Below are 69,265 nucleotides of genomic sequence, written 5' to 3'. Positions count from 1 at the left end.
TGCAGGGGTCCGGAACCAGATAACATGGGACCTTGTGGGCACAACAAGGATTTCTTATGTTATCCTATAGGTAGCAGAAGTTAGTGGTGGAGTTTAGACAAGTGACATGTTAAGATTGGCATTTTTAACAGATCAGGCTGGATTAGAAGGGGTGGGGGTAGATGAAAGTAGAGTCAGAAAGCTATTGGCAGCTTGAAGGGGGAAGAGGCAAATGCAGAGGTAATGGGGGAAGGGTAGGATGGTGGAGGGGCATTGAGGGTAGGGAGTGGTGAGTGAGGTGTGGATGTGGGTGGGGGTAGCTAGGGTGCCAATGGAGTGGAAATCCAGACATGGGCGTGATTTCCTGGCATGCTGGTGGGCCTGACCTGGGACGGTGAGGAAGAGGGAATTGTGGAAATGACTTAAGTTTGAGCAACAGGTATTGCCTGAGCCAGAGCACTGCAGGGGGAGCAGTTTGCGGGGAAGAGGAGGTGTCTGGGTTTAGACTGCTGAGACGGAGGTGCCAAAGATGGACTTCCAGGGAGAGATGACACCGCCCATCTGGCCTGAGGAGGGCAGAGTGGGGTCCTAGGAGCCCGGAAGGAGAGGGCGTTGCTAGTGAATTTGGGCTCTGTGGGGTCCCCACTGACCTGGGTGGGGGTCGCTTAGGCACCTGGTGGGGGCGGGAGGCCGAGACGAAGTGTGCCAGGGAATGAGGGAGGTGAGGAGTAGAGACAACTGTGCAGACAGCTTTCTGGAGAGTGGCAGGGACAGGGAGGTGCAAGATGGGGGAGTCAGAGGTGGGAGTGGGGCTCTGGGAGGGCTCCCTTCTTTTGACATTATGCTGAGATGTTTAAATGATAGCAGGTGGTCAAGCAGATGGAGGGAGGGAGCCAGGCGCAGGTGGGTACACCTTGGTAGAAGGGACCTCTCCTGTAGGGACAGAGGGACTGAGGGATGGAGGAAGAGAGGACACAGCTAGCCAGAGGCCTGGACATGTGAGGTTGATGACAGCCCCATAGAACTAGTCCCAGGCTAATTCTGGGGATGAAGGCCCAGAGTTTGGGGACAGACAGGGAGGCACAAAGGCTTTCTGCAGGAGAGCTCAGTGACAGAGGAAAAGCCTAAGGCTGGCTGGGGTCAGAGGTCATTGGGCCAGGTCTGAGTCTAGCCCTAGGGTCAAGATTCAATTTGGTGTCAGAGAGGGCTCTGTTGAAGTGGGGAGCCAATGGTTAAAACAAGGTCAGAGTCTTGCATCCCTGGGGCCCATCCTGAGCTCAGAATGTAGCCTGAGAACCACTGAGGTCAAGTGTGAGCTCTCCCAGGTGCTCAGATTCAGGTGTCTGACCCAGCCTGGCTCCCATCCAAGAGCCGTCTACCTCAAAGGACAAACGCTAGCTCAGACCCCACTGTTCCTTCGAGCCAGGAGGGCCCCCAGCCCAGCCCACCCTCCCCACAGCTGGGCACGAGCCGAGTCGTGCCCTGCCCAGTCCAGGGTGAGAATTCTGGCCACACGTCTCTGTGATGTGGTCACGTTGGAAAAATGTTAATCAAATATTCTCCTCCGTGTTTCCTTTCTTTCCCAGGCTGGATTCCTAGAAGACAGGAATTTATGGTGTGAGAGCTCCAGCCCCCGCAAACCCACAGCCAAGGTCAACAGCACGAGGCGGGCAGTCCTGCCAAGCGAGGAGGGGAGCAGTGACTTTGGGAGCTCATTGCACAGAAAACCAAAGTACATGCATTTAAAAAAAAAAAAAAATCCCGTCTCTCCCTCACATTCCCAAACTAGGGGCTTAAACAAAAGTCCCCCAGACTGGCCCACACAAGGCCCCTTGTCTGGGAAGAGTGAACCTACTTGGAGACAAGCCTATGAAGCTGCCAGTGGCAGGGGGTGGGGAGTGTTCCAGGGGTCCATGGAGGGCCTGAAAGGGGTCTCTTTGCCAGAACCCAGCAACAGCAGCCCCCAGTGGCCTTGGGAGGGTGGTGAACAGACATGGAGTCCCATCCTTCCAGCCAACTAAGAGCAGATGAGATGGAAGGAGGAGCCCTGGGCTCTTCGCAAAGCTCCCCAATGTGGGAGCCCGATTTGCCCAGTCTCCCCTCTGCCTTCTGGAGTCTGAGGTCTTGACTATCCACACGGAGTGAATGCCCAGCACCCCAGGGGCCAGGGCTCCCCATCACAAGCCCGGAACACTGAGTCTCTGGCCTGGAGACCACCTTGACTCAAACTCCAGTGACTTGGTGCAGGAAGATCGCCACTGCCCTAGCCAGGAGCCCAGGCAGGTGCAACCAAACATCTACCAGTTATCTGTGCAGCTGGTGTTTCTGAGCCCCATGGGGTGCCAGGCACCTGGGAAAGTAAAACAAGGCAGGTTCCTGCCCTGAAGAAACACCTCTGAGTGGGGGGTAGAGGGAGCACTGACATAGAAACAGATGGTGACCATCACGTGAAGGGCTCCCTAAGAGGGAGTGAGCATCCTGGGGTTCAGGGAAGGACATTGGTCAGAGAAAGCTTCCCTAAGAAGGTGCCCCCAGGAGTGGCTGGAGTTCACCAGGCGGACACCCAGTGGGAGGGGGGCTTGGAGGGAACATTCCAGCTAAGTCCACAGCATGTGCAAAGGCCCAGAATGTTTATACCTTGGTAAGACTTTTCATATAAATAAATTCTCAAATCCAGAAAAACAAAAAGGCCTCTGGCAAACCTCATGTCTGGGTTTCTTGCTCAGATAATGCAGCCCTGCTCTGCCCTGGAGTCCAGGAACCAGCTGAGAGTGTTAGCTGACACAGCCCTCTGGTTCCCACTCCTCCCACCCCACCCCCAGCACCACCCTGTGCACCCCCAAGGGGTCTGCCTCTCAGCCCCCGCCTGACACTGCCAGCTTCCTCCTCACCAGCCCCTTCCCAGGCCCCATTACCACCTTCACCCTGGTCTCCTGCCATGTGCCAGGAGTCGAGAGGGGATGGGAGATGCTCCTCCAGGGCCCCAGGGCCTTCCCAGAGTCTCTGATCCTGGGCGCCTTATAGTAGAGGGAATCAGAACCTCCAGTTTCTGTTACTTTTAAATCTCTTTTTGGCCCTCAAAGTACAGGATTGATGGATCAATATAATTTTTTTTTGATTGAAGAGTAATCGACATACCCCCTCGCATTAGCTCAGGTGTGCAACGATACACACGTGCACCCGGACGGCACGGTCACCACAGCACGGCCAGCGTGCAAAGCTGTTACGGTCCTAACAGCCATACGCCTGAGCCAGGACTTTGTTCCTTCCCGTCCTGTTCGTGTCCATGCCGGCAACTTTCTCATGCATGTTTTTCTATTCGTGTGTATTCTTGAAGGCTAAACTGGCACGGGGTTTCCTCCGGGGGAATGGCATGTCTTGGAACGAGGCTGATCTGGTGCCTGCCCCACATCGTGACCAGATCAAATGCGGCTGGACTGGACGCCGTCCAATGGGGTCAATGTCACGCTGTGCGAATTTCACCTCATTTTTTAAAATGTGTATCACTGTTTGGGATGGGACGTTATTTACATGAGTGGAATTGGGCTACGGGCTATATATTTCTTTCTTATTTTTTTCAGCCACGTTCTGTTTTGTTTTGTTTTAAGATTTTATCTATTTATTCATCAGAGACACAGAGAGAGAGGCAGAGACACAGGCAGAGGGAGAAGCAGGCTCCCTGCGGGGAGCCCGACCTGGGACTTGATCCCAGGACCCCGGGATCACACCCTGAACTGAAGGCAGACGCTCAACCCCTGAGCCACCCAGGTGTCCCACTGCACTCTGTTTTTAAGATCTGACCACCTAGTCTTGCCCTTTACTGGGCTTGTGGCTTCACATGTGCCCTGGGGTAGCCATGACCTCGGTTTGCACCCCCACCCCAGTGATGGGCACCTGGGGAGGCCCTCTCCCTGTCACCATGAACAACCCTGTAGGCCCTGGGGGGAGTGTCTTGAGGAGAGGGCAGGGACAGAGCTGGCTTACAGTGTACAAGCCCTTGAGTGGATGGCACCCCTGCCCACATCCTGCCAGCGCTGGCCATCCCGCCTGCCTCTGTACTGCCTGGTGGCCTGAAGGGTGATGAGCAGTATCTTATTATTGTGTTAACCTGCATTTCTCTAATTTTAGTGAGTCTGAGTCTCTCTTTCTGTACTCTGGTTGTTTACATTTCCTCTTCTGCAAATGGCCAGTTCATACCCTTAGTCCATTTTTCTGTAGGGGATGCAATCTTTCTCTCCTTGCTCTGCAGGCATTCCATGTATATTCTAGAACCACAGCCCCTTGTTGCTCAAAAGGCACAAATATCATCCTCCTCCTGTCTGTCACGTTGGAGTCCCTCACTGAATCAAGATTCTGAATTCCACTTGGATACTTTTGAGGAACTTGATAAATTTACTCTAAAATATATGGAAGAATAAAGATTTGTAAATGGCTAGCTGAGGGGCACCTGCCTGGCTTGGTGGTTTAGCACCTGCCTTTGGCTCAGGGCGTGATCTCGGGGTCCTGGGATCGACTCCTGCATCGGGCTCCCCACAGGGAGCCTGCTTCTCCCTCTGCCTGTGTCTCTGCCTCTCTCTGTGTCTCTCATGAATAAATACATGAAATCTTTTTTTTTAAGTGGCTAGCCGACTTTGAAAAATAGAACCAAGAAGGGAGGAGAGGCCTTGCCCAGTCTGCTCTGAGCACGTCCCACGAAGAGTGAGTAGGAAAGCAATAGGGTCTGAGTGCAAGATCAGCCAGACAGAGCAGATCTGCAAATTTAAAGAAAGTCGAACACAGCACAGGTCCCTGAAGAAAAGATGGAGTGCTTAGTAGGGTTGAGGAAACAGGCTCACTCTCTAGAGAAAAATTGCCACTGGATTCCTACCTCGTATCTCCTAAAAAGATGTCTCCAAAGAGATTAAAGCCAGACCTAAGTATGAAAAAGCAAGACTCTAAATTTGCTAGAATAAACTGTTGAAGAGTATCTTTGTAACGTAGAGGAGTCGAAGGACTTCTTGAAACAAAACCCCAAATGCACACACCATAAGGCAAAACCCGGAGGGCCTGCAGCCTTATCCAGAGGAAGTGGCATTTCCTCCCGGATGCCAGCCTGGCCCTGCCCACCTGGTGAGTCATGGGTGCTCTTGAGGCTGGCAGCCCGGCCCGCCCTTCCCGTCGGTCCCCAGGAGGGAGCAGCGTGTAATACCCGCCTTATCTCGCCCCCGCCCACAGCCCTGCAGACGTGAGGTCAGGCCTGGGATGCAAAGAGGGTGGGAGGCAGGAGACAGTGGAGGGGTCGCAGAGGGGTCAGGGACAGCTCAGGGGTCGCCTGCAAAGCTGCACCCCCCCCCCCCCCACCGGGCAGAGCTGGCCTTCAAAGGACCCCGGCCAGTCACCAGGACTGAGGGAGGTGAAAGGCTCATGTCATTGGGAGGTGGCAGGGACAAGGGGCCAGGGACACGTGTGGCATCCTAGTGGAACAGAGGGCCCTAACTTGAGATCTCCAATGTGAGCCTCTGTCCATACCCACCTTCCCTGCTGCTCCTCCCAGAATCCTGTCTGGTTTTTCCAATGGTTCTTTGGAGCAGACCTCCCAGCCAAGACACAGCCAGCCTGAGAAGCCATTGAGAGAACCGGCCAGGATGTGTCTGCCCTCCCCCAGGGCATGTGTGTGTATACCCCAGCCGGGTGTCTCCCTGGGGTACTCTGGGTATCTGCGCTTCACCCCTTTGGTCATCCAACAAAGGGCCACCCAATACAGGCACCACCCGCTGCCAGGGAGCCATTCTGTGGGTTTCTGTCCAGGGTGAGCCAGGCCTCCACCGACTTCGACCCCCAGCATCAAACCCAGCTGCATGGGAGAGAAAGCGTTAGTCAGACTGTTCCGAATACACCGCTGCTACCGATAGGAAGACTTGTATACGCACATCCACATCCATACACGTACAGGTGCTGTAAAACTCTGCAACTCATTTTTGGACAGATGCGTTCAGTTTGTGAAAACTCACAGTTGAGTTGAGAGCACCCTGTGTCAACCTATAGAACTCAGCCAGACGCCCCCAAAAGCTGCCTGATACTTCCAGTCACTGCTCTCCAGTCACTGCTCTCCCACCCGAGATAAACCCTCTCTGACTTTTCCTACCAGAGACTACTTTTGCTGTTTCTGAACTTGAAGGATGTAGAATCCTCTGGCATGCAATGCACGCTTTATGTCTGAGATGCTGTTGCGTGTTATTGACAACATACAGTTTTTTTGTGTGCTTGTTTGATGCAGGCGACCGCCTACGCCACCCCCATTCTGCCCCCACCTCACCTGAGTTCTCCAGAGCCCACTGCTGGAAGAAGAGCCTAGAAGGAGACTTTTCCAAAGAATGGATGCCTCGGACCCACTAAAACCGTGGTCCTCCCAGAGTCCAGGGTGGCCTCAGGGGCATCTGCTGAGCTCCTAGATGGACGGATGCTTTTGACACTGGGCAGCTAGGAATGAGAGAGCAGAGGGATGGGCCCTAAGCCTTGCCTGGCCCTTTCTAGAAGCCCCCGATGAGAAAGCAAGGTAGGTGCAGGTGCTGGGGGCAAACAGTTACCTCCGGGCCAGGAAGAGGAGCCTCCTGAGCCCTGGCCTTGTTGGAGGGACCCTGCAGGCCCTGGGTGAGCAGAGCTGGGCCCATGTGGATGCAACATGGCCTAGCCTTGGCAGGAGACCCAAAACGTCCACTGCTTCTTTCCAAGGAGGGACACCTCCTCCTCTGCTTGCTTCCTTCTCAGGCCCTGAGCCTGTGCTAGCTGTGGTGACACAGACATGGACCAGACACCACTGTGCAGATGTCCTTCTCCTTTGAAGCCCAGACTGGGTGACATCTCCTTTGTGAAAGTACCAGCACTCTCTGTCTGGGCCCCTCCTGGACTCCCAAGCCCCCTTCTCAGTACCGCTGGGATGACGGTCTGCACATAGGAGGCCATGGTCTGAGGGTCGTGCTGGGTTGCAAATCCAATCACACCGCCCCCCTGCCACAACCCTCCCATGGCTCCCATTGACTTCCATAGAAACAGTCAAACTCCTCCATCTGGCATCCCATGCCTGGTAGGACCCAGCCCCACTGGTCTCAAGCTCCCCACCCCAAGGCTCGCCTGCTATTTCTTGCTCTGTGCTTTCGGGATTGTGGTTACCCCAATTGCAATGTCTCCTCTCTCCCTTTAAACTAGCAAACTTCTCTTTGTCCTTGAAGACAAAGTCCACTCCCCCAGGGAGCCTTCTTGGACTGCTAAGGCAGGGTCGGTGCCTCCTCTGGGTTCCCACAGCCCCATGCTCACCTTGGAACACCCCATTCTTCTGTTGCAATAGTCTCCTTGCTGGGCTAGGCCTGACTTTGCTTGGTTCATCTCCATACCTGGGGCCTGGCACACAATAAGTGTTTGTTGAATTAATGGGTGAATGTACCCGTTTTACAGATAAGGGACATGAGGCCTAGAAGAGCAGTGGCAGAGGCTCTAATTCATGTGAAGCATAAACACAATCCTATGAGTTTCTAAGAGGGCTGGTTTCCAGTCTCCTGAGAAAGGCAACTAGGATCTCCCTGCCCCTGACCCCACCCCACGTCAGGCCCTTAGGAAGAGACAGTCTTGTCCACCTCACCCTCCCTTCCCAGGAGCTGGGAAGCAGGGTGCCCATGGGAGCAGTCTTTGGAGATCTTTGGGAATGCTTCCTGAAAACCAGGTCACCCAGGACATCCTCCCTGCAAAGCTGGAGCTCCCGGGCAGGGCCTAAGTTTGCTTCTGGACCTCTCTCTCTACCTCCCCAGCTGGGTGGGACTCAGGGTGGGGCCGGCAGCACCAGGAGGGTGTGGCAGGAACAGGGAGGTGTTGGGGAGAGACAGGCCTGATTTATGAGGCAAGAAGCGATGGGGCCACTTGGCAAGGTGGGCAAGTACGACAGACCCTTGGAGATAAGAGCCCAGAAGTATGTGAGCGATGTAAACCACAGTCGGGGAGCACCCCGTTTCCTCATACCAGCCAGAGACACCTAGACCTGGGTAGGACGAGGCAGCCATCTTGATGGAAGGAAGCATCAGGACCTTCCTGAGCCGAGCCTCACTTTCCCCATCAGCCAGCCTGAACCCCTCATTCTTCCCCACACTGCCACTTCCACACCACTGCTGAGACCATCCCCATCCCTCCCACTTAGATTCTGCTTCATCGTTGGGCCCTGCCCAACTCTGCGTCCTCTCTCAAGGCAAACCTGCTCCCGAATTTTCCTTGACTTCAGGCCTTTCTTCTTCACTGCCCCCGGGCCAGATCAGTCTCCCCTCCCTTGTGGCTCATCATGGCCCTGCTCAAGCTCAGCCTTCCCAACCTCCCACACTTCTCTGGGTGTGCCCACACTTCTTGACACCTTGGGGCTTTCACACACACGTGATGACTTAGCTCTAAAATCCTTCTCCACACCAATCACACAAAATCCTACTCAACCTTCAAAACCCATCTCAAAAGGTCTACTCTGGTCATCACTGCCTCTCAAAGGTAGAGGAAGGGTGCCTCTCAGCTCCCACAGCCTCCCAACGTCATCCCAGCTCTCTTGGTGAGAGTAGTGACCAGCCCTCTTACCAAACTGTACCTCTTTTGACAGGGCTTCTCTAGGGTAGGTATGTGCTCTCTCTGGGTCCCCAACTTCCATGTTGGGCTGTCCAGGACTCAGAATCTCCTAGTTCAAGGCCAAATGCTCCCTCCTTTCGTGAAGAGGCCCTGTCCTGGGACACAGAAAGGATGGGTCCTCCACCCCAACTCCCTACCCACTCTGCATCATCCCCCCACCCCACCAACCCAGTCCTGGCCCATTGCCTTTCATCCTGATCACAGTGGTCATGTGAAGGGAATGCCTGGGACTGCTGAGACAGAGGGAACCTGAGGCGAGCATTGGGGGTGGCGGTTGGGGGTGGGGTACATACTATCCAAGCCAAACTCCAACAGTGGCAGAACCCAAGCTGATTGACTCCCTTAAATGGCCCGGTGTCCAGAAGAGGTTGAGGACATGCCCAGTCTCAGTACCCCGGCACGGGACCTACCAGCTGGTGCCCAGGCAGGACACAGGAACAAGGGAAAGTCAGTGTGGGCAAAAGGTTAAGGTCTGTACCTGCCACCTGCTCAGAGCTGAAGATACACATGGGCAGGAGCACAGTAGCTGTCCACATGGGGCAGGGAGATGTACCAGCGGAGCGCCTCGGGCAGGAAAGAGAACCAGGGCCCCCCAGGCTGTTGTCTGACAGACAGCCACCTGCTGGTGCATCCAAACCAGACTCCCTTGGCCGTGGGCAAGCCGGGGCCCCACGTCTGTAGACAGGACTATGCGTGCTGAGGCAGGGCTCCCGCCCCTGCAGACAGCCACGACCCCTCCTCACTGCCCTCCCACAGGAATGCACGACTTCGGAAGGAGACTGTATCATCCAAGAAACATTCCATGTTTTCCTTGGTGCGTGCTCTGGGAACGTGGCGGGAACGCTGTCCACACTGCCATCCACATACTTGGGCGGCTGCCTGGGCCAGCCGTGTCCTCAGTTCAAAGGGGCTGGGGACCCTGGAAGACCACTCTTCTCCACCACCTGCCTGAAGACCTGGTGGGAACATCTCTGGGGTTGGGATTAGGTTGGAAGTAGGGTGTAGTTCACTGAGAACAGAAGTCAACTGCCCTACCCGCACCCAGGCTCTGCTTTGAGTCTGGAACATAGAGCCCCGGATGATAGGTCACGCACATTGACTTTGGGCCAGCCACACACCTCTCCAAGCCTCAACTTTACCCTCCGTACAACGGGCTCCCTCAGGGGCCTTCCAACTCCAAAGGGTCTAGGGTTAGAAACTTTGGGTCTTGGCCTAGACAGCTCATACTAACAGGATAGAAAGGGGCCCACCAGTATCCCCACGCCCACGTCATGACAGGGACACATCAGCCTCGGTTCCTGCTGCCACCTGCCTGTAAGAGCTTCCTCCTGCCTCCTGCTTTGGACACAGAAGCCAGCTACGGGGTCTTCCCTGGGATGCGCCCTCTGATGGCTCACCAGTTTCTCCTTCCCCTTTGGCTCTCTCTCATCTCACCTTGGTCCCTGGCTCCCTGGCCTTGTCCTGCAGATCACCAATTAAGGTGGAGTGACAGGGAGTGCTGTCCACATTCTGCCTTTCTCCAGGCAGATCTGGGGATTCTGGGCCCAGCCCTCAGGTGGCTCTGGAACATCTCGGGGATGGCTGTGCTTCCCTGGTCTCCCAGGGGGGCTGGAGAGAGTCAGCGACCCAGCAGTTCTGCAGCAACCGGCCCTTCCGTCCCCCTCCCCAGGCCCTCCCTTAGAAAGGCCTCCCAACGAGGCAGCAGGTTCCTGTATCCCTGGGCCTGGGCGTGAGGGTGGCTACACTGAGCACCCACCTGCCGACCTGTCCTGAATGTGCCGGCAATGGAGCCTGCATAGGGGGCAGCCTCGAGGTGCATCTGGGCCCCCGCCACAGCCCTAGGCTGGTCACCTGCTCTGTGGGAGTTAACAGCAGAGCTCCAGCCTCTCTTGCTTTCAATTTGGACACAGTGGACAGAGCTCAAGGATTTTCATGTTTCCTTAGACATTTCTGGGCTAGGGCCCAGGGCAGAGGCTGAGGATGGATGACTTTAGGGAAAGAGTCAGGCACTATGTGCCCCTGTCTGGAAGGCTACATCAGAACAGCAGAGCTGAGGTTGTCTGGGCTCATTGGTGAACTGGGTGCCAGGATCCAAAGGGTGGTAAAACCAAATACTTTCTACCAGCAAAGAAGCTGCGGCCTGCTGTGGGGAAGGTGCTTACCCCAGGGCCCACGGGGCTCTTGCCTTTTGGTTTTTGTCTGAGCAGCTTCTGAGATGACAGCTCTAAAGTGGGACAGGGTGGAGGGGACAGTCAGAGACCAAAGCTGGGATAGGTCTTTGTCCCCTGCCATGGGGGCACAAGTGTGTGTCTGTGTGAGGGACAAGGCTATGCCCTCTGAGGCCTGGCCCTTCTGACTGACATCCTAGTTTGGGTGATTCAGAGACCATGAATCTATCAGACAATGACCTCTCAAGGCCTGGAGCACCTGTCCCCCAGCTCAGGGCCTTAGCTGGGACCCCTAGAGCTAAGAACAAGGCCTGAGGTGAACAGGGCCTCAGTCACCCTTCGGATCCCTTGACCTGCCAGGCCAATCCTGCCTGCCTGCCCCCTGCCCAGCAGGCGTTTGCCTTGGCCTGCCTCTCCCGCAGCCCTGTGGAGAACCGAGTGCCTGGAGTTGGTCACATCCGGCCCAGCCGTCTAAACAGGCCTGAGGCCTCAGAGCTTGCCGGGCCCAAGGGGAGCCCAAAATAACATCTGAGTCAGCGTCCCTGCAGACACCCCCACCCGCCTGAGCCCACAGGGAGGGGCCTAGAGGAGTCCCAGACAGAGGACCAGGCCAGGTCGGGCAGCCACCTGCTCTGGTGGGGCCCAGCCAGGCAGGCACAGCCCAGAGGGCAATGAGAGCATTAGGGTCAAGAGAGGGAGGCTGGGGAGTAGGGGCAGGAGGGGTGGCCTCTAAGGGGCTCCCATCTAAGGGAGACAGAGGTGTCTGCAGATTGCAGCAGTCCAGGTGGTCGATGTCAGACCAGGAGGGCCCTGGGGAGCAGGAGGGAGACCTCAACCCAGCCCAGGGTCACAGGAGGCTCCCAGAGGCAAGCAAGTCCTGAATGGTGGGCTGGATCAGGGCAGGACAGGAATGGGAGAAACACAGTCTAGATGGGAGTAAAATGTACAGAAGCCCAGGCGAGGAGGGGAGCCTGAGCACAGGGACCCAGAACAGGTACTGGAGTGCACCCCTCAAACCACGGCCCGCAGCATGGTCCGGCTGCCGACCCCACATTACCCTGGCTGGGCACAGAGGGGCCCCAGCAGAAGGGACCAGCTGCCATGAGCCATCCACATCCTCCTCTTCATCTCTTCAGATTGGCCCCCACCCCAGGAGACTCAGGGGAGTTGAGATCCCAAGTCTGGCATCAGGGACAGGAGCTAGGCTGCTGTCACTCAGGGTCCAGTCTTGCCCTGGCCTGGGGGAGAGAGCGCTCCTGGCCCTGGGACCGAGGGCTATTTGAGACTCCAGGAGGCAGGAGGCATGTGGCCTCCGCTCCTTCCTGAAGGCTGTCCCTGAGTGAGCTGGCCCCAGCAGTGCCAGGTCCCCACGTCCCCGGGTGGGTGGCTCGCGCAGGTCCCCTCACATCACAGCCCTTGGCAGCCAGGAGGTCACCGTGCCCCTCATCCCCAGGCTGGGGCAGGAGGCGGATACCTTAGTCCCTGCTGGCCTGCGGCTTAATCCCCAGCTTTCCTGAGGACGGCTCTGCTGTTCTTGGCCAGGGGCCTCCGCTGAGCCTGGCACGGCCCTGGCTTGGCCCTCACCAGTGAGTGAGGGCTTGGCCTGGGCCCAGCCAGGGCGGTGGACATGACGGAAGAACCTGGGGCCCGGGAGGGCAGTGGAGACCCAGCTGGGCTGTGGTCCAAGGCCCCCAGGCAGGTGGGCGCTCACCTCCTGAGGCCCCTCTCGTCCAGCAGAGGCCATGGCGGCCTTTTCGTAGCTTCGCTGGCCCAGGAACAGACGGAATTTACGCTCCTTTACACCTCTGAAACAAATTAAGGCTTTCCCAGAGGGAAAACCACCAAAAGATGGAGCAAAAATCCTGGTTCTCCCTGCTGTGGCAGGCCGCGACTGCGTCTCTACCGAACCCCCTCTCAGTGCTGAGCTTCTGGGTGGGGGAGTGGGGGTGGGGTACGGAGATGAATTTTCCCTGGAGCCCCAGGGGCCCCAGTTTCTGGCACTAGCCCTGAGCCAGTGACCCCAGCGGGCCACCTGAAGGGCTGCAGCTAGCATCTGCCGAGCAGCTAGTCCACGGCCGACGTGTGCAGTGTGCTCCTTGACTCCTCACTCCAGCCCCATCTAATCGGTGGGGAAGGTGAGGCTCTGGTGGGTGACTCACCCAGGGGCAAACAGCTCAGAGTGGGACACTGGGGACTCGAACCTGAAATACAGAAGCGAACCTTGGCTTTTGACAACCATGTGAATGGGGAGGGAGAGAGAAAGACTGTTTGTACCTGTCTGTGTTCACATCCCTGTGCGTGCATGTGTGTGTGTCTACATGTGTGCATCACAGCTGGAGAAGGGTGGAGAGCCCTGAGGCCGGCTCAGAGTGGGAAAGGCAGTACAGCAGGGGACGACAAGCAGGCTTGCAGCAGAACAGCGCCCAAGCAGTCCCCAAGGACTATTTTATTTTATTTTAGGTTTTATTTATTTATTCATGAGAGACACAGACAGAGAGGCGAGACACAGGCAGAGGGAGAAGCAAACTCCACACAGGGAGCCCGATGCGGGACTCCATCCCAGGACCCCAAGATCATGTCTTGAGCCAAAGGCAGACGCTCTACCTCTGAGCCACCCAGGTGCCCCAATGACTATTTCAGACACCTCGGAGTTCCCCGGTCTGTTTAAAGGGTTTTCACACCCTTTTTGTTCACAGGTCTTGCTTGTGGGTCTCTTTCCCAAAAGTCACCTGCAGAGAAATATTTCAGTGGGGGGCTCCCCAGTTAGCCACCCAGCTTCATCCTTGAGAAGTGATGCTGCGATCCCACCCCAAGGACCAGGGCTGGAGGGTGAGGAGTGAGCAAACAGCTGTCCCCGGAAACCCTTGATGTGTTCATCCTCCGTATTGAGTACTGGCATCGAGGAAATCACGTGCAACAAGGTCCATACTAGATGAGGGCTTACTCACCATTATGCTCTCAAAGCCCAGCACAGAGTGTGGGATATAGTACGTGTTCGTTGAAACTCTACTTTGGATTAATCCTAAAGGGGACTCAGACTAGATCAGAGACATTTAAGGCACAACCCACAGTGCTTGCTCCCAGGTAGACGTAACCAAGGAACTGTGCGGTTCTCGCTAGCTAAACCGGGATCTTTCTTTCTTTTTTTTTTTTTTTTTTTAACTGGGATCCTTCTTCTTAACACCATTTCAGGCCACTGCTGCCAGGCATCATGGTTGGTGATGGAACCTATTTGCCATCCTGCGAGGGGACAAGCCCCTCTAGCTTTGAATCTATGAACATGTGGAGAGGAGTGACCAGGAAGGTCCAGATGGTGGGGTATGTTTAGGGAGGAGTAGGAAAGATCAAGAAGGCTCCCTGGAGATTCAGTCTGGGGACCCTCAGAGCTGCATGAATGGGTGAGCTTGTCCTGCACCAGATGGGAAAAGCAGGGCATATGGAGAGGGCATGGGGGACCCCACTTGCTGCTTGAATCCTGACAGAGGTTGGAACAAGCACTCATTCCAAAAACCACAAGCAGCTCAGAGCTGTTATTAATTCCAGGGCTTGGAGGAAGAAATGGGGCCAGAGAAAGAGACAGTGCAGCTGGTGACCCAGGAGGGAAAGAGTTTTCCCAGACGTTCACCAGGGCCACCAAGCTTGGGGAGGGGGTGTGTGGGCAGGCAGATGCCAGGCCCTCTGAGATTTAAAATGCTTGTGGGCCAACATTAAAAGTTAAAGGTAAAACTATAAAGCTTCTAAAAGAAAACCTTCATGACCTTTGGGTAGGCAAAGATTTCCTAAACTGGACAGAAATAGCCCTAACCACTTGAGAAAAGATTGAAAAATTTGACTTTCTCAAAATCAAGAACTTTTGTTCATCAAAAGGCAACATTAAAAGAAAGTCAAGCCGCAGAGTGGGAGAAAGTCTTTCTAATGCATATAACCAAACACAGAATTGTATCAGCATATATAAAGAACATCTGCAACTCAATAGGAAAATGGTAAACAACCCAATTTCCAAAAATGGACAAGACTTGGGTGTTCACATGCCCAAGAGACAAATGAGAAAGTGTTCACCATCATTACTCATCAGGTAAATGAAAGTTAAAATCATAATGCAATACCCCTATACACCCAACAGAATGGCTAAAATTTAAAGACTTGACAATTCTAAGTGTTGGCAGGATTAAGCACAACTGGAACTCTTATATACTGGTGATGGGAAAATAAAAGGGGTAGAAGCACGTTCCCTTCCTTTTTTTTTTTCTTTTTTTTTTAGATTTTATTTTTAAGTAATCTCTACACCTGATGTGAGGCTCAAACTCACAAACTTGAGATCAAGAATCAGTCCCACGCTGCTCTAACTGAGCCAACCAAGCTCCCCCATACAACTAGTTTTTAGCTATCTGGAAGTTCCTCAAAAAATCATCCATATAATTACCATAAAACTCATCAATTATACTCCTAAACTGTGTACCCATGAGAAATGGGGACATATGTCCAAAAAAAGACAGGAATGTTCCTGGCAACATTATTCATAATAGAAAAAAAAAAAAGAAAGCAACCCAAATGTCTAAGTTTGTATGAGTTTCCTGGGGCTTCCATAACAAATCACCACAAATATGGTGTCTTAGAACAACAGAAATGTATTCTCTCACAGTGCTGGAGCCAGAAGTCCAAAACCAAGGTGATAGGAGCCTTCCAACCCTTCTGAAGGCTCCAGGGTGCTTCCTCACCTCTTTCTGGCTTCTGGTGGTCGATGGCCATCCTTGGCATTCCTTAGCTTATAGGTGATTCACTCTAATCTCTGCCTGATTTCACATCTGTGTCTTCCTCCCATGTGTCTGTCTGTTTCTGTGTCCTCACATGGCCATCTTCTCCCTATGTCTCTATGTCCCTATGTCTTCAGATGGTCTTCTTATGAAAACACCAGTCACTGTATTTAGGACCCACGCTAATCCACTATGACCTCATCTTAATTTGATTATATCTGTAAAGACTGTATCTCCAAATAAGGTCACATTCAGAGGCACCAGGGATTAGGACATGAACACATCTTTTGGGGGACACAACTCAACCCACTACAAAGTCCAAGAACAAGCAAAACGAATCCATGGTGACAGACATCAGCTGAGTGGTGATCTCTAGCAGGTTACCACCTGCGAGGGGCACTGATGGGGTGGGAATGTTCTAGATATTGATGTGGAGGGTGGTGTATGGTGTATATGGTGTATGGACATGTAAAAATCCTCAAACTGCCCACCCAAGCTTTGTGCACTTGGTGTATACTGTTCTTACTTTAAAATGCTCTTGCAGGGGACCTGGGTGGCTCAGTGGTTGAGCATCTGCCTTTGGCTCAGGGCCTGATCCCGGGGTCCTGGGATCGAATCCCACATTGGGCTCCCTGCAAGGAACCTGCTTCTCCCTCTGCCTGTGTCTCTGCCTCTCTCTCTGTGTGTCTCTCATGAATAAATCAGTAAAATATTTTTTTATGCTCTTTTGGAACTCAGTTCATCATTAGGTGAGCAAATGTGGTGCAAGTCAATGTGAGCACACATGCATACACAATGCCTCACGACCACTCACCTTCACTGACACCTCCCCAGGCCTCAATGTCCTTCTGTATCGTGGGCTATAAGGGGTTGGCAGGAGGGCCAGCCAAATTTCCCGGTGATTTCAAATGGAGCACAAGGCCAAGGTAGGAGATATGTTTCCCCCAAAGCTGAAAGCCAACACCTGAGCCTGGGATCACAGAGACCTCCCCACCGGGCATACTTCCACTTGCAAGAAAATGCAGGCAGCTGAATCTGCATGGGATAAACTACTTAATGCAAACCTCTGGGACTTGAGAGTCCCAGGCCCTGCAGAAGTGAACTACCCCAGAGGCAGAAAAAGGCACGGGCAGGAACATGGAGAGACCGGCAGGAGAAAGAGAGACACGCACACAAAGAGACACAGAATGAGAGATAGAAAGAAGGAAACTCCATCTATTTATTTGCCCCCCTCAGGTATGTATTCTGGATCAAGTCAATATGGGTGTTGGGGATGCAGAGGGCTCAAGACATAGCACCATCCCCTCAGGAGCTGATGGTTGTGAAATAAATTCTAGACATCCAGAAGGAGTGGGGCCAGGGTTTAAGGCAGGTCTGCCTCCTCTTCCCAAAGGAGCTGGTGTTTCATCCCCCCCCCCCTCCCCACCTGCCTCAAGAATCCAGAGATGAGATTGTCCAGCCTGCGGAGAGCACGGACAGGGCAGGCACAGTGCCCCACAGTGCAAAGGGCCAGCTCCAGGAGATGTGTGCTGGCCCCCCTCTCAAACCCCACTCTTCCTCCTCACTCCCTCCCCAGGCCCTGTCCAAGGGCCTGGGGAATGAGGTTCAAACCCCATCTGCCATGACTAGTTGTGGGACCTTGTGCAGGTCGTTCAATCTTTCTGGGCCTCAGTTCGCTCTTTGAAAATGGAAAGAGGATGTTTCACAATACAGGTCAGGTATGGTGAGGCCAACAGATCAGGAGAGGACCACCATTCCAAAGATCCAGGTTACTCCTGGATCCCAGGAGAAAGGGGCACCCCACGCAGGGCCACACAGGGAAGCACCAGGGCTAGTCAGGAGGCAGCAGGGAAGGAGCCTCTACTGTGGTTGCCGTGGGCTGGAACAGGTGAGGCAGGAAAAGCAAGCTCAGCATTGGCCTCTTTGAATAACTTAAGTGGGCTTTTGGGTATAAAGAGCATCCCTAATTGTCTGATGCCTGGCCATGGGGTGATTAGGGCAGGTGGGTAGTGGCCTGGAAGAGAAGAGCCCCAGAAAGCTGGTGGTTGAGGTGCGGGCTCTGGATTGGCTGGTTTATACATGAAAAGTGTGTCGCCAGATAAGTTGCTTGCTATTTGTAAAAATTAGCTAGCCCGGGGTGGGGGGTGTCTCTCCAGAGTCAACATTTTAATGCCTCCCCAAGATATCATGGCATCAAAATACAGAATACAAAGATATGATTAATACAAGGGAAAATAACACCTCCCCATCTGTCTGGACTATAAACCAGTTAGGGTCATGGAAGCTCCCAGTGTGGTGCCTGACAGGTGGCAGGAGCTCCGTACAGCTAGAATCTGAAGCCATATGTCATCTCTTCTGGGAAGCCTTCCTGGATTGGCTCCACCCCGTGCCCCCAGCCAGGCTTCCTCTGAACACTCTCAGATGCCTTCTTTCCACATCAGTGAGCTCTCACAGACATATTTCTGGGGAGCCAGAGGTCTCCCCAGTCTGGGCTGATGGGAGAGGAGTGGGTAACCACTCTGAATCAAAGATTTTTTTTTTTCATTTTATATATTTGAGAGAGAGAGAGACAGCACAAGTGGGGAGGGGGCAGAGGGAGAGATAGAGAGTCAAGCAGACTCCCCACTGAGCAGGGAGCCCGATGTGGGGGATCATGACCTGAGCCGAAGGCAGACACTTAGCCAACTGAGCCACACAGGCGCCCCAAAGAAGATTTTTAAACAAATGAATGAAAACAGTCATATACCCCTCCTGGATCCTCAGCCCATCTGGTGGCACCACGTGACTGGGGGAGTGAGAACAGGTGAGGGGTGTTCTGTCCTTATAGGACATCTTAAATATTGTTTCAAGAAAGGCACACATCTCCTCAGACCCACCGCTTAAGCCCAGGCAAGAATCAGAACCAGAGGGTCTGCTTTCAGGAGAGGGTGCAATGAGCATGCTGGCAATCAGAGCGTCTGGAGGGGTTAGTTCCAGAATGTTCCCTCACTGCACTTGGGGCCTGGAAAGAAGGAGACTAGAGTCTTTACAGAGGCAATTAAGTCAAAATGAAGTCGTTGGGCAGCCTGGGTGGCCCAGCGGTTTAGCGCCACCTTCAGCCCAGGGCGTGATCCTGGAGACCCAGGATTGAGTCCGGAGTCGGGCTCCCCACATGGAGCCTGCTTCTCCCTCTGCCTCTCTCTCTCTCTCTCTCTGTTTCTCATGAACAAATAAATAAAATCTTTAAAAAAAAAGTGGAGATTAGGACCCAGACATACACAGAGGGATGAACATGTGGGGACGCAGGGAGAAAGCGGCTGTCCCACCTGCAGGCCAAGGAGAGGGGACTCTGGAGAAACCAACCATTTAAGACACAAAGATGGGGTCGTGCGAGTATGACACTGAAGCTATTCACCTCAGACTGCCAGCCTCCAGAACAAGGAGACAATAAATTCCTATGGTCTGAGCCCCACCCCCACCCCCTGGTCTGTGGTCCTTTGCTGTGGCTGTCCCAGCTGACTAGTACATCCCCTGGAAACCTTTCCAGAAGCAGAAGCTGTGGTTAGAAGACACAGGTGACCCTCACACAGAGGGACCTGATGGTCGGGGTGAGGTCAGTGGTTCCCCCGCTTGAAGACGCTTACATATCACCTGGCGGACTCATTATAGCCCAAATGGCTGGTCCCACCCCAGAGTCTGAGTCAGCCAATTTGGGGCAGGGCCTGGGAATCTGCATTGCTAGTGCATCTGTTCCCCTCCAGTGCTCATGCTGCTGATCCAGGGACCACACTTTGAGAACCAATGTTTTTCATGCTCGTTAAACCCAGAACCACTGGCCTGATAGCCAGAGTCCCCCGTGGGAGAGTCACTTGTGGAGATGGGCCATCTGGGTCAGTGTTTCTTAAGGTCTGCTGTACATCAGAAGCTCCTGGGAAGACCCCAACCCTTGGGCCCGACACCAGAGATTCTGGTCTGGGGTATAATCTGGGCAGATTGATTCAGAAACCCCCATAAGTTCTAATGCACAGCTAGAATTGAGAACAGCTGCTCCAGGCTGCAGCCCCTTGGTTCAGACGGGACTCCTGGCCCAGAGAGGGGAGATGTCACCCAGGGTCACCCAGCGATCAGGACAGGTCAGGGAAGGATCGCTCCATCTCCTGGGACCCTGCCTTCCCACCAGAGTGGCAATTGTCATGATTTTCAATCCCCAGAAGCCCTTTTTTCAAATGCAATGTTACTCAGAGCCCCAATATATAAACCACATAAAACCACATCTGCCTTCGTACCAACTACATGGGGCTGGGAGCCATGCCCATCTAGCAACCTCACCTCTGCCTTTGGGTTTCTGAAAAATGTGCCCTGAAAGTCATGCTCTCCCTCATGATGTCCTTCCAGGGGGCCCCCAGGGGGTCTGGATGGCTCTAGGTCCAGGAGCAAGCACAGCCCACATCCCAAAAACAAATAGTGACCCAAACTCATGCACCAAGACCCCATTTCTTGTCAGTCTGGCAAGAGCTCGACATGTGGCCAAGCCAAGGGGGTCCACATGGTGTCCCCCAAAGGGGGCAAAGGGGGATCTCCTCCCCCCCATTCATTCACTCGCACATTCACTCAGCCACACTGTGGGTGCCTCCCCACGCTAACACAGGATGAACAGCTTGTACACGGTGATTGCAACAGTGTCTTGCAGACTTTCTGACAGCAACATGCAGGATGAGAAATCACAATCCAGCACGCATGTGCAAACACAGGTAACTCAGACAAAAGATTTAAGACACAAGACCGATCAGGTCGCAAATGTGACACTTTCATCTATTCTTTTCTATACTAGTCACTCAGTTTTCAAATGCTGCTCCTGCCCTATTAAATTGATTTCATGCCCATCGATGGGTCACAGCCTGTAATTTGAAAACTGCTGGGAGACCGTGCAAGGCTGAGCAGGAAGGGCCAGCATCCTCCCAGGGTCAGTTACTGGCGGGCTTCATACAGGGCTGGACAGCTGGGATTGTGTTTCCAGAAGCTCTCCGGCAGGCAGGCAGGCAGCCTGTGGGTGGGCTGAAGGGCAAAGGCCAGGGCCTTCAGCCTTCCTGCTTTTGCATACACCACCCGGAACACATCTCCCATTGAGAAAAGGGAACAGGTTCAACTCTGGCATTCTCCTCCAGGAAGCCTTCTTGATTACATCCCCTTTCCCAGGACTGTAGGTGCTGGTGTCTTACCCGTCCTCCCTCCCAAGGCCAGTGCCCAACCAAAGCTGGCAACTCAGGAATGTGGAGACCAGAAGGAACGAGGGAGTAGATAACCCAGGCCCAGCGGGAGCCCCTGGCCCGGCCTCACTTGCCTCCCACCCTGCATCCTGGCAGCTGCCCTGCCCGCCCCGTGGGACCCGCCTGGCGCCACAGGGATCAGGCCAGCTGAGGGTTCCGGGCATGGGTGGAGGGGTCTGCCCAAGGCAGGGAGTGGCCAAACGTGGTGTAGGGATGGAGACGGGCAAAACCCAGGAGGAAGACAGCTCCTCGCCCAGCAGTGTTCTCAGCTCAGGCTCTTGGAAGAGCTCCTGGGCACGATGGGCTGGAGGAGGTAGGCCGATAAGGTTGTGCCGGAGGAAGCACTGCCGTGAGCCAGGCACAGGGAGCATGGGCCGGGCAGGGGGAGCATGGATAGCTCTGCCTACCAGCTCCCAGAGCCAGCACTGAAACAACAGGGGTGCCCAGCCCTGTAAAGAGAGGGTCTTGCTCTCCAAATGTTGGGTGTACCCCACAGCTAGGTTTGTCACCCCATCAAAGAGTGGTGTGGCTGGCAGGGTGAAATGCCCCAGAGGCCTCAGCTCCAGGCCATAATGCGGTGGGTGACCTCGCACACCTCAAAAAGACTCAGTTTGCTCACCTGGGTAGCAGGATAGTTTATGGAGTCGTGAATACTTGTGTGAGTCCATCCTGTATCCTGCCTCTCCTGCAACTCACCAGGCTGCAAGCCTTCTCTTTGAGTGTGTATCAGAGGGGCAGGAGGTCTGGAGGGAAGATTTTCCTACTGGGGATGGGAGTTCCCCGTGGGTCCAGGAGCAGATTACCGCTGGCAGGCATCCCCAGAGAGCGCGGAGGTCCTGGACTCCCCAGCCTCATCACAGCCCTGGGGTACACGAAGGCACAGAGGCCCCAGTAAGGTCAGTGAGGCCAGGTGACACCTAGATTTTGGTTGGGGATGGAGGGTGGGGACAGAGAGAGCCAGTTACTAAGATGGGATTTACTGCTGCCTGCCCATGTGACAGGGGCTCAGCGTTACAATTACATAGATCTGGAGGAGATACAAAGAGTGCTCTCTGGCTATCCGAGTTTGTAGACAGGGCTCCTAACCCCTGTGTTTATATTTGGGATAATAATATCCCAAATTGCAAATGGAGATGTGCTTTATAAACTGTCAAGTGTCAAACAAATGAAAGGCGTGTTCTGGATTCATCCGTCCTGGGTCCCTGGGGCCAGGGGGGTGGGGGGTGGTTGTGTAGAGTCTGCCCAGCTAGCAATGTACCCCCCGCCCCAGACAGCAGCAGACAGTTCAGGAGGCGATGTGGGAACAGCACGGGGCAGAACAGCACGGCCTGTCCTGGACACCCACCCCCCGGCTCGCACCGGCCAAGGCCCCAGACTGACAAATGACTCAGACACACAAACACCCAGGCCCGGGCAGAGGCGAGGCGTTGCACAGAGGTTGCTGGATCAGAAATGAGGAGCTCAAGAACTGGGGCATGGGGGTGGGGGTGGGGGTGTTTTTGTGGGAAGGGGGCTTCCCCTGGCTCTCCCCTCTCTCCCTCCAGCCTCATCATCTGCTTTGGTCACCTAAATGGTGTCACAGACCCCATCCTGCATCTGAGCACGGGCTGTGTACCTGATGCTTACAGACATGAGTTTTCCATCTTAAAGGCTTGTGGAAACCCTTGTCTCCATAAGAGAAAATAGGACTTTCTGGGGGTTAATTACCTTTGATGTCACCATTATTGAGTATTACTAGGTGATCTGCCCAAGCTCATGATGACTACTGGCCCCCTCTGCACCCCCAACCTCCTCCTCGCACCTTAGCCTGGAAGATGCAGAAACACCCCATGCTGGAATCCCAGCCCCTTCCCCAACTCCCAAACTGCCTCAAAGGACCGCCCGTTCCTCCTTCAGGCCAGTCCCACATGATGAAGTGGCCCAGATCCACAGCTTCCCATCAATCAGCTTTTAACTGCAGACTCTCTACCTCCAGCAAAGCCTGACATCTCTGCCTTTGGCAGGTTCCTTTCCTTTCCTGGCCCATGGTCAGAGAGGTCCCCAGCTGCCTCTAGGCAGGAATGAGCCACAGAAGGCCTTTCTCATTTTCCAGCCAAACTGTTGGCTCTGGGTGCTGGCTGGTACCCCTCCTCCTCCCCACCCCGGGGCAGCCACCTGCTCTGGTTGGGTCCCCAGCACAAAGTAGGGCCTCTCCCCTGGGGCGGCCTGTCCTGATGGGCCCTCCGGTCCTTAAGGACGTCCCTTCTTCCCTGCCCTGTATAGCTCTAATCTTTGTGTAGTGAGAGCCACCTTCGGGGCTCATCCTTACCAGTCCCCTCATGACCTTCACCTGCACTGTCCACTCTGGTGGCTATTGGCCACATGTAGCTACTGAGCACTTGAAATGCAACTTGTCTAGGGTTGTCTGGGTGGCTCAGTCAGTTAAACATCTGCCTTCAGCTCAGGTCATGATCCCAGGGTTCTGGGATTGAGCCCCACATTGGGCTTCCTGCTTGGGGAGTCTGCTTCTCTCTCTACCTCTGCCACTCCCTCTGCTTGTGCATTTGCACTCACTCTCTCTCTGTGTCAAATGAATAAATAAAATCTTTTAAAAAGAAAAAATAAAGAAATGCAACTAGCCTAAATTGATATGTGCTCTAAATATAACTTCCACATCATTTTTTAAAATTGAGCATAATTGACATATAACATTGTATTCGTTTCAGGGGCACAACATGATAACTTGATATTTGTATATACTGCGATCACCACAATAAGTCTGGTTAACATCCGTCACCAGATAGTTACAACCTGTTGTGGTAAGAACTTTTAAGATCTGCTCTCTTAGCAACTTCTAAATATATAACATGGCATTGTTAAGTGTGGTCACCAAGCTGTATGTGACATCACCAGGGCTTATGTATCTTATAACTGGAAATTTGTACCTTTTGACTCCCTTCCCCCATTTCACCCCGCCTCTGGCAACTACCAATCCGTCCTCTGTTATCGGTGAACTTGGGTTTATTTATGTTTTAGATTTCACATATAAGTAGAGGTCATACGGTATTTGTCTTTGACTTATTTCACTCAGCATAACATCCTCAAGGTCCATCCATGTTTTTGCAAATAGCAGGAATTCCTTTCTTTTTTATGGCTGAGTAACATTCCATTGTGTATGTGTGTGTGTGTGTGTGTGTGTGTACACACATATTTTTTTCTTTGCCTGTTCATCAAGAACTACCACTTAGGTTGCTTCCCTGTTGTAGCAATTGTAAATAATGCTGCAATGAACACTGAGTGCAGATATCTTTTCAAAATAGCATTTTTGTTTCCTTCAGATCAATACCAGAAGTGGCATTGCTGGACCCTATGGTATTTGTTGCCCACACCAGTTTTAAGACTTAGTACACAAAAGGAATGTACAGGAGCACCTGGGTGGAGTGGTTGAGTGTCTGCCTTTGGCTCAGGTCATGATCCCGGGGTCCTGGTATCGAATCCTGCATCAGTTCCCCACAGAAAGCCTGCCTCCTCTCCCTCTGCCTATGTCTCTGCCTCTCTCTGTGTGTCTCTTATGAATAAATAAATAAAATATTTTTTAAAAAGGAATGTAGACCATCTCAATAATTTTATGTCAATTACACATTCAAATGATAATATTTTAGATATAGTGAGTTAAATACAGTGCATTATTAAAATTAATTTTACTTACATTTTCTTGATTTTATGGAACTATTGGAAAAGTTTAAATCAGAGAAGGGGCAGGTGCTGTCTTTAATGTCTGCAGCTGGGTCTCTCCGATGAGCAAAGATGGGTCAGGTTGGGGTTGGGGGAAGGGGTCCTTCATTTGGCTTTGCTGCTAATTCCCTCCAGAAGTGTCTACACTCGGACCCATGCTCCCAACCAGCATTCTGTTCCTTCTCAAATCTCACTTGGGTCGATATGAGAAATTCATGCTCTCCCTGACAGTAAAACCTTGACTTTATTGCCTAGGGGACTGGCTGAAAAGACTGCTACATGGAGGAGGAGATGACTGACAGCAGAGGACCCCTTGCTGAGAGGGAGCATAGCATGGGTCCCGGGTCCCATGGACACCAAGCTCTTCCCAGGCTAGTCCTAGAGCAAACGCTTATGTCTCTCTCTCTCTGGTTCCAGGTCCCACACAGACAGAGCATCCTGTTATCAACAGATAAAAGGACCATGTGTAGACAGGGAGAAAACAGAAACCACAGCCAGACTCTGGGGTCCGTTCTCATCAGCAATCTCTGCCCCCCATCTCCCGGAGGGCACTGTGCTATCATCCAGTCTTCTTGGATGACCCGGGAGACAGAAATGGGTCCATCTTCAGTGATGGCCAGGCCCGAGGGGCATGAGATGAAGCTTCAAGTCCAACCACGAAGGCTCCCACCAACGACCCTCGGAGGGGCTGGGGGCAGGAATACCGAGGGCACTGACCTGCAGGGACAGAAGCTGAGACTAGGGAGCCTTGCCAACATCCGGCCCTTCGGACAACATCCGGACAAGCCTGGGAGCTAGAGAGCAGCTCCACCAGCCGGAAGGGAGGCCGGCCTAGAGGAAGGAGAGCATCAGAGCAGTTGCACCAGGTCATACAGAGCCTTGAAGGTTGTACTCAGAAGTCTGGACTTTATCTGGAAGGCAATTGAAGGCTTCCGGGTCAAGCAATAAGATGCTCAGGGCAGGTGTGGCACACCCCTTTCTAAACAGGTGCACCTGGAGGATTTGGAAGACAGAGATGTCCTGTCAGTAACAAACCTGGATGTCTAGCAGTGAGTGGGCAGGTGAGGCTTGTCAGTGATAACTGGGAAGCCAGGCTCACCCAGCCCCGTGATGCACCATGCAGCCCTCCATGGGCGGTTCTACCTGAATGACCTGATTTAACCCACGCAGCTATGCAGGGAGGTGAACACAGAGTAGTTGAGGACTGTTGGGTTTCTAGGATGTATGAGCAAATGAATGAATGCATGTCAGCTAATAACTGTGACCTCCAGTCCTTACAGTATGTATTGAATACCCTGGGCTAAATTGTACTGAAGAATCACTTCAATTGATGGGTTCTGAATTGAAGCCCTTTCTGGTGTGTGAAGCCTCAGATGCAAGTTATTGGAGCTGTTCCAACGAGCACAGGGTGCTAAGAAAAAGGGGGTCCCAGATCAGGGTGGAACACAGGGCCCTGATTCTGTGGGGAGAGGTCTGGCCCAGCAGCCCCGAGTCTCTCCCTGCAAGCGCCCCTCCACACCTCTCCTGGATCCCCCGGCAGCAAGAACGCTCCTTCTGGCTCCAGCCTCTCTCCTGGTCCTGGAATTAATAAAGACTCTGAGCAGACTGCGGTTTGCAAGTCTGAAAGCCGGTTCCTGCCCACGTCACTGCCCCGAGAGGAGTGGGGCCCAGCTCCTCCCCAGCGCCCCCTCCCTTCCCCCTTCCCAGGAGGGGGCAGGCACACAGATGCACCTCCTGGCCTCGCTCTCCACATGTAGGCTCACCCTAGGTACTGAGCCTCCAGACCCCAACCCTAAGCAGCCCCTACCCCCAGCAACAAAGACAAGTTCGGGCTCATAACCTCTATCAGCTACCCCACAGTACCCCAAATAGAACACACTGGAAGCAGGAGCTGTACACTTACTGTGCAAAATAGCTTCAAGTTTGTTCTCCTTGTGTGTCCACCCTTTTCCAAACTCCTGAAGCAGACGCTGCCTAAGACCAGGGGGAGAGGATGGAATGGCCTGGGGTCCTAAGGTGGCCCCACAGAGAGCCAAACCTGATAGTTAATCCTAAACACAGGAGTGGTCCATGCAGGATGAGGGGTAGCAATAGTAGCCTAGTACTAGTACTAGCACCAAATGAGCCTGGAGCATTTTGGATCTGGCAGGCACGGTACAGAAATGTATGATCACATTTTATTTATCTTTGCAATAACCCTCCTAGGCAGGGATATTTATCACCATCTGACACGAGATGAAACCGAAGCTCTGTGAAGAGCTTACCCCAGTAGAAAGCCCTAGAGCTAGAATTTAGTGTTAGGTTCACCTGAGTTCAACACGTGGCCTTGTTAGTCCTCCAGAAGGCCACACAGCTCCAGGCTGGAGGGCGCGGGGGTCCTTTAGCTCCCTTGCTCAGAGCTGTGGTTGTGTCTCCCCCATCATTCTCCATCTGGGGGCAGGAAAAAGCTCACAGAACTTGTGACCTCGACTTTCCCCCTCCCCCACCCTAGAGGCTCTGATGATAGCAAGTATCTGTTCCCCTCCCGTATCCTCTGGCTCTTGAATTTCTTCCCCAATTTCGGGGGGCTGGGGAGGCATGACCCTCCGCTACTCTACCCAACCCCAGGAAAGTCCCCAAGGTCCTCATCCTGTGCAGGCAGGCTGGGACTTCGGGAGTCTTGGAAATGCTGGTCTCAGCTGTTTCAGCACAGGGCCGCCCCCTCCTGGCCACCAGCGGAATGTCAGCGCCCCAGGCGTCCTCCTGTGGCTGGGAGGGAACTTGCCGTCTGGGGACTCTGGAGTCTGGTCTGGGTGCTAGTGAGGCTCAGCATTGAGATAGATGGGGGCTGGGTGATAAAGAGGGGCCAGGACACTCAATCCGGGTGAGGTCCCCAACCCCTCGGTCCCCCAAAGAGTACCTGGGGATCCTGTCTGAACATCCCCAGACACTGTGGTCTACACAGGCCTGTGTGTGGGACTGTGACCTTGATCCATGAGGAATGGAATCCCTGTGGTGTGTCAGGGTCTCCCACATGTCCCCCAGATGCCCCAGGGCACTATGCCAATGTGGTCTTAATTCCCAGGCTGTTCTAATGCAGCCTCTGTGCCTTTGCAGAGGCAGATCCTAGACCTGCCCCCAAACCCTCCCCAGCATCAGCCGGGAGACAGTGACCTTAGTCCATAAAGGATGGACCTATAGTGTGTCAGAGTCCCCCCCCCCCCCCCCTTCTTTTCCCCTGATGCCCCACAGGGCAGCGCCAGCATGATCTCACCTTCCAGGCCGTTCTGCTCACAGCCCCTCAGCCTCTGCAGACATTGGCCCCAGGCCTTGGACCCCAGACCTGCCCAACACCCCACACCCCCAGCTTCGGGCAGGGACAGTCTCTGGCCAGACCTGGGGGTGTCGGGGGAGTCTGGAGGGCCGGGGTGGGGGCAGAGGCACAGGACAGCTGGCCTGCGTCCCCACGCTGGGCCCCGGGCCCAGCCGGAGGGGCGGGGGCCTGGCCACTCGGGCCTTGGCTGGGGCTGGAGTTTTGGCCGGGCTGCGGGCCCTCCCCCCGCTTCCTCTCCCGAGGGCTGTCCTGGCAGAGGCCCCCCTCGCACTTTCTGGCGGGAACGCGGCCAGCGCGGAGGGAACAGCTACAGAGGGAAGCCGAGAGGGATGGGGAAACTGTGCGTGTGCGTGTGTGTGTGCGCGCGGGTGAGTGTGTTTTAAGGAAAAAAGCCCACATCCAGTCCAGTCAGACTCAGCCTGGGAGGCTTGGGAGCGGGGCCTTTCGTAATTGCCCCCTCCCCGCGGCCCCCTCCCCCAGCTCCCCCCTCCCCCGCCGCCCGCCGCCCGCCCTCCTTCCCTCTCAGCGACGAGGCCGCAATTACGCTTTGGGGATAAAACGAGGCGCAGAGAGCGGCCCGGGGCACTTCTCCCCGAGATGGCGGGTCTGAGAGCTGCAGCCCTGCGGCCCGGAGTCCTGCTGCTCCTGCTGTCCGTCGCCCGCCCCTCGCAGCCCGGAGGTAGGCCTCTCCCTGCCCCGGGATGCCGCGGCCCCCCCTGACAGACCTGGGCGCCCTCCACCCTGCCGTCCGGGGACCCTGGGCGGGAGCCTCCCGGCCGCTGGATCCCCGCAACCGCGCCTCCCGGGAGCCAGCCCTGCCGAGGAGGAACCTGTCACCAGACACCCCAAGGTGCAGGGTGGTCCCGACCGGCCCAGGTCCTGCCGCCCGGCTCGGCTCGGCTCGGCTGAGGCCCCCCACCTCTGTCCCGGGCGCTGTCTGCGGAGGGGGGGGCGCGCAAGCATGCTGCGGGAGGGCCCTCGGGGTCCCCTGGCAGGGCACAGGCAGTTTGCACACGTGTGGATCCAGTAGGGACAGGGGACTGGGGCCGGAGGCCAGCTCAGCGACGACGGTGAGCTGTGTGACCTCGACAGGTTCCTTGTTCCTCCCCCCACCCCGGGGAAGTCAGGACCCCCCTCAGAGGAAGGTCAGAGTTCCGTTGATTCCGGGCTGCGGGTTGGAAAGCTGCTGCTGTGGTCTGTCCCTGGTGAGGGAGGCCGGGCCATCGGAGCGTGTGTATGTGTGTGCAGGGCATGCACACAGGAACAAGTGTGTTGTGTGCTACGGCGCAGGTGGGCATGTGTGTATATGTCCAAATGTGTCATCAAACCATAGAGGAGGAATGTGTGTTCACAGGTTCACCCCTGAGCAGGTGTGTGTGATGGGAGAGGGCGTAGGGTTTGTGAAAGTGCCTGTTAGCGTGTGCGAAAGTCTGCCACCCGACAGGAATGGACACAGGGGAAATATGCTATCCAGGTGTGGACTGTCACCGAGCATGTGACTCTGTGAGTGTGTGTGTGTGTGTGTGTGTGTGTGGTATAGGACACAAACAAGGATCAGAGAAGCTGGGGAAGGTATTCATCTCCTGGCAGAGGGAGGGCAGCCAGTGACAGAGGCTAAAGTGGACCTCGGGGCAGTTCTGGACCATCTGGCATGCTCTCTGCCATAGGCCACAAGGATGCCCCCCTCCCCGGGGGAGGCTACACACCTCAAGGGCTCCTAGGAGTGGCCCCCTGGGGAGCCCTCCAGAAGGTGCTCTTGGCCATGGGAAGAGAGGAGTGCAGAGACTTGAGCCATTTGGTGGGGTAGCCTGGGTGGGGTCAACTTCCCATGGGCGTCCCCCTTTGCCATTAGAACCAGATCTTCAGTGGGGGACCAGTGTCGGGGGCGCGGGATGGAGCAGGGCCAGGCCGGAGGGCTGGAATGAGGGGCGGGGCAGCAGCAACCCTCTCCCCCGAGCCACTGACTAGCTGAACAGGACTGCTGAGAGCAGAGGCTTCTTGCAGAGGTCAGCTCCTGGACCTGGACCTGGATGGGGGTGCGGCGGGGGGCATACTAGGGGGGCAAGACAAACCCCAGACGACCGGCCACCCCAGCACCCCCAAGAGCAGCGGCTCTGGACCCTCTCAAACCTCTTCCCCACTCCCTCAGGTGTGGCCCCTGAGCACCTGCCTCCCCAGACAGTGCTTCCACATAGAGCGTGGCAATTAACCCCTCAAAACCCCCGAAGAGTTGAGAATATGATCTTCTTTTACCCATAGGTAAATGGAGGCTCAGACAGGCTAAGGCAGCCCCAGGGGGTTAGTACTGGCCAGGTTCTCTGCCAAAGGATGGGGGCAGGGGCCGGGTATCGGGCTACATCTGGGGGGGGGCATCCATCTTCAGGAGATGAAGCCTCCTGAGTGGGCACACCCTAGGGCAGAATACACCCTCTCCTTGTGGCTCCAGTCACACTGCCAATGCTCAACTACTCTTCATCTTATTTTACAAATATAAATCTCAGCTCTGACCCAGGTGGTAAAGCAACTGGGTCCCAGTCAGGGGTGTGTGAATCCATGATATCTATTGCAGTTTTTGCCCAGAGCCTACTAAAGAGGTCGGGGGGAGTGAGAGAGCCATGCCCCTACATACACAGAGCTACCCGCCTGGCTTTCCTGGGGAGCCCAGCATTTGCCCCCCTCAACAAGAGGATATCACCCCCATGAGCTTCCTAGTTCCAAAGAACTGCATCGTAAGTGGAGGGAACCCCCCAGGAAAACTGTAATGGAAAGGGTTGTCTGGACCCCTTTAGGAAGTTCCAAGTGGGTCTGAAGACCAGCCGCTCCAAACCCCCATGCCATCTATCTTTTTAAAGATAGAGAAAACAGTTAAATTCGGTAGAATTCCATCCCCATGCCCCAGAAATGTATCAGCCTTTTCTTTTCCTGATTCCGGGACTAAGGATGATTTGGAACATCCCTAGCTGCATATTGGAGTTAACTGGAGAACTTTAAACAACTCTGATACCAGGGTCCCACCCAAGGATTCCTGCTTTACTTGGCCAGAGGAAGGAACTGGATGTGGAGGAGGTTTTATAAAAAGCTGCCCAGGTAACTCTGATGAGCCTCCAGGGCAGAGGGTCTGTGGGTGAGGAGTTAATCCCACTCTCTGCATTTGCTGGAGCCACGGCGGGAGGGCAGACGTGCCCAGGGGAGGGAGGGGACAGAGTCACCCACTAGAGGACAGATTGTTTTTGAAAAGCCCTTGGCAGCCTTTCTCCAGGCAAACAATAAACAGCTTCGTGAGGTCTTATCTGCTCCCTTGCCAGCCCCCTGGACTTGGGCTTGGCAAAGCCCCTTGCCAAGGCCTGCTGGCCCGATGCTCATTCCCCAACTGCCTTCTCCACATCTTTGAACCTAAAGCCCGGGGGCCCAGGCAGAAAGCCCTGCGTGTGACTGGGGTCAGCGGTGGGTCCCAGGCCAGGCGCCTCATCTCACTGGCTCTTGGTTTCCCTGGCCATAAAATGAGGAGAAACATCCCTGCCCTACTTATCTCCTTGGGCCAGTGGGAGGCTCCAGCCGTGTAACATCTGCAAAAATCACATCAAGTGAGGGGACTGTGGGAATGGGAATTTCTAAAACAATACATCTTCTTATTCAGAATTTGTTTATTTGGACCGATTGACTCTTATAATTAGGGCACATTTTTTAAGGTTTAACTTTCCCTCTTGCTGCTCACGCCATGTTTTGTCTACTGGGTGGAGTGTGCATGAGTGATGGAGGAAGCAGATAGGACCAGGAGACTGGGTGGCCCAGGAGAGTCCCAGGAAATCCAGGAAGGCTTCATAGCAGAAGTTACATTTGAGTCAGACCTAAAAGAACGGGCAATGCTTGAGAGGCTGTCTGTGGGTGAGAGATGAGCCTGGGGCTCTGGGGCTCTGGGGCTCTGGGAGACAGCAGTGGAGAGATGGAGGGCAGATTCTGTCTCAGCAGAAAGAAAGCCTTTCTGCAGGTAGGGCCAACAGCATCGGGAGGGGGTGATCTTCCTGTCACCAGAGGCGTGCAAGCAGGAGTACAAGGGGATGTTTGCAGGAGTTTCCGCCCAGGCCAGAAGACTGTTATGATCTCTGAGAGTCTAAGACCAGGATTCTAAGAGGCAAGAGACAAGTTCCACCCTGGGCTAGCCCGTGAAACAAGCCAAACCCACATAAAACAAGACAAGCATGCTCCAAGCCAACTGCTTTGGGCCAGCTGAGCGGTGAGAACCACAGGCTCAGAGAAGGCAGGAGGGGAAGAATTTGAGCTCAGTCTAGGAGGAAGTGCAGGACTTGGGTAGCGGAGAGCACTCTTGGCAGGAGGAACTGTTCCAGCCAAGGAGGTGAGGAGAAGGAGAACCGGCTAGAGCTCGAAAGCTGCCTTTTTGAAGGCCCTTGACTGACTACTGTCTTAATCTGTTCTCACCTCTCCTGAACGTGGTGAGAGGGGGCAGGGCAGGGATCCTTTGCACCCCCCTAATCCTTCTCCATTAGCTCAGTGCAAAGTGGGGGTCGAACTCTCTCGCTCCCCCGGCCATCATGGTTCAGGCACGGAGTTTGGCAATCAGTATTGGGATCTGAATCATGGGGGGCCGGGGTGTGGGGAGAGCTGGGGCAGGCCAGGAGGGCTACAGAGAGCCGGGCAGGCGCTGGGGAGAGGGCAGGCAGAGGAGGAAATGCAGATGGGGTGCAGGGGAGCAGAACCTCGGCAGAGGAAGGAAGGGTTCAGCCAGGCCCGAGGTGGGGAGCCCCCCAGGCTGGCTGGGGATGGAAGAGTTTGGACCCAGACCCATCCTTGCCTCCTCTCAACCTAATTCACTCGTGGTTTATTGAATGTCTGTTGTATACCTGGCCCCACACCATGCACTGTGCAGCAAAGTGGACACAAAAGGTCACCTTTTTTTTTTTTTTTGAGCAATTACTGTATGCCAAGTCAAGAGCAGGACGGTCTCTTATTTGAACCCTTTGGCAATTTGCAAACAGCCTTGAAAGGCAGAGGTGATCAGTCCCACATTGCTTACAAGGAAACTGGGACTCAAAAGGGTTACATGACTTGCACAAGGTCACACAGATGGTAAGAAGTGGCACAGCCAGGATTAGAGACAGATGGGTCTGCTCCTGCAGCCTGCCCTGGAGCCAGAGAGCAGAGAGGTGGGGACAAGGCACTGTCAAGAGGAAGAGAAAGGGGAGCAGGGTGAGAATGGAGGCAGAGAAAGGCCTGGACTACCACAAGGAAAGACATTGTAGGAGACAGTGCTCAGATCTGGAGGCTGGAGACAAGGGAGGCATCCAAGGCCCAAGACAGGCTATGTGCGTGCTTGGCAGCCGATGACAGAGCAGAAACGCTCATTCCCAGCAGGCCCAGCCTCCTGGGGCCACCACTCCGTGTCCCTGAGCCTCTGACGAGATAGCTTGCACACCCCAGGTCTGGATCACAGGCCCTGGGGGAGCTGCAGGCCCTGGGAGGTGTGCACCGGGGCTCTGGCACGGGGTGACCATGACAGCCTGGCATTCCCCACCCTGCCGGGCTGTCGCTGAGGCTAACGGGGCCATGGGGCCATCAGACCCAGCTGTGCAGCATCGCCAGGCCACAGAGGCCAGACATCTGGTGTGAGGCCTCCGGACACACTGCAGAGCTGCCCGACTCTGTGCACCCTTCGGTGGGGTGGTGCCGGAGCCCTGGCTGGAGCATTGGCAAGGCAGCTCACTGAGGCCGGGGCCACTCTGTGGTGGCGGAGTCAGGGCCTGCTCTGCACCAGGATTGTCTGTTGCCATGACCACACTTGGGCCTGGTTTGGGGCCCAGCACCACGGCGTCCCCCAGCGAGAGCTTCGCGGGTCCGTGGGGAACGAACTCGTGATCTTGGCCGGGCAGACCGCCCCTGGCCTGGCCAGTGAATTAGCTTTTCCTTAGGAAACTATTCACTTTGCTCATTCATGGTGTCCCCCTCCAGGCCCCGGCACCTCCTAAGACAGCCCTGTGTCAGACAGCCAGAACCCCACCCAACCACTGCTGCCCAGTGGCTGAGGACGCTGACCTCACGCCATCCTATCAGTGTGGGAATGGCTGCATTTGTGCTGGCAGCAGCCGCATGTCCTTACCGCTTGCCGTCACAGCCCGGCCTGCCCTCCCACAGCTCTGGCCCCCGCTCACGCCGCCTGCCCGGCAGACGGCACCCGCTCCCAGCCCCGTGCCAGCCCCCTCCAGGGCGAGAGAAGCAGGTAACGCCGTGCAAGCCGTCATGTTCAGAGGAGGGGGGACGCGGCCGGGGCTTAAATCCAGCTGTGTTTCCCTGGCCACTCCTAACCTCTCTGAGCCCGACTTCACATCTGTTAAAATGAAGAGAGTAATCTCTGCCCTTCCAACCTCGTGGGGCTATTTTGAGAAGGATGAATGAGAAAATGCTTTATAAACATCAGTCTCTTGGCCAACATGCATCACTCTGTAGACGTGCAATGTCGTCATTGCCATCTGCCTCGTTATTGTCACTGTGCCTTCATTAGTTCTGGCTGATGGAGGATTCTCCGTACTTACTTCCAGGGGTCCCGGGGGCTGTTCCTGGTGGAGTTCCTGGAGGCGTCTATTACCCAGGTAACGTACGCGAAATTCCACGTTTCAGGTAAGGCAGATTGTGATCAGTTGGTAGGAGAGGCGCCGCGTGCCAGCGCAGCCGGGAAGAGCACTGGCACGACTAGCACAGCAGACCCACGAGCCACTCCTTCTGACTTAAAAGACACTTTTACAAGCACTCAGAGCATACATTTTCTGAAAGATGAAAGACAATGTTCACAAGGCCATACGAAAGTGGGCACCTTCGCGCGCTCCTGCCTTTCATTAACCTCCCTCTTGGGAATTCATTCAAAGAAAATAATTGAAAAGTAGAGGAAAAGAGAGATCCCGAGCAAGGTTTATCGGAAGGTTATTTGCAAAGACTTTAAACAAGAAGCCCACCTGACAGAGGGTGTGATTAGGTAAACTCTGACATAATACACATCTACTAAAAAATATGAGTGTGTTACCTGCCCAGCTGTGGGGCGAGGCGTTTTTCAGGTGCTAACGATATGAAAGCAGCAGCCACGTGCCGGTGGAGACTAGGAACACCCCCGAAAGACCACCAGCAGAATGTTGCTGCTCTGGTATGGGAGGCTGGGAGGGGGGCACGTTTTGTGTTGATTTGGAAAAAAGCACCATGCCTTAAAGCAGATTGAAAAATCAAAAGTAATACTTTCAATACTTAAAAAGTATTGGAGAGGCCCTGCCAGGGAGGTGGACCCCTGTACATGCAGGAAGAGAGGTGCCCAGACAGGGCGTGGAAGCCCTGCGCCCTTTCCCCAAACTTTGCCCCCTATGCCTCTTTCATCCGGCTGCTCCACGGTCACATCCTTTTATAATAAACTGGTGATCTAGTAAAAGAGAAAAGAAAGAAAAGAAAAAAGAAAAGAGAAAAGAAAAGAAAAGAAAGAAAAGAAAAGAAAAGAAGAAAAGAAAAGAAAAGAAAAGAAAAGAAAAGAAAAGAAAAGAAAAGAAAAGAAAAGAAAAGAAACGAAGCATTTGAGTGTTCAGCACTGATATGAAATTGAGGTGAACTGCTGGCACACACCCAGATGCAAACAGGCATCGAGCTGTTGGCCCAATGGGGAAACTGAGGCTCACAGAGGTTAAGGCTTGCCCAAGGTCATGCAGCTACGCAGTGAAGGATTTGATCATGGGTCAGTGGGCAGCTTTCTGGCAGAGACACTGATGGTTCCCTCTCTCTCTCTCTCTCCCTCTCTCTCTCAACACAGGTGCTGGTATTGGAGGTCTGGGAGGAGGAGGTGAGCTAAGAAACCAAACTTGGGTCCTCACTGATGGGGTCTGGCTGTCACTCTGGTCCATCCAGGTGCCCCAGCCTCAGAACCCCAGAAAGCCTGGCATCAGGGACTCCCTCGGTTTACAGAGGGAACATCCATTGGGGAGAGCTGGAGCCCACTGGCCTTCCAAGCCCCTCCCCTGACCACTTCCTCTGGGGGCCCCTGCCTTCTTTTCCATTTCTTTTGATCCTCTATGACACCCCTGCAAGACCTGCTGAATGGGTATTGTCTTTCCCTTCTGGGGCTGAGAAACTGAGTCTGAGGCAGTAGAAGTCATAAATTAGGGCCAGAGCCGGGCTTCCCACCCACATGTCCAGACACTGCACTCCCAGCAGCTCCCTGTCAAAAGGGGAAGACCATCCCTGTCGGCCCTTCCAGGACCTGGGGGAGTGAGATCCCCCACACTGTCCCAGCAAGATATATAGGAGATAAATAGTGGCCTGGGCTAGCTCTCCATTCACCACCATCTCTTCCCTCTGCAGCTCTGGGGCCCGGAGGCAAACCTCCCAAGCCAGGTAAGACCTGAGGCAAGGGAGCCAACAGGCAGGAGGAGGGAGGGAGGTGGTGAGCAGCAGGTATAAGCAGGCTGGTACCAGACCCCAGGACCTCCAGAAACAGGAGACAGGAGTCAGCTTGATGTCTTCTCTGTGTGAGGGGTATCTGGGGTCTACCCTGCAAATGCCCATGTGCCCAGCTGCCTGGAGAGTCCCCTTGGCAAAAAAGCCCTGGTGCTGAGGCAAATGTAGGGACTCATGTCCCAGTCCCCAAGACTGTGAATGTCACTCTGGTGCTCAGACACAGGTGGTGGGCCTCATACTCCACCTGGATGGTCCCCTGATCCCAGACCAAGCTTCCTCTAACCTGTAGGCCAAGACCCTAGATATCTCTGACCTCAATGACAATTGACCTCAGGCTGAACCCTGACCCAAGACCAAAGCCTGGATTTAACCTTGACCCTGGCCCCAGATGAGCTCCCCTCCTGACCAGGCCCCTTCCAGCTCTGTCTAGACCTTGGAGGTTTCCAGTAAGAAGATCTGCCTAGATCTGTCTGAGCCTTGCCCATGGGGCCTGGATCTGCCACTGAAGTCCATCACCAATTCCAAAAAAACATACCCCAGGAAAGGGGGAGGGTGGGTCCCTCCAGGAAGCACTGGTGGATAAGGAACAGGTGGAGGAAATGGTGTCTCCGTCCAGATTTACAGCCCCATCGATGTGAGATGCTCCACATGTGGCACCCACCCCACCCCCACCCCCTGCTCCACGTCTCCCTGGCTCTGAAGCCAGAGGCTCCAGGACAGTTTGCATGTCCAACGGCTCTTACGAAATCCCAGTGTTCAATGATCCAAGTGCAAATGAATCTACAAGACCCAGATCCCCCTTCCCTGCAAGCCCATCTGGGTTGTGAAACTCCAGAGCTGGGTCAGGCAAGAGAGAGAAAGGAGAACAGGAGTCCTGAGCAAGGGGTTTTCTGGGGTCTGTAGGGGGGGTCTGTGAGGCCAGGAGCCTTTGAACTTCATTGCTTATCCTGCCAGAACCTGCATCCTGTCTCCCTGGAGGGGCCAGCCGATCTCACATGGTAGAGAGAAGGTGAAGGCATGGAAGTAGGACTTTGCTCAGCTGGGAAAGCCCAAGTTAGTGGGGGTTGTGACTGCAAAGCTAGAGGGGGAATGAATGGGTCCCACTGGCAACAGGGAACCTGTGGCAAGTTGTGATAAAATACTAGAGGGAAGATTGGGACAGCTGCACACAGAGTCCCCTAAGGGATGGGTGCTAAAGTGAGGCGATCATGAGTGAAAGACTTAGAGTAGACATCTGGAAGAACTTTCAGCTCAAGGTAAAGGAGTAGACCAAAAGGGAAGTCAGGACATCTCCTTCCACTGGGAAGGGGCTGGGTTCCATGACTTCCCTGAGGTCATCCCCTTTCAGCATCAGCACCCAGGCCACGGGGACATCCGGGCCTGCCCAGGCAGGATGGAACAGGGCGCAGGCGGCGCGTGTCGTGCTTGGGAACAATTAATCCCTTGACAAGTAGAGGGTGGGTGGCCTGGCAGCTGCTCCACGTGGGCCTCAGCGGGCCGGCCCTGCCTAGACTCTCAGTGGGAGCCCAGGCAGCTGGGAGCCAATGCCACCCACACCCCCAGCACCAGCTGGAGGCCAGCTGCCTGCTGGGGAGGACAGGAAAGAGCAGAGACACCCACTGGGTGCCCTGGCAGGTTGTGCACACTAGGTGCTTTCTGTTCCCCAGTCCACTGGTCCCAAAAGGGCGGGGACACCGTGGTAGATGGGGGTACTGAGTCTCTGAGAGGTGAAGTAACTTGCTCCCCCACATGCATTGCAGGTAGCGGCAGCAGGGTTTGAATCCAGGGCTCTTTGACTCTGGGAAGACAGGGGGCTGGGTTGGCCAGGCTGCTGGGCTCCTGGCTACAGTCATCTCCTCACCCCTCTCCTCCTTTCCAGGGGCTGGACTCCTGGGGGCGTTTGGGCCAGGTGAGTCCCCAGGAAGGAGGGCAAGCAGGGGTGGGGTCAGTCTTGCTGGAGGTGACCCTGAGATCAGACAGCTGGAGGGGGAGCATGGGAAGAGGTTTGGCTGCTCACCCCACCGGCCCTAGCTTCTTCTCACTTCCTGCTGGGTCCCCATCTTCTCTTCCCAGCCTTTCTGTGGTCAGGAAAGGCCTGAGCGTGTTCCCTGCCCTCTTGGAGTTCAGGAAATGGGCTTGGCTTGAGAGAAAGCCCTGACACAACTGGGGAGGGGCAGGGCCTGCGGTGCTCAGGAAGTGAGCCCAGCACATCCCAGGCCTGGCCTGACGTGCACCACATCTGCCTGGACGGGAGAGGGACCGGAGTTAGAGACGCACCTTACAGAGAGGATGGCTGAGTTTCAGACATGGTCAACTCAGACAAATTAGGCGATGGGCGTGGGACAGGGGACCACATCCAGTGAAAGCCAGAGAGACCTCCCTGCCCCTAGGGTTCAGCAGTACCCCCACGTCTGGCATCTATCCCCAGAGAGGGCTGCCCCGGGGATTAGGACACTGGTAGCCAGGACTGGAGCTTGCAGGAAAGATTCTCACAGAATTGGAAACAAACCTGGCTCGGTTGTGAACTCCAACCTGATTGCCCATCAGTCCTGGCCCAAGCCATGGAATGTCTCCTGGAGGGGGAGAAAGAGCAATTGGGCCCAGATGTGGGAAGGAGAGAGCCAAAGGGACCCATTTGGCTTCTCATAAACATTTTAGCATCCGTCTGCAAGCAAGAAGGCTTCTGGACTGCAGGGCAGGCTGGATGGACAGACAGACAAATGGTGGGAGGCAGAAGGGGTTCCAGATATAGGGGAAAAGAAGTGGGCTGAGCCAGGGGACCCCTGCAAGGAAGCAGTCCAGGGGGGTGGGTGCCGAGGGTAAGAACAGAGAAGCAGGGCTTTCTGGCACAGAAAGCCCTGATGGGACCCCCATTACCTGACAGGCCTAGGGGAAGCAAGGTCTAGCCTAGGAGTGTTATGGGGGAAGGGGGGTCAAGGCTATCACACCTGCACGGTACATAGTAGCTGCTCACTATTTTATCAGGATTGATCCCTAAGTACCAACTGCTTAAGTCCAGCTTAAGGGCTGAGCGCCACTCAATGACCACAGAACTGCCTGGTTCCTGGTCACCCTCCACAAGACCCCTCCCACTCTGGGCCCCAGAATGATGCCCACATGCCAGCCTCTCCTCTCCTCACCTGGCTCTGTCCCCTTCTCCCCACAGGTGCTGCTGGGCTGGCAGGCGGTGGCCCTGGAGCAGGTTAGTGCTGATACCCAGGCAACGTGCCCATCTGGGGGCCAGAGCCAAGCCCAGGGCATCTGTTCAGTGTGGAGGGCAGTTGGGGTATCAGGGATGGCACGCCAGGCTGGTCCTGGATGCTAGCATGGGAGGTGATGTGGAGACCACCTGCCCTGAGCAGCTGCCCAGGGCACACATAGGTCATAGCTGGGTCTTGGGGAGAGCTGGAGAGAAGTCCCAGGGGCCAATGGAGCCCAGAGCGGTTCAACTCAGCAGGGCCTTGGAAAAGCTTTCTGGAGGAGGGGAGTAGGATCCCAAAAGATCCCAGCAATTTTGTGAGGCTGAGCAGAGCAGCCTGGCATATTTTGCCCTCCAGCACTAAACCTAGTCCTGGGAGCAGGGGTCGTTGTTTGGCATGGAAGTCCTACAGAGAGCAGAGAAGCCACCTCAAATGCACCTCCCAGGAGGGAGAGGGCCCGGCGGGCTGGGGCTCAGAGCCTCACCCAGTCCTCCCCTCGGCAGGGCTCGGGGCCTTTCCTGCAGGAGCCTTCCCTGGGGGTCTGGTGCCCGGAGGAGTGGCGGGTGCTGCTGCAGCCTATAAAGCTGCCAAGGCTGGTGAGTGTTACCCCTGGGGACATGCCGTAAGCCCTCTGCCCTCTGTGAACTCCCAACTTTGCAAAAGCACCTTTCTGGGGAGGCGCGGACCGCAGAATTCTTATCTCCAATCCGCCGGGGCTGGGGAGGCAACCAGCTGTGCCCAAGTGTCAAAGTGAGGCGGTGGCCCGGCCAGACTTAATGCAGGACCTTCAACTGGCAGCCCAGGGCCCTCCTGCCTCCCAGCACTCCCGGTGTGACCCCTTCCCTCTCCCGCTCCTGGCTCTGTAGGTGCTGGGCTTGGTGGCGTTGGCGGCATTGGTGGTGTTGGCGGCATTGGTGGTGTTGGCGGCTTAGGAGTGTCTACAGGTATGAGGGTTAGACCTGAGTTGCCCAGGTGAGGACCGCAGGCATGGGAGGCACCCACTCTGATGCGGCCCATCCCGTGCCAGGTGCGGTGGTGCCTCAGCCCGGAGCCGGAGTCGGAGTCGGAGTCGGAGCGGGAGGGAAGCCCGGGAAAGTGCCCGGTCAGTGTGCAGTCCCCGGGGCTGGAGGGTGGAGGGCGGGGAGGGTAGAGCACCCCCCACCCCGCACAGGAAGCGGGGGGGCCCCAGGCATAGCGGGCAGGGCAGCCAGCCAGGCCCCACGGGTGGTATAACACAGAAACACGGGAGAGGTGCCCCGGCCTACCTTCCGGGCCCTTCTTCCACATCTTGGGGTAGAAAGAGACCTCAGAGACACCATCTATGGCAGGCAGTCAAGTGACAGATGGGGCGTGGGGCGGGGGGGTTGGGGGGAGTGCTCAGGATGGACACTGAAGGGCCCAAGGCAGTCACGGCAGAGCCAGAGCGGGGCTGAGCCCGGGGGCGCCCTGACTCCCCATCTGGTGCTTGTTCTCTGCACAAAGCCCTTGAGGAAGTGACTTCAGGTTGAACAAAAGGCTGCCTGAGTCCACACAGCAGGGAGGGAACATCTGGAAGCTGTTAGCCCAGAGGTGGGCTGAGCCAGCCATGTAAACAGGCTCCAGGAGACAAGATAAATCCACACACAGAAGGGTTTGCAGATGACTTCCGAAACTCGTGGGAGAGCTGCGGCCACCACGCATATGTCCCTGGCTACATCTCCAGGCCCTGGGCGGCAGGTGTGGGGGCCCCGGAGCCACTCCAGAGAGAGGGGCCCAGGAGGGGTACCTAGGGACTGGGCTGCGGCTCACGGCTCAAACCTCTTCTCTTGGCCACAGGTGTGGGGCTGCCAGGTGTATACCCAGGCGGAGTGCTCCCAGGCACAGGTGAGGACCAGAGGAAGAAGGGAACCCTATAGCAAAGAGAGTAGCCTCTGGCACCCTCCCAGGTGACCTGTCACCTCCCCAGGAGCCAGGGTGACCCAGCCAACCCCATCTCCCTAAGCATCAAAGCTCAGGCCAACAGAAAGAAGGCCCCTGGGCATCTCTCCCCACAGAGGCCAGTCAGCTTTACCCCGGCCCCAAACCCAGACCATCATCATCATCACAGCCCAAGGAGGGCCCCCCGGGGACGCACCACATCCCACTGTGGCCAGCTGTTTCCCAAAAGCTCTGAGTCACCAGGAGGCCCGCCCAGCACATCCGCCCTGCAGGAGACCCCTCTGAGCTGCCCTCTTGCCCTCCTTTCCCTGCCAGGGCCTGGCCACCCCGCCCAACACGTGACCTCCTGAATTCCCCCAAAAGCCCAGATTAGGCCTGCTCTGAGGGATCTGCTGACAGGGTGTCCCTCCTCACTGTCCCTCTGGCCGAGGTGGCCCAGCTCCAGTGGCCCCAGGAACAGTGGAAGCACCAGAAGCTGGCAAATGGAGTTCCCAGCCACAGCAGATGACTGCTTTATGTTTGGTGGGAGTGCACCTCCAGGAGGGGCCCAGAAGGACACGGGCCTCCCCCTTCAAGCAGGCTTTCACCGTCTCCCCTCTCTGGGGACACCGGGCAGTGTAGCTAGGAATTAACTCCAGTTTGGAGAGAAGGCCAACTGAGGCGAAGGCTCAAGTGCCTAGGAAATGGGATTAAAGCTCAGGTCTTCTGACCTTGGGGCAGACAGGGAAAGAGAGTCACCGCCACCCCATGAGCCATGCCTGTCACTGGTACCGCCGAAGGTCAGCTCTGTGAGCCAGGGGAGGTGTGGGTGCTTGCAAGGCCTGCCTTCCCGCCCTCACTACCAGCTTCCCTCTCTGTCCCCTCAGGAGCTCGCTTCCCAGGTGTGGGGGTGCTCCCTGGGGTCCCCACTGGAACAGGAGTCAAGGCCAAGGCCCCAGGTATGCGGCCAGGGGACTGGGAGCCCATGGCAGGAATTTCCAGCCACCCTCAGGCCCCTTTGGCCTGGGGTGGGGGTGTGGGTGGGGATGGGGACCCTGGGCCCAGGGCCTTCCAGGTGGGCACCTCTTGTGCTCCAGCCCCATTCCAGCTGGTCAAGGTGGGCAGCACCCCTCTCAGAAATCCCCAAATCTGAGCTGGGAGGTCTGGGCAGAATGGGCCATGCTCTGGTCGGCTCACCCCTCAAGGTTGCCTGGCACCTTGATGCCCGGCACCCAGGGTGGCAGGGCTGCAGTGTTGGCTCCTTGTCCTTGCAGGTGGAGGCGGAGCTTTTGCTGGAATCCCAGGTGAGGCAAAGCTGGGTGTCCCTTGGTGGGTGGGCAGGCCAACAGAGTAGCCAGCCAGGCAGGGGCTCTTGCCCTGGGAGGGGCGAGGCACCCCCGAATCCCATTAAGGCCTGTCCAGCTTCCCTCATGCCTACTGCCCTAGGCCTTGGACAGGCTTCAGCACAATGTGGCCTCAATCACAGGCCGCTTCCCCAATCCTAAGCCCTCTGTGTAGTAGCCAAATGAGCCCAGAAAACCCACCCGTCTGTGCCAAATGCCGTGAGAGGTACAGGCCTCAACTGTGGCCCAAGCCCCAGGAGGTAAAGAGTCCTGCACTTTCTTGGAGGAAGTGACCTGGCACTGAGGAATGTCAGGCTGACCAGTGACAAAGAGGCAGGAAGACAGGATGGTTTCTGGAACTCATTCTGAGCAGAAAGTGGAGTGTGAGGCCAAGGGCTCTGCAGGGCTGCTGGCCCACGTTGCTGGGACCTGAGTTTGCTCTCCTTGTTCCCGCAGGAGTTGGACCCTTTGGGGGCCAGCAGCCTGGAGTCCCGCTGGGGTACCCTATCAAGGCACCCAAGCTGCCGGGTAAATCAGGAGGAGGACTCAAGGGGGCACCACTCACAGGGCCTCACTGCTGAGAAGCCAGCTTGTGGGGGACATTTTTTGGCCACTGGTGTCTGGGGGGGGAGGGGTTAGGACACCTGAGCATTGAAGCCCACATCTGGTCGCCAGCAAGTGAAAGGAATCCCGTAGGCCCTGGCCTCACTTACATGCACACACATGTGTACACACATGTTCATGCATGCACAGGTACACAGAATCACAGCCCCGATGGGAAACAATATATGTTGATGATAAGAAACAGCCATCAATGGAAAGACCCCTCTGATGTCGACCCCTGTCCCCACAATCAGCTGAGACAATGAGATATTTCCTTGTTGGGAGGATGATAAGGAAGATACTAAGATTCCAGGGCCACAGCAGGTCCTAGTTTTGTAGGGGAAGGGGTGTTCCATAAGCCCCTCAGGCAGGGGTGCACTTTCCCTCCTCCAGCCAGGGCCTCCTCCACCAAAGAGCCTCTCTGAGCAGCTCAGAACCTTTGGTGTGTGTAGGGAGGACTCAGGCCCCAGTATCAGTGGGTATAGATCTGTCTCCATGGACAGTGGGAGCCCAGCACAGGGGCTGCCATGGAGCAGCCTCTGAGCCTGCCCTGCCCTCTCTTCAGGTGGCTACGGACTGCCCTACAGCACTGGGAAACTGCCCTATGGTGAGTAAGACCCTCCTAAATGGATGGGCTTCTAGCTCTTTCCAGCTCCAGGGTCCTGGCAAGGAGAGCACCCAACTGGGGATGGGGTAGAGGCTTGGCAAGGGAATCCCCTAAGAAACATAGAACCTGGACTGAGGCAGCCTGCTTCTCAATCCTGGCCCTCACACTTAGCCCCAGGCCTTTGGGCAAACCAGCTTCTTCTCTGTAAACCAGTTTCTTCATCTGTAAATGGGAATAAGTGTCCCACACCCATTTATATCTGTTTTGTAACTCTGGCTGGGAGTGAAAGGGTGGAGACTCTGGGCAGCCTGACTCCTGAGGCTCAGGGCAGGGGTGGGCAGCCACAGCGAGATCTGTGCAGATGCCCACTGAGCCTCTCTGTTTCATAGGCTATGGGCCTGGAGGAGTGGCAGGTGCTGCAGGCAAGGCTGGGTACCCGACGGGGACAGGTAAGGAAAACCTCCCCCAACTGTCAGCCAAAGGGGCACCAATCAATTGCCTGGGCTCCAGAGCCCTGAGGCTGGCCAGGATCTCTCCAGGATACAGGCCAGCCCACCCTGCATCCAGACCCCAGTCTGAGCCTGCAGAAGGATCTTGGGTGGGGGCAGCTCCCTCAGCTCTGCTTGCTATGAGGCGCCTCATCCACACCCTTTTGTGAAAGGGTTGGTTCTCATGGGGCTGGAATAGGTGGGCTCTGGACTTTCAGGAGTACAGTTTTCAGAGTCTTTCTCCTTCCTCCCCCAGGAGTTGGCACCCAGGCTGCAGCAGCAGCAGCTAAAGCAGCAAAGTTTGGTGAGTGCACCTGCCAGCGCCCAGCTCCCAGCCTCTCCATCCCTATTATCCCTGAGAGTCTGCCTCACAGAGAAGTAACGAAGGCAGCCCCTCCACACCCCATTTATCCAATGTTTTCAATACCACCCATTTCTCCATGTGTCCATCCACTCAATCTTTCTTCTATCCTTCTCTCCATCCATCCCTATCTCTCATCCACCTTCCCTCCCATCCATCCATCCACTTCCCTCCACTCCTCCATCCATCCATCCATCCATCCATCCATCAATCCCTCCTTCCTTCCATCCCTCTATCTATCCACTCTTCCCTCTATCCCTTCATTCATCCATCCATCTATTCATCTGCCCTCCATTCCTCCCTCTAAATCCCTCCATGCCTCCCTCTTCCCATCCCTCCATCCTTCATCTATCCCTCCCTCCCTCCCTCCCTCCATCTATCCATCAGTCCCTCCCTCTTTCCATCCTTCCATTCCATATCTATCCATCCCTCCCTCCATCCATCCCTCCATCCATCAGTCCCTCCTTCCTTCCATCCATCCATCCATCCATCCATCCATTTCAGAGACCAGGGTCAAATAAGAAACCTGATGGAAAATACAGGCACTATGGTGGGAATCAAGAAGAGGGAGACATTATTCCTACCTGGGGGAAATCAGGAAGGCTTCTCAGAGAAAATGATGTTTGATTCTGGAGTTTGACATGTGGTTAAAATAGGTAGGAGAAGCCTGGGCAGAGAGGATGGGTACTATGGTGGTTAGAATGATAATTTTAGGTGGTCCTACATGAGCATTTAAACAATGCAGTTGTTCAGTATCAATTTAATGTGTCCTATAAAACCTTTAACCTGCCCCATGATCCCTTGGCTAGCAGGCATGGCATGGCCTTCCCCATGCACATAGGGAGGGCAGAATGAGCATCTGTGCCCTGCCCCAGCTCATCCCCCAGTTCAGAATCACATTACAGGGCTGAGGTCCTAACTTTCATCTCCAGTCCCAGGGGAGTCCCTCCTGGACCCCAATGGGACAGAAGACATCTCCCCACCAGCCCAAGGAGGCAAGAGTGGAGGGGAAGCCCCAAGCTGGAGGCCTGCTCCATGGAGGCCCCACTGGCCCTCCTTCTAGGCCCCCAAGGCTGGAGGGGATGGCTGGAATGTGGGAGCAGGAGAGTGGGGCGACGAGGGGCTGCCAGAGCCGGGCAGCCAGGCTCTTGGATTACAAACTTGGCCGAGTGTTCGGAACACAGGGAGGGGAAGCCTTGAACATTCCTACAGGGGCCCCTCTGGCCCGGGGAGCGGCCGTTTGTGGTTTCTCAGTATGTGGCAGTGATTAGAATGGGATTTGTCTGAAAACATCGAAGTCCCTTAATGAGCGTGTTGAAATGGACACTTTGGGGGTGAGTCAAGGAACAGTGAGGTGGGGGCCTCCTCCGGCAGGCCCAGCCGGAGATGCCTGGGCTGCATTCCCAGAGGAGACTGTGCTAGTTAAAATTCCAGCATCCAAGCAGCCTTCCTACCCAGCCTCAGGAGAGGCCCTGGGAGCCACATCTTCACTGTCCCCATCCCAGCAGGTGCCGGAGGAGCTGGGGTTCTCCCTGGTGTTGGAGGCGCCGGCATTCCTGGCGGGGCTGGTGCAATTCCTGGGATCGGAGGCATCGCAGGTAGCATCCATCGAGCAGGGGCTGGGGATGTTCTTGGGAGGGCCACCAGGAAAGGGCCTTACCCCCTGTGGCTATCTCTCCAGGGGCGGGGACTCCAGCTGCTGCAGCAAAGGCCGCCGCAAAGGCAGCTAAGTATGGTGAGTGCCCCAAAGGGTGGCCAACCCAGGCCCCGGTGCCCTCAGCCCCCCGTCCATGTGGGCCTTGGATAGCCTAGTACTATGAGGCTGGTGGACTTTGCCCTCATCCATCTATGGCAGTCTGTCTCCCCCTCCCCAAACATGCAATGTTCTTACCTCCTTGCCCTTGCCCATTCTGGCCACTCTTTCTGGAAGGCCACTGTTCTCCACTGATTGGCCCAGGTGGGAGCACGAGGTGGGGAGGTGTCCCATGGAGCATCTGGCTTCTCCCATCCTACCCTCAGGGCTGCCCCAATGCTGCTGCACCCACTGCCTGGGGGCCCAGCAGAGAGACCTGACTTTGCTTTAGACCTACATTGCAGTCTTCCCACCCACAGATCCAAACCCTCAGAGCTCTTTGCAGGTTCTAGCATCCCTTCCCATCTCTCAGTTGAGTAGGATCCAGGCAGGGGCAATGCCAGCCCACCTGGGATCCTGCCCTCAGGACCTGCCATTCCCAGAGCTCCCAGAGCTGTGCCCTTGGAAGCCCTCTGAGGTTCCTATGGGGTCCAGGCTAGGAGAACAATCCTTCCCTTTTACAGGAGCTGCTGGAGGCTTGGTGCCTGGTGGGCCAGGCTTTGGAGTTCCAGGTGTTGGAGTCCCAGGTGTCGGAGTCCCAGGTGTCGGAGTCCCAGGTGTCGGAGTCCCAGGTGTTGGGGGGCCTGGCATTGTGGGTGGACCAGGTGAGCTGAGCTTTGTGTGTGCGTGTGCATGAAGATGTAAGAAAGCAATATTATTTTTTTAAGATTTTACTTATTTATTCATAAAAGACACAGAGAGAAAGGCAGAGACATAGGCAGGCTCCATGCAGGAAGCCTGATGCGGGACTCGATCCCAGGACTCTGGGATCACTCCCTGAGCCAAAAGCAGACATTCAACTGCTGAGCCACCCAGGCAACCCAAGAAAGCAATATTAAAACCATTGCTAAGGCTTTTGGACTCCCCCAATACCTCACTCATCTATCATCTTTTCTTCATACCCTTGGCCATGCCTCATCTTCTCTTCCTTGGGCTGTAACAACCTCCTAATTAGTCACAGCCAGCATCAACTTCTCTAATTTGTCTTCTGGCTGTCAGTGTGTCCCTAGCCCTTAGCTAAATAGGTGCTCAGTAAATGGTGGGTGGGTGGATGGACGGATAGGCAGGTAGACAAATGGGCAAGTAGGTGAATGGTCAAGTAGATGAGTGGACAAGTTGATGAACGAAGGAATGGGTAGATGAAGGGACAAATACAAGGATGCATAGAGACATAGAGAGATGAATGCATAGATAGAAAGACAGGTGGAAAGGCAGGTAGGGCACTGGATAAGTGGTAAGAAGGATGGATTGAGGGCAGTCCAGGTGGCTCAGCGGTTTAGCACCACCTTCAGCCCAGGGCGGGATCCTGGAGACCCAGGATCGAGTCCCACGTCAGGCTCCCTGCATGGAGCCTGCTTCTCCCTCTGCCTGTGTCTCTGCCTCTCTCTCTCTCTCTCTCTCTGTGTGTGTGTGTGTGTGTGTCTCATGAATAAATAAATAAAATCTTTAAATAAATAAATAAAATCGAAAAAAGGATGGATGGATGGATGGATGGATGGATGGATAGGTGGATAGATGAATAGATGGATAAGCGCATGGTTGTATGAGCAAATGATGAGATGAGTGCATAGAAGGCAAATGATGCAAAATGAATAACTGGATAGTTAGATGAATGGATAGGTAGGCAGATGAGTGGATAAATGGGTGCATGGATGGACAGAGAGTTGATTAAGTTGGTTGAGGGGGTGGATGGAAGCCCAAGGATAGACAAACAAATGGACAGACATATGGGTAGATTAATGGGTGGATAAATGGGTGGTTAAGAAGACAGGGAGTAGAAGGGGAGATGTATGGGTAAATAGATAGGTAGACCGTTGTGTCATCTGTGTTCCCCTTGGTATCTCCAGGAGCTGTGTCACCAGCTGCAGCCGCTAAAGCAGCCGCCAAAGCAGCCAAATACGGTCAGTGCTGTGCTGATAGCTCTGCCCCACCTGGTTCTGGCCAGAGAAGGGGAGTAATTTGCCCAGGGTCACACAGCAAGTCATTGGCAGAGCTGGGACTTGGAATTGTTGGGCCCCAGGAAAATGTCTCCTACCATGAGGCCATGGGGCTGAGTGATGGGAGAGTCCCAGTATGGCATTCCCAATGGAGACAGTGTCCCTGGCCCTGGCCAGGGCCCTGTCAGAGGAGCCCAAGCCTGGCTGGGGATATGGTCCTGCCCATAGTCTCTCCATAGCCAACAACGAGGCCCTTCCCCAAGTGCTCAGAGAAGAAAGGGATTGGAGAACACGGAGGGATGGGGGGTGTCCATAAAGGCTCCCTGGAGGAGGCTGGTCTGGGGCCATTTTATGGTTTCTGGCCCTTCGTGGACCAGACTTGGGGGAGGCTTGTGTCCTCTTTCCAAGTTGACCAGCATCCCCCCAACCCCGAGCTCTTCTCAGCCTCTCTTACTGTGACGCTTTTCCACCTGATTCTCTTCCCTCTACAGGGGCCAGAGCTGGAGTGGGAGTTGGAGGCATTCCCACTTACGGAGTGGGAGTTGGTGCTGGGGGCTTTCCTGGTTACGGTATCGGAGCTGGAGGTGTTCCTGGAGCCCCCCTTTCCCGTGAGCCTGAGTTCCATGTGGGGAACCGAGGAAAAGGATTCTCTATTGTAGGGCTCTGGAGAGGGGAGGTGCAGGGGAGTATAGACTGGGCTTCAGAGTGCTCAGGGAGCTGGGGGTGGGGTGCAGAGAGGGGTTCCAGCACTTTCGGGTAAGTGTGCGATAGGCACAGCGCCTCCCTCCAGACCCAGTGGGGTTCCTGAGGGGCTCTCTCCCTCCCCACAGCTGCAGCCCAGGCAGCAGCAGCCGCTCAGGCAGCAGCCGCAGCCAAGGCAGCCAAGTACGGTAAGTGCCCAGCCGTGCCTGTCCCCACGCCAAGGCTAGCACCCTCCCCTCCTCCCAAGCCCTGCTGTCCCGTGGCACCCAGGCTCCAAGCTCAGAGCGCTTCTCCAGCACAAGGGCAGAGCCACCTCATGCTCAGGCCTCTGGGGCTCAATGGCCCAGGTCAAGGTGGGGGCGGGGAGTCTCTAGCCCCATCTTCCAAAGCCATTCTGAACTCTTCCACCCTCTTCAATTACCCACCACTACAATTATTGGGACCCTGCTCACTACCTCGACCCCAAACCAGCAAGTCGGAGGTGCCCACGCAGCCATTCTGCTCCCTACGCCACCCTGACCCTTCGCTCTCCTAAGAACTGGGTGATTCGAGGGACAGAGCCTGACACTCTTCACTCCTCCAGGTGCTGGAGGAGTAGGAGCATTAGGGGGACTGGTGCCAGGAGTCGGAGATGGAGTAGCAGGTGTGCCGGGCACAGGAGGGGTGCCAGGTGAGCTGTGTCCCTAACCCAGAGATGGGTTTGGTTTGTCTCGCAGAGCCCTGGAGCTGACCAGGTCAAGGGCATCATTTTGCGGATTGGCAAGACTTTTATGGAGCCCAGAGATGGGGAGGAGGGAGAGCAAATTTCCCTGATTTGGAAGGAAGACCCCCATCCCCCCATGGGATCCTAGCTTGCAGGGGAGGCTCGGGAAGTCAGCCACCACCGGGATAGGCAGCGGAGCTCTGCTCTGCCAGGGCTGAGGGGCCTCTTTTACTCCAGTGGCCTCTCTGATTCCTGATCAGGGGGAGGGCCTGTGCCCCCCTATGGCTCTCCTGGGTTCATCCTCCCCCAGCAGTCACAGGCCAAAGAGAAGAAATGAAATTACAAGGAGATTAAGTTAGAGACTTCCTTGGCTGTTCTTCCCCACCAGATTCCTTCTCTGCATGCCTACTTTATGGGAGAAAATTTTTCCTTTTGTGTTTCCTCCTCAAAAAACGAGCTGTTTCCTCCAGTTTGGGATACAAGCACTGTTAGATTTTTTTTTTTTTTAATTAACACCACCTTCAGCAGAAAGCTACAAGAGACTTCTAGAGGCTTGGGAGAGGGTCTGTGCTTCTGCGCATCGGCTCTGGGCTCCCCTCTGCCGTAGCCAGAGCTAGAACCTCACAGTCACAGAGCTCAAGAAGGGACGTGCCCAGCTGGGCTAGTGGGCCATCCTCCCAGCGGGCCTGGGAGCCACGCTGGCCCTGTGTACTCCTCTGTCTGCAGGTTGAGGAGGCAGCATGGGGAGGGTCAGGTGGTCTTCCCAGAATAGGGGACAGTGGGGGTGGAGGAGATGTGGAGAGGGGTGTTGGGGACTGCCCCCTGACCCTACCCTTTACCTCTCCAGGAGCAGGGACCCCAGCTGCTGCAGCTGCCAAAGCCGCTGCCAAAGCTGCCCAATTTGGTAAGCATCCCCCAGCCCCTCATCCTGCTCCCAGCCCCCATCCTGGAGAACTGTTCCCTCACATTCCTTGCTCTGGGGCCTCAGTGACCCTTGGAAGGCAAGCCCCCTGGAGCTGTCACATTCTGGGCTTTCTCACCACCTTCGGCCTATCCAACCACATTTAGAGGTGTAGGTAAAGTTCTGATCAGGACAGCAAAGTGAGAATGGCCCTTGGTGAGCCCTCCAGACCTGGCTCTTCAGCCTTCCCAAAGCCCTTGTTGCCTCCAAATCCAGCCCAGCCCAAGCCGGGGCCTGTCCCCCCTCTGGACTACAGCTGGGCTCACCGGACTCCTCTGCTCTGAGAGCTACAGTACTACTTCTTGCACCCTGATGAAGCTGTCTGTCTCTTGCTACATCTGAAGTCCCCCCTGGCAGGCCCAGGCATTCACACCTTCCTGAACATGGCAAACCACAGCAGCCCCATTTAGATTCCAACTGTACACCAGGCTCTGGGCCAGTGGTGGGAGGAGGGGTCCCCTCTGCCTTGGCCTTAGGGACTCTCAGACATCAAGGTTCAGATCACAAAATTTACTGTCTAGGCCAGAGAACATCTTGACTTCAGGTCTGCTGACTCCCAAACTCGCATATGGCAAATGACCCCTTTTTGCCAAGCCACTATTTGTGGGGGTAATCCTTACACCAACTTTATGGAGTTGGTATTATTATTCCCATTTTACAGATGTGGAAACTGAGATTCTAAGAGCTTGAGTAACATGCCCACATTTGCTGAGCTCAACGGCCACTGAGCTGAGCTTTGAGCCCAGGTCTCCTTGTCTTGCCAAGCTCCCTTTACAGTACAGCTGCCTCTGTCACCCTCAGAAGCCTCAAAGGGGCTCCTTGTCTTCCAAAAGTTAAGAGCTCCTGATCCTGGGGCACCTGGGTGGCTCAGCAGTTGAGCATTTGCCTTCGGCTCAGGGCATGATCCCAGGGTTCTGGGATCGAGTTCCTCATTGGGTTCCCCGCAGGGAGCCTGCTTCTCCCTCTGCCTGTGTCTCTGCCTCTCTCTCTGTCTCTGTGTCACTCATGAATAAATAAATAAAATCTTAAAAATATTTTTAAAAAAGGGCCCTACACATGCTTCATTGTAGGGATGAGGAAGCTGAGCCTCATCGAGGGAAAGTAACTTGTCCAACATCACACAGCAAGTCTGTGTCCAGGCTGGGACATGATCCCAAGGCTCTTGACTCCCAGCCCTCTGCTCTTCCCATCAGCTTCTGTCCTTGGTCAAGACTGGGCTAACAATGAGCTCTTCTCGCTCTTGCAGGGTTAGGTCCCGGTGTCGGCGTGGGTCCAGGTGTCGGTCCTGGTGTTGGTCCCGGCATCGGTCCCGGTGTCGGTCCCGGCATTGGTCCCGGCATTGGCATCGGCCCCGGTGGTGTTACAGGTGAGCTGCCCGTGTAAGTGGGCCTCAGGGGCCTCTGAGTCCTCCCTGGGTGCTGTCCCTGAACCCCCTCCCTCTCCCTGCAGGAGTGGGGACCCCAGCTGCTGCCAAAGCCGCTGCTAAAGCGGCCGCCAAAGCACAGTACCGTGAGTGCCCTGCCACCCATTTCTCCTCGGCCCGTGAGCCCAGAGCTGGCCCAGAGGGACCCTGAGCTGCACCCCCACCGCCATGCTATGCAGCCTCATTAGATCCCAGAGCGGCTGCCAGGGGGGTCGGCAGCACAGACTGGGCATGAAGGAGGATGGTGTCCATGGTCCCTGTGCAGCCCTGAGTGCCAGCCTGGGAGGGTCTGGACTTGACGGTCCGTGGGAGACTTAGGAAGATCATTCTTGATGGCTGTATAGAGAGGGCAGGTGTAACGGGAGAAGGCCCCTGCGTGGGTTTGGGCCCCCTGCCCTTGGGCCTGACTCAGCTCCCTGGGCAGGGCACCCTTGTGGGTGCATGCTCCCTGCCCGCCGCCGCCCCACCACTGCCCACCTTCCCCAGGGGCTGCAGCTGGGCTTCCTGCTGGCGTCCCTGGATTTGGAGTCGGTGCTGGCGTTCCTGGCTTTGGAGTTGGTGCTGGCATTCCTGGCTTTGGAGTTGGTGCTGGCGTTCCTGGCTTTGGGGCAGGTGCAGGTGAGGCGACCTCTAGGGCCTGGGCAGAAACTGCCCCCTAGCTCAGAGGAGGGAGACCTCTTTTCCTGCCGGCACATCCCCAGCAGCCTTACTCAGGAGCTCGCAGTGAGCCCCCAAGCAGTCAGAGATGACTGGGGTAACAGATGGGGGGGCAGGCCAGGCAAAGGGAGCCCCAGGCTGCTAGATTTCAGAGTACCTGCCTGCTCAGGAGAGGAGAAACAGAGTTCCAAACTGAGTAGCCCACTCCCAGGAAAGGAGGGTGGAGGCTGCTGAGGTCAGCAGACCTGAGTGGGCCAGTGCACTCCCCTTGTCAGTGCACGATGACAAAAGGGCCACTAGGACCCACAGGCCCCCAGGACCACACTGTGCACGAGGAGATGGGGGGGCAGTTGGAAGGAGGTGCAGCTCAGCCTTCATGCAGCCCCAGACCCAATTGGCAGCAGCACGGTTAGATCCTGGAACTCTGTGCCCAGAGCAGAGGCGCAGTGAGTGCCAGCTGGAAAGCCATGGTTTCAGAGCTTTGAGAGGACCAGTGAAGGCTGAGGAAGTCAGGGAGGGCTCCCTGGAGGAGGCAGAACTCCTGGGCACAGAGCTCAGCTGCTGACCAGCCCCCTTCTCCTTTTTCTCTCTTCCCCAGTACCTGGAACCCTGGCTGCAGCAAAAGCAGCCAAATATGGTGAGTGGACCCCACACACCGCCCACTCCGGTCCCAAGCCCTGATAACACCTGGTCACCCATCTCCCATCCATGCGCCGGGGCCCAGTGCCGAGAGCCTGCAGCACGGGCTGGGAGGGTCAGGATGGAAAAAGGCAGTTTCTAGGGCACATTAATGATGGTTTAGCAGGCCTGGCTCCGGCCTGCTGAATGCCTATCGTGCCTCCAGCTCCAGGATGACTCAAAACGTCCCTCACATTTCCAGCCCCACTGGTGGCAGTTCCCTGATGAGGACTGTAGTCCCTAAGGCCCTTCTGGCCCTGACAGTTGCGTGGGACCCAAGGCCAGGGGCCAGGCCTGCCATCTGCAGGGCAGCTCCTTCCTCCTTGCCAGCAGTGCCGGAACACCTCGTCCAGGCCCCCAGCCTCCCGCCCGCCTTGCTGTCAGCATGACTGCGCCTGCCACGAGCCTGGAGGACGTGGCAGGCCTGTCTGTCCCTCCGCGTGGTGCCCTGGCAGCCCCACCTGGCAGCCCCACACTGTCTGTGGCCCCCACATTCCTGGCCTCCTAGGAGCCGGACCAGGGCCCCTGCCAGGGAGCCGCCAACCAGCCCTGGCCCGTCCACTTGGGGCCAGTTTCCACCGCGGAAAATCCCGGCTTCCTCCGTCCCCCACCCCCCGCGGGCCTGGTGACCCACAGGCCCCTCTTCTGTGTCTGGCCGGCTGCCGGCCGCCTGAGTCTAACAGATGTTGCCCGGGAAACAAAGCAGTTGAGGGCGCTGGCTCCCGAGCCAGGTCTTGCTGTGGAAACTTGAGGACACCTCTGCTGTGCTTCAATATTCTCATCTGCAAAATGGGGGTGACAGTGGTCCCTCCCTTCCCTGCTGTGATGAATAATAAGCAGGTTACAACATTCGAAGCACAGAGAAGGGTGACGTGTGAACTGTGGCCATACCCAGCAGCTCCGCACCGAGTAGTGGTTCAGAACTCAGAGTTCGTGCACAGGAGTGTGTCCCTTCACCCTCCCAAACACTGATAGTGGAAGCAGGGTACGGATCATCACCCCTGTTAGGGAGATGGAGCTCTGGGACTCCAAGAGGCGACAGCTATAATGAGTGGAGAAAGCAGAATTTGAACACGGGGCTGTCAGAACCTGACAGTGCTCTTCTACCCCCGGCAGCTCGTAGCCACCACTGAAGGCACTGGTGGCTCTCAGTGCTAGCTGCCTGGGAAGGAGAAGAAATGGGCAGGCCAAGACTCAAGACTTGCCCCATTGGTCAGGACAGAGCCAGGTCTCAGACCCAGGTGCCTGGCCGAGTGCTCCTTCCGCTGGGTCACATGGCTTTGTCCACATGTCTGCTTAGCTAGCATCCCTGAAAAAATTGGGGTACTGACTCTTACCTTCTCTCCACAGGAGCAGGAGGGGTCGGGGCTCTTGGTGGAGCAGGTGTCCCAGGTGGTGTGGCAGGTGAGTCAGAAGCCCAGGACAGGTTGGGCAGGGAGGAAGACTGGCCAGTGGAGAGTCCCTCCCCCTGATTCCTTCTGTGTCCCCAGGAGCCGGACCTGCGGCCTCAGCTGCTGCTGCCAAAGCTGCTGCCAAAGCTGCCCAATTTGGTGAGCACTGGCTGGCCCCTGGGGCTTGGTGTGGGGAGGCCTCTGACCATGCACGGGGCCCTGAGGAGCAGTCTCCCTGGGGCCCAGCCCACACCCTGGCACCACTACACCCTGCGAGGCCCTGGGAGCTCAGGCTCTACCAGGGTCCTGCGATGAGAACCCCACCATCTGCAGATAGACCTGCCATTCCCACCAGCAGGAGTTTAACACACAGCTTCTCCACAGGCCTCGGGGGAGCCGGAGCCCTGGGAGCCGGGGGGCTCGGAGCCGGGGGAGCCATCCCAGGGGTTGGGGGCTTCGGAGGTGAGGGTCTGCTCCGGAATCAGAGGGTAAAGGGGGCATGTGTGTATGAGAGAGAGAGAGAGAGAGACTGACTTTCCTTCCCACCCTGCCACACCAGCCCCAAGCTGGCCTGCAGCATTTGGAGGACCTTCTGCAAACGCAAGCTAGGGCCCCCTCCTCTCACTCTCCTCTGTCAGCCTCCCCGCCCACCTTAAGTGAGAATTCATCAGGATGAGGATGGTTGTGCCCATTGCCCAAAGAGGAAAAGGAAAGTTGGAAGGGAAATTTTTCCCCCCAAATTCTCAGCCACTGAGGGCGCAGGTTGGGGGGGCTCATGTTGACATGTCACTCCTTCGTGGGTCATCCCTGTGTCCCCCTACCTATACCGTCCTGAGTCTCATCCTGTGTGCTCCAGACTGGACAGGCAGGAAGAGCTTCCTAAAGACTTTTGGGAAGCTGGATGGATGAGGGAGGGTGGCCAGAGGATGGTGGCAGGTAATGAGCAGGTGGGCAGGCCAGGAGGGGACAGGCCTGTGGGGTGCTACGCCTGACTCTTGTGCCCTACATCTCCCCAGGTGTGTCCCCAGCTGCAGCTGCTAAAGCAGCCAAATATGGTGAGTCACTCCTTCCTGCCCTCCTGCTGCCCAGATGTCAGGCTGCTTCTGCCCCCACCACCTTGCCCCATCCCCGGCCCAGCTCAGACCTCCACCTGGCTCCCATTGCCCTTGAAGGCCTGCCCAAGGTACCCCTGGCCCCAGAACCCAGAGGGGCTGCTCAGGGCCCCTTCAGCTGTGCCTCGTCCTAACCCCTGCCCACCCTCTTCTCAGGTGCCACTGGCCTTGGTGGTGTCCTGGGAGCCACCAGGCCATTCCAAGTTGGAGGTAGGGACCATGTCTCTGTGAGATGCCCAGCTCCGCTTGGGTCTAGACGAGGCCTCTCTGGCCAGCCAGGGGAATTCCTGGAGCTGCATCTAGCACACAGACATGAGAGAGAGAGTGCAAGGGACAGTCCAAGAAAGGGAACATCCTGGGCAAAGTGGCAGGCCTCAGGGCCAGGGGGTACACCATGGGCAACAGACCAGGCCGACGGGCTGGGGGTATGAGGCCCCCTGCAGGGATGCCAGGTGGAGACGAGGTTTGTAAGGAAAGCTACTCTTGCCAGCGAGGGGTGCACAGCAGGGAGGAGGTGAGGTGGTCCCGGGGATAGAGGCAGTAGGTGATGAGGCTGCGGCAGGGCTTGCCCCACGCCAACCCTGAACCCCTCCCACAGGAGTTGCAGCAAGACCTGGCTTCGGACTGTCTCCTATTTACCCAGGTACACCCAGGCTCCCTGTCCCTCGGCCCCCCCACCTAGCCCTCTAGCCCCATCCTGCCATCTCTGCTGCTTAATCTGCTTGGAAGGGCAGAGCCAGGACCCAGGGCAGACCTATGACCTCCCTACACGAAGCTGGGCCTCCCTCATTCTCCTCTCCCTCCCTTGCAAGGCCTGGGAGCATCAGCTTGTCCAAAGCACCATGTTCCACATGAGGCAGACTGAGGCTCAGGCAGTGCCAGGGACTTGCCCAAGGTCACACGATGAGTGAGGCAGAGTCCAGGGCTCCCAACACCCAGGCCCAGAACTTGGCTGCCCAGGGTGGGGTTTGGCGGGCTCCCCAGAAGTGGACTCACTCATGGCCCCTCTCCCTGTCCTGCAGGTGGTGGAGCCGGGGGCCTGGGAATTGGTGGTGAGTTGGGGCCCTGAGCTACTTTCATGGAGTGGGGGTAGGGTGCTACCGTGGCAGTGGTGACTGTGGCCACGGCCCTGGGCTGGCCCTCCAATGCCAAGAAAATTCAGCCATGGGGTGTAGGGATGAGGGCAAGGACCCCTTTCCTGGAGCTCCCAGCTTGGCATGGAACGGGACACCAGGAGATGGAGAGCCCTGGGCCAGCGCTGGTGTCTGGGGTAACTGGAGAGCCTGATGACCACATGTAAGGGGAGAATAAAATCCGTTCAAGCAAGTGGTCAGGGAGGTCAGAGCCCAGGGCATGTTAGGTTGGGGCGGTCTGCATGGCCAGGGGGCACCCTCCTAGCTGCTCAGCCTTCCACAGGCAGGAGACCCTCTGTAGGGAGTACAGCAGGGGTCAGGCTGGGGGGAGACCCGAAGCCCAGGCGGGAGGGGCAGGAAGGTCTTCAGAATCTTCTGCGACAGACCAGAGGCCTGGTTCATGGCAGGGGTTCTGGGCAAGGCGGCAAAGCCTGCCCCCATCCCCAACTCTCACCCTTCCCTCCACAGGTAAACCTCCCAAGCCCTATGGAGGGGCCCTGGGAGCCCTGGGATACCAAGGTGAGTAGAGATTCCACCCCTGGGAGAGGGTAGGGCGGGGGAGAGGCAGAGGACTGGGGTCCATCAGCCTGGGAGGGGGACAGCGGGTTTGGGCTAGACAAGGCAGGGAGGGAGTGGGGAGGTTGCAGGGAGCTGGACTCGTCACTCCCATCCCTGCATCTAGCTCGGACCCAGACACTCAGAGCTAAGAATGGGCCTGGGACCCTCCAGGCTCGCCCCAGGCCAGGCTGGGCAGTTCCTCCCTCGCTGCTGCCCACCCACACCCCCAGCCCCACCAGGAGGAGCCAAGAGAAAGAGAAGGGAGGAGCTCAGAGGAACAGAGGAGAGAGAGGATAAACAGGACAACAGACCCTAGAGTCAGGGAATCTGAGGGATGGATGGGGGACCCAAGGTGCACCACCTGCTCAAAGATGCAGACGTCCCTCTGGGAATGTGGGGGGCAGCTAATGGTCACCGCTTCCCAAGGCCCCTCCCAACAGTGCCCAAAGGAGACCCGAAGAACACAGGCCCGTTCCTGTGTCTACTCAGCCTGTCCCCACCTGCTTCCCACCACACAGAGGGGGCAGCTGGGGCCAGGACAGGGAGAGGCAGAGGCAAGACCAGCCTGACCCTGTCCGGGGTACCCAGATCTCAATCAGGCACCACCTGATGCCCCGGGCCTGATAGATGCCACTGCTTTCCAAACATCCAGGCCTAGATGAGTTTCACAGAAAAGCCTGTCCTCCTGCCCCACTCGGCTGCTCGCTGCCACCAGGTGGCGGTATGGAGCCACGTTGAGCTCCAGCAGAGGTAGAAACTACACCAGGCCCTCCTTCCAGACAGGGGTGCCTTGATGGCTTAAAACGAGGCCAGTTAGTGTGTTCAGAGCTGCTTGCTGAAGGCTTCCCAAACACAGTGTGCTCAGAATATACAGACATTGTCCAGGTCAGGCCCCTTCCCCTCTCTGAGCGTTGATTAGACCACCATCCTGCAGGCCCAGCTCCCTCCCACCTGCCAAGTAGGAGTTAAGGCAAGTGGCTCAGAGTTTGGCGGGAGGCTGTGGCCAGGCCTCTCATGGCTTTGGAGCCTCTGTTCTCCATTGTGGTGATGGGGGTATGAGACTATGTGGACAGGGGCTTGGGCAGTACCCCGGAGGGGTCCGACGGTCATGTGTGCCTCCTCCTGGCCAGGTGGGGCCTGCCTGGGGAAATCCTGTGGCCGGAAGAGAAAGTGAGCTTCCCAGGACCCCTGACTCACAACCTCATCAACGTTGGTGCTACTGCTTGGTGGAGAATGTAAACCCCTTGTGATCCCTACCCCTACGCGCCCCCCCCCCCCAGTCCCCACCCCGGGAGGGACAGGCCAGGCTGGGTGGCCTTGGAAATCCACAAAGCAAGGAAACAAGAGTGGTGGCCAAGTGGGCCCCAGGAAACCCCCTACTTCAGAGGCCGGGGGGTAGGTGGGCTTAGCCACCTGCCCCCACCCCCTTCCCACCCAGGAGCTCCCCCTCCACACACTCTCCATCTCCAGGGGAACTTGGTGCTACGTGCTGGTGCTCTCATCTTCCTGGGGGAGGGAGGAGGGAAGGGCAGCCCCGGGAACCCCCTCCCTGGGGCTCCTCTGAAGATGGTGCGGACACTCCCTGGGCAGTCCCATCTCCCCCTGCCCACCAGAACCCATCCCCCAACCCTGGCTGCGGTCCAGTTGGTACCTAAGCACCAAAAGCCTCAAGCTGGATTCGGTCATACCATCTCTGAGCCCCCTTGCCCGCCACCTCTTCCCCACTTCTGGGGACACCTTCGGATTGGAAGACCCCCATTGGGAACAGCCCTCTTGCTCTTGTGGAATTCATCCATCCATCTGTCCATCCGTCCATCCCTCCTTGTCCCCAGTTGACCACCCAGCACCACTAGCTGGCTGGGTGCCCCCTACCATCAACCTGGTTACCCTGTCCTGGCGGCCTGTACCCTGCCTCCAACCCCCCCCACACACCCCTACGATGGGGCCTGAGCACCCAGGGTGTGAGGAGCTATGCTAGCTGGGGTGGCAGGAATCTCCTCCCCAACCTGGGTCCCCCCCATGCAGTACTGTATCCCCCATCCCTCCCTGGAACCACTGAACTTCAGAGCATCTCCCACCCCTGCCCCGCCCATCTCTTTGTGTCTCGCTGTGATAGATCAATAAATATTTTATTTTTTGTCCTGGATATTTGGGGATTATTTTGGATTGTGGATGTTCTCTTGGTTTTGTTTTCGTGATTAATTGAAAAGAAAAAAAATTTTTTTTTCTGATCTGGGGAGCTATATTCCCCAGTAGAAAACTCAGCTTCATCACTTTGGTGTAACTCTGGATGAAACACACACTTTTTTTTCTTTTGAACATGAACAGAGAATCAATGGCTTGAGAAAAGACTAATAAATGAAAACCTTTTGAAGGAAACTGTGTCGTGACCTCCTTTATACTCTCCCATCCGCCCCAGGGCAGAAACAGGAACTTGCACTCTTCAAGGTACATTTAGGGGCAGCTACTTACCAAAATCACCTGCCGCTCCTGATTCTGGTTCGGCTAGCTCCCGGGTATATCAACCTTCTTCAAGTTTTGTTCACTCCTCAACAATGAAAGCCCTTCTGCAGGGGAAGCTGGGGCCAACCAGCCCCCTACCCACAACCACCCATGGGGATCTCCCTGGAGGAGGGGGCTCACCCACCCAGCCACACCTTCCCCAGGCCTGGGGGTGGCCTCCAGATGCTGAGGGTAGAGCTGAAGCGGTGGAGGAAGCAAAATGACCCTTCTGTCCAGACCAAACCCTTGGCCTTGTTGAACAGCCATTCAGAGAGGGGAGAGACAGGCCCATCTAAGAAAAGCAGAAGGCGTGCTTCCCTCGGAAACATCCCCCACCCCCAAAGGAAGAACCATTCACCCACACAGCACAGCTTCACTTCTTGATAAAATATAACAAATGAGATTCTACAGGTGGCACTGGGAGCCCCAGAGACCTCCATCCCCAGGACCATTCCCCACTCTGTGGGGCCAGAAATCCACGGGGCCTGGGCACACGCCCACCTGGAGCCCACAACTCCCCTTTAGACCTCTCCCTGGGTGCCAGATTCTGGAATCCTCTCCCCAAACCACCAATTCCACTTCCAGGGCCCCACATGGTCTCATGCCTGCACCCGTCCTCCTGAGAGCCGACCCCACGGCTGGAGGCATACCCCCCAGGACAGAAGGGTGGTGAGGGAGCTGTTTGCCAGGAGTGTGGGTATCTGTGTGTTTGCCCACAAGAACCCTCTCAGTGCCAGGAGCAGCTGAGATGGAAAGAGAATCAGGTGGGGTGACACTCTGGGAGGCTATCCCAGATAGATGGCAAAAAGCAATGTACCAAAAAAAAAAAGCAATGTACCAGGAAGAACGGGGAGGAGGGTCGGGACAGATGGAGCACCCAGAGGTAGGGGATCAAGAGGAGAAAGGGGGGAGGGGCAGGTTCATGGAGACCCACAAGGGGACCCCGCTGTGACAGTCCATGAGGGGTGACACAGCTTGCCCAAGGGTAGTGACAAAGGAGACTCTCATTCATTCATTTAACCAAAGTATCCCTCACTGGACCCCTCTCCGCACTCCTGCCTCTGAAAGTTGCCAGTGCCAGCAGTCAGCCCTGGGGCCTCCCTGTTCTGGTTGCTCATAGTTCTTGGCTTTAGATGCCACCTCTGCCTCGGCGACTCCCAAATGGACACCTTCAGTGTAGAACTCTCTCTGGAGCTCTGGACCAACACACTCAACTTTTTTTTCTTAAGATTTTATTTATTTATTCATGAGAGACACAGAAAGAGAGGCAGAGACACAGGCAGAGGGAGAGGCAGGCTCCATGCAGGGAGCTCGATGTGGGACTCGATCCCAGGACCCCGGGATCACACCCTGAGCTGAAGGCAGATGCTCAACCACTGAGCGCAAACACATCCAACTTTACCACTTCCCCCTGAAAGTCTCATGGACATCCCCATGTAGCATGGTCCTCCCTCCTTCCAAAACCCACTCCCTTCCCGCCTTGCCTGTCTCGGTGGGCAGCAGCTCTGGTGGCTCTCTGGGAGTCAGGCCAGTAGCTTCAGAGCCATGTGAGGATTCCCCAGCAAAGCCCACAGCACTACCTCCAGGAGACACCCAGAGTCCAGCCGCTTCTCACAACCTCCAGGGCTGGGTACCTTGGTCCGCGAGGAGCTCTTGCCCAATTACCCAACATAGCTTCTTCACTGAGCTCCCCAATTAGCCCCCAGGTTCCCCTTTAGCCTCCTCACCACACAGTAGCCAAAATAATCCTTTTAAAAGCTAAGTCAAGGGGCAGCCTGGGTGGCTCAGCGGTTTAGCACCACCTTCAGCCCAGGGTGTGATCCTGGAGTCTGGGGATCAAGTCCTGTGTCAGGCTCCCTGCCTGCATGAAGCCTGCTTCTCCCTATGTCTCTGCCTCTCCCTTTGTGTCTCTCATGAATAAATAAATAAAATCTTTAATAAAAAAAATAAAAAATAAAATCTAAGTCAAGCGGGACACCTGAGTGGCTCAGTGGTTGAGTGTCTGCCTTTGGTTCAGTTTGTGATCTCAGAGGACTGCCTGGGATCAAGTCCTGCATTGGGCTCCCTGCGAGGAGCCTGTTTCTGTCTCTGCCTACGTCTCTGCCTCAATCTGTCTCTCATAAATAAATAAATAAAATCTTTTAAAAAAATAAATAAAAATAAAACCTAAGTCAAGTCATGCACCTGCTCAAAACCCCACCACTGCTCCCATCTACCTCAGGGCCAAAGCCAGAGAGGCCCTTTTTAATTTTTAAAAACATTTTATTTATTTATTCATGAGAGACACACAGAGAGAGGCAGAGACACAGGCAGAAGGAGAAGCAGGTTCCTTTCGAGGAGCCTGATGCGGGACTTGATCCCAGAACCTGGGATCACGACCTGAGCCAAAGGCAGATGCTCAACCACTGAGCCACCCGGGTGCCCCAGAGAGGCCTTTTGATGGCCTGGAAGCCCCTACCTGAGTCGTACCAGCTGTTCTGACCACATCTCCTGCTACCTGCCCTCTGCCAGGCCCTGCACTGAATGCCTTATCCTTGCAGGGAGCAGGCCACCCCACCGCGGGCCTCAAGGTTTGCTGATTTCCCTGCCCAGAGCATTCTTCCCTCTGCTATCAACGGGCTTGGCTCCCTTGCCTCCTTCAGTGACTCCAATGTCACCTTCTCAGTGTCCCTGTCTAAAATTACAAGCTGTCCCCTCCTCCCTCACCTGTCCCTGCCTGCTCTTTCTCCAGAGCACCCGTCACCCTGTGACATAGGATATTGCACTTCTTTGCTCATTATCTGACTCCCCACACCAGGACATACATTCCCTGAGGATAAACACAGCTTGAAGAACACAATACATAAACTCCCTGCTTTCATTCGTTAGCCACTCTGGTAGAAAGATGGTAAGTGAATGTGTTAGGCTGATAATGGCCCCAAAGATATCCAGGTCCCAAGCCCTGGAAACTTGTAAATATTGCTGCATTATAGTCTGCTCAGGCTGCCATAGCCAAGTACCACATTCTGGGGGGAGAGGGGGACTTAAACGACAGAATTTATTTTCTCACAGTTCTGGAGCCCAGAAGTCCAAGAGCAAGGTGTTGGCAGGGTTGGTTACTTCTGAGACCCCATTCCTTGGCTTCTTCTTTCCCCTCTGTCTTCACGCTGTCTTTACTCAGTGCCAATCTGTTCCTAATCTCTTCTTATAAGGACACCAGTCAGATTGGGTCGGAGCCCACTCTGATGACCTCATTTTAACCTAATTGCCTCTTTAAAGGCTCTATCTCCAAACACAGTCACATTCTGAGGTATTGGAGACTGAAGACTTCCACATATGAATTTTGCAGAGATACAATTCAGCCCCTAACGCTTACCTTATATGGGAAAAGAGTCTTTGCAGATATGATTCAGTTAAGGATCAGAAGATGGGGAGATTATCCTGGTGGGCACTAAATGCCATCACAAGTATCCTTATAACAATCTGGACAAACTATGCCAACAAACTGGGACAACCCAGAAGAAATGGATAAATTCCTAGAAACACACAACTGAGCAAGACTGAATCACTCACGAAGAAAGAGAAAACCTGAGAAGATGAGTAACAAGGAGATTGAATCAATAATCAAAATTCTCCCAGCAGGGGTGCCAGTGGGGTGGCTCAGTAGTGGAGCCTCTGCCTTCGGCCCAGGGCATGATCCTGGGGTCCTGGGATTGAGGCCTACATCAGGCTCCCTACAGGGAGCCTGCCTCTCCCTCTGCCTGTGTCTCTGCCTCTCTGTATGTCTCTCATGAATAAATAAATAAAATCTTTAAGAAAATAAAAATTTAAAAATCTAAAAAATTAAAAAAAAGTTCTCCCAACAAAGAAAAAGCCCAGGACCAGATGGCTTCACTGGTCAATTCTACCAAACATTTAAAGAATTAACACCTATCCTCCAGAAAGTCTCCCCCCACACACCCCTCACAAAAAAAAAAAAAAAAAAAAAAAAAAATGGAGGAGGAGGGAATATTTCCAAGTTTATTCTAAGAGGCCACTGATACAAACACCAGACAAAAACACAAGAAGAGAAAACTACAAAGAAGGGACATCAGCAAGATGCAGAACATACACACACACACACACACACACACACACACACACAAAGATGCAGAACACAGCCTCATCCACACCCCCACAGAGACGTGTATTTGGCAGCCATTCACATTCAGAGACCAAACTGCCCTTGTGGGAGCTGGTAGGAGGTGAAACCTTAGTGGAGCCCATGACCCAGAATGCCCATTTTTTAAAAAGACTTATTTACTTAAGACAGAGAGAGAGAAAGAGAGAGGGTGTGGGGGGAGGGAAACTTCAAGCAGACTCCCCGCTGAGGGCAGAGCCCAATGCAGGGCTCCATGTCATGACCCATGAGATCATCACCTGAGCCAAAACCAAGAGTTGGATGCTCAACCAACTGAACCACCCAAGTGCCCCACACAATGACCAGTTCTGTAAGGTAGATTCACAAGCTAGTGGCAGGCCTATCAGCTGTGGTCCCAGCTGCAGAGCAGTAGCTATGGGCTTGGCACCACCCTGCTTCTCCATGACCCTGGCACCAGCCCCTCCACCAAGGGATCCAGGAGGGGTAATGCCCATCCAGCCCCCAGTAACAGGCCTGCTGGCCTTGGACCTGACTATAGGGACAATTTCATGACTTGGCTGCAGCCCCACGGTACCATGGCCTGGAAACAGTCCCACCCAAGGACCAGCCCAATATCACAACAGAAGCCACACCCATCCATGCCCTGACAACTGCAGACCCCACCATGGGCCCAACAAATGAGATCCAGCTGCTCCCCCACTATAACACAACCCCAGAGACAGACCCATAAATCCAGGGAACTGGAAGGGAAAGGTCTATTGTTATTAAAATGAGTCTGTAAAGACTGGAAGGGGCATCTGATCCTTCAGTGCTGAGACACCCATGTTAAGGCTACACAGATCATGAAGAATTAGGTAAACACAACACCACCAAAGGAAACTAATAAAGCTCCAGTAACCAACTCTAAAGAAATGTAGAGCCATGAATTACTTGACAGAGAATGCAAAATAATTGTCTTAAAGAAGCTCAGAAAAAGAAAGAAAGAAAGGAAGAAAGAAAGAAAGAAAGAAAGAAAGAAAGAAGAAAGAAAGAAAGAAAGAAAGAAAGAAAGAAAGAAAGAAAGAAAGAAAGAAAAGAAAGAAGCTCAGTGAGCTGTAAGAGAACACCAATAAGCAACTAAACAAAATCAGGAAAATAATACATGAACAAAATTAGTTCAACAAACCGCCTAGGTGGCTCAGCCAGCTAAGCATCTGACTCTTTTTTTAGCCCAGGTCATGATCTTGGGGTCCTAGGCTTGAGCTCCAAGCTCAACAGGGAGTCTGCTTGTCCCTCTCCTCTGCTCCTTCCCCACCCTCCCCACTTTCTCTCTCTCAGATAATTTTTTTAAAAAAAGAAAGATCAACAAAACTAAAAGTTGGTTTTCTGAAAAGATAAACAATATTGACAAACCTTAACTAGATTAGCTAAGAAAACAAGAGAGAGGACTCAGATAAATAAAATTAGAAATCAAACAGGAAAAAAAAAAAAAAGAAATCAAACAGGAGACATTACCACTACCATAGAAATACAAAGGATCATAATTAACTACTATGAATAATTATGTGCCAACAAGGAAATCCTATCATTTGCGACAACGTGGAAGAATCTGGAGGACATTATGCTAAATAAAATAAGCCGGACACACAGAGACAAATATTCCATGATATCACTTATATGTGGAATCTAAAAAAGTCAACTTCATAGAAGCAAAGAGTAGAGTGGTGGTTGCCAGGGGCTGGGGTTTGGGGAAAACAAAGAAATGTTGGCCAAAGGGTACAAAGTTTCAGTTACCCAGATAAACAAGTTCTGAAGATGTAATGTACGGCATGGCACATATAATAAATAATACTGTATTGTATACTCAAAATTTGCTAAGAGTAGACCTTTTTTTTTTAAGATTTTATCTATTTATCCATGAGAGACACAGAGAAAGAGGCAGAGATACAGGAAGAGGGAGAAACAGGCTCCCTGGAGGGAGCCCGACATGGGACTCAATCCTGGATCCCAAGATCACGCCCTGAGCCGAAGGCAGACACTCACCCACTGAGCCACCCAGGCACCCCACTGAGAGTAGACCTTAAAGTGTTCTTACCACACACATACACACAAAGTAAGCCTATCAGTGAGGCAAATGTTAACTAGCTCGATTGCAGTGATCATTTCATTATATATGTATATGAAAACATCACATTGTATGATTCAAATATATATAATTTTTATTTGTCAATTATGTCTCAAAATAGCTGGTAATTTTAACTGATTTACTGATTGACTTTTCAGGGGAAACACTAATATCTCTAATGAATAATGATACAACAATCCTCAACAAAATACTACCAAACTGAATATAATAATACATTAAAAGGATCATTCACCAAGACCAAGCAGAATTTATTCCTGGAATGCAAGGATGGTTTGACATAGGAACTCAATCAATATAATATACTAAATTAACAAAATAAAGGACAAAAGTCACATAATCACTTCAACAGATGCAAGAAAAGCATCATCAAAATTCAATTCCCTTTCATGATAAAAAAACCACTCAAAAAAAAAAAAAAAAAAAACTAGGAATAGAAGAAAGCTAATTCTACACACCAAAGGCCCCAACCCTCATCATACTCAATGGTGAAAGACTGGAAGGTTTCCCTCTAAAATCAGGAATATGAATGTCCACTCACCACGTTTACTTAACATAATATTGGAAGTCCTAGCCAGAACAAGTAAGCAAGGAAAAGAAATAAAAGGCATCTAAATTTTAAAAGGCAGGGACACCTGGGCAGTTCAGCGGCTGAGTGCCTGACTTTGGCCCAGGGCGTGATCCTGGAGTCCCGGGATGGAGTCCCTCATCGGGCTCCCTGCATGGAGCCTGCTTCTCTCTCTGCCTATGTCTCTGCCTCTCTCTTTCTCTCTCTCTCTCTCTCTCGAATAAATAAAATCTTTTTTAAAAAAATAAAAAGTAAAACGGGCTCATGGTGGCACAGTTGGTTAAGCGTCTGACTCTTGATTTCAGTTCAGGTCATGATCTCAGGGTCGTGGGATCAAACCCCAATTGGGTTCCACACTCTAGCAGTGTCTCCTTGAAATTTTCTCTCCCTCCCCTCTGCCCCTCCTGCTTGTGCTCTCTCTATATATATAATATAGATAAATCTTAAAAAAAAAAAGGTAAAATTATCTGTTCACAGATTACATGATCTTATATGTAGAAAACCCTAAAGATTAAACATACACACACACAACTTTTTAGAAGTAATAAATGGGGACACCTGGGTGGCTCAATGGTTGAGCATCTGCCTTTGGCTCAGGGTGTGATCTCGGGATTTGGGATCGAGTCCCACATCCAGCTCCCTGCAATGAGCCTGCTTCTCTCTCTGCCTATGTCTCTGCCTCTCTCTCTCTGTATCTCTCATGAATAAATAACTAAAATCTTTTTTAAAAAGTGATAAATGAATTCAGCAAAGTTGCAGCATACAAACTTAACACAAAGAAATTAGTTGCATGGGGAGCCTGGGTGCCTCACTCAATTAAGTATCTTACTTGAGCTCAGGTCTTGATTTCAGGGTCATGAGTTTAAGCCCTGCGTTGGCATGAAGCCTACTTTAAAAAAAAAAGAGAATGAAAGAGAAAGAGCAATCAGTTGCTAATAAAATCAGAAAAACAAAAAATAATTTTAAAAATTAAAAGTAAGGCATGCCTAGGTGGCTCAGTGGTTAAGCATCCACCTTTTGGCTCAGGTCGTGATCCTGGAGTCCTGGGATCAAGTACCACATTGGGCTTCCTGTGAGGAGCCTGCTTCTCCCTCTGCCTATGTCTCTGTCTCTCTGTGTGTGTCTCTCATGAATACATAAATAAAACTCTTTAAAAAAAAAAAAAGAACAAAATTGAAAGACGAATATGTCCTGATCTCAAATATGTTACAAAGCTAAAGTAATCAAAACAATGTGGTACTGGCATAAAAATAAACATATAGATCAGTAGAACAGAATAGAGAGCCCTGAAATAAACCTTCACATATTTTGTCAAATGATCATGGACAAGGGTGCGGAGACCATTCAATGGAGAAAGGACAATCTCTTCAAAGAATGGTACTGGGATATCCACATGAAAAAGAAATCGTGGGATCCCTGGGTGGTGCAGCGGTTTAGCGCCTGCCTTTGGCCCAGGGCGTGATCCTGGAGACCCGGGATCGAATCCCACGTCGGGCTCCCGGTGCATGGAGCCTGCTTCTCCCTCTGCCTGTGTCTCTGCCCCTCTCTCTCTCTGTGTGACTATCATAAATAAATTTAAAAAATAAAAAAAAAAGAAAAAGAAATCGTGTCTTACACTATATACGATAATTAACTTAAAATGTAAGACCAGAAACTATGCGTTTCTTCTAGGAAACCTCTATGTTTCCCCTAGAAGATATATAAGGAAAACCTCCATGATGTTGGACTTGGCAGCAATTTCTTACATATGATACCAAAAGCACAGGCAATTAAAAAAAAAAAGACAAATGGGACTACATCAAACTTAAAACTTTTATGCATCAAAGGACACAATCAACAGAGTGAAAGGCAACCTACAGAAAATGAATGCAAATTCTATATAAGATAAAGGTATAATATACCAAATATATAAAGAACTTGTACAACTCACCAACAGAAAAGAAACCAAAATAACCTGATTCAAAAATGGGCAAAGGGAGGGCACCTAGGTGGCTCAGTCACTTAAGCATCCTATTCTGATTCTAGCTCAGGTCTTGATCTCAGGGTCATGAGTTTGGGCCCTGCATTGGGCTCCATGCTAATCGTGGAGCTTCCTTAAAAGAAA

At 54.6% G+C, this 69,265-nt stretch overlaps 1 protein-coding gene and 1 long non-coding RNA gene across 8 annotated transcripts; one reads left to right on the top strand and one right to left on the bottom strand.

Moving 5' to 3' along the window:
• Positions 1-23,760: 23,760 nt before the first annotated feature.
• On the bottom strand, positions 23,761-28,226 carry LOC112646140 (uncharacterized). Of its 2 annotated transcripts, XR_004816933.2 has the most exons (5): positions 27,746-28,226; positions 26,800-26,922; positions 26,396-26,466; positions 26,012-26,070; positions 23,761-25,209 (listed from the first exon to the last, which is right to left on the bottom strand). It is a non-coding gene; the product is annotated as an uncharacterized LOC112646140 (long non-coding RNA). The 2 variants fall into 2 exon arrangements; XR_004816934.2 differs by lacking the exon at positions 26,012-26,070 and having other exon boundaries at positions 27,746-28,223.
• Positions 28,227-28,312: 86 nt separating this feature from the next.
• Positions 28,313-60,228, top strand: ELN (elastin). 6 transcript variants are annotated; one of them, XM_025425793.3, is made up of 36 exons: positions 28,315-28,484; positions 34,357-34,407; positions 35,601-35,630; positions 36,149-36,181; positions 38,124-38,153; positions 39,411-39,446; positions 39,948-40,040; positions 40,311-40,388; positions 40,472-40,546; positions 41,260-41,307; positions 42,228-42,299; positions 42,615-42,644; positions 43,140-43,211; positions 43,852-43,893; positions 44,283-44,342; positions 44,638-44,685; positions 46,248-46,340; positions 46,424-46,477; positions 47,059-47,199; positions 48,442-48,495; positions 49,023-49,139; positions 49,362-49,421; positions 49,817-49,903; positions 50,784-50,840; positions 52,144-52,263; positions 52,347-52,406; positions 52,807-52,938; positions 53,576-53,614; positions 55,006-55,059; positions 55,146-55,205; positions 55,431-55,508; positions 56,063-56,101; positions 56,757-56,801; positions 57,181-57,210; positions 57,760-57,810; positions 58,980-60,228. In XM_025425793.3, exons 1-36 carry the CDS (start codon positions 28,403-28,405, stop codon positions 59,021-59,023), a joined length of 2,295 nt encoding a protein of 764 aa, XP_025281578.1. In that variant the 5' UTR covers positions 28,315-28,402; the 3' UTR covers positions 59,024-60,228. The 6 variants fall into 6 exon arrangements, with proteins under 6 accessions (XP_025281586.1, XP_025281581.1, XP_025281583.1 ...); XM_025425794.3 differs by having other exon boundaries at positions 28,316-28,484; positions 46,251-46,340; XM_025425796.3 differs by lacking the exon at positions 38,124-38,153 and having other exon boundaries at positions 28,314-28,484.
• The last annotated feature ends 9,037 nt before the right edge of the window (positions 60,229-69,265 follow it).

This window comes from Canis lupus, chromosome 6, assembly GCF_003254725.2.
Source record: "Canis lupus dingo isolate Sandy chromosome 6, ASM325472v2, whole genome shotgun sequence".
In the NCBI taxonomy this organism is placed as follows: Eukaryota; Metazoa; Chordata; class Mammalia; order Carnivora; family Canidae; genus Canis; species Canis lupus.
The sequence above is the reverse complement of the archived record's forward strand: the minus strand, read 5'-3'. Positions and strand labels throughout refer to the sequence as shown.

What these genes read in the sequence shown, in the direction of transcription:
- ELN (XM_025425793.3), top strand. Translation starts at nt 28,403, where the DNA reads ATGGCGGGTCTGAGAGCTGCAGCCCTGCGGCCCGGAGTCCTGCTGCTC. An exon ending in AGCAAAAGCAGCCAAATATG is followed by an intron (nt 53,615 to 55,005) that starts GTGAGTGGACCC and finishes TTCTCTCCACAG; the next exon opens with GAGCAGGAGGGGTCGGGGCT. An exon ending in TGCTAAAGCAGCCAAATATG is followed by an intron (nt 56,102 to 56,756) that starts GTGAGTCACTCC and finishes CCCCTCCCACAG; the next exon opens with GAGTTGCAGCAAGACCTGGC.